The 70,939-nt window shown below is 41.0% G+C and overlaps 7 protein-coding genes and 1 pseudogene across 7 annotated transcripts; 7 read left to right on the forward strand and 1 right to left on the reverse strand.

The window, feature by feature from the left end:
* The first annotated feature begins 7,768 nt into the window (after nucleotides 1–7,768).
* On the forward strand, nucleotides 7,769–8,173 carry LOC138885542 (uncharacterized). The gene has a single exon (XM_070166502.1). The coding sequence runs from the start codon at nucleotides 7,769–7,771 to the stop codon at nucleotides 8,171–8,173; it is 405 nt and encodes a 134-aa protein (XP_070022603.1).
* A 132-nt stretch (nucleotides 8,174–8,305) lies between these two features.
* LOC138885543 (uncharacterized) lies at nucleotides 8,306–10,731 on the forward strand. The gene is made up of 2 exons (XM_070166503.1): nucleotides 8,306–8,963; nucleotides 10,670–10,731. The coding sequence occupies exons 1-2, from the start codon at nucleotides 8,306–8,308 to the stop codon at nucleotides 10,729–10,731; spliced, it is 720 nt and encodes a 239-aa protein (XP_070022604.1).
* On the forward strand, nucleotides 10,669–20,800 carry LOC104247079 (DNA repair protein UVH3). The gene is made up of 15 exons (XM_009803024.2): nucleotides 10,669–10,832; nucleotides 10,930–11,180; nucleotides 11,675–11,844; nucleotides 11,977–12,094; nucleotides 12,616–12,693; nucleotides 12,813–12,866; nucleotides 13,328–13,512; nucleotides 13,611–15,300; nucleotides 16,930–17,124; nucleotides 17,477–17,562; nucleotides 17,764–18,040; nucleotides 18,135–18,271; nucleotides 18,359–18,443; nucleotides 18,706–19,233; nucleotides 19,934–20,800. The coding sequence occupies exons 1-15, from the start codon at nucleotides 10,745–10,747 to the stop codon at nucleotides 20,621–20,623; spliced, it is 4,632 nt and encodes a 1,543-aa protein (XP_009801326.1). The 5' UTR covers nucleotides 10,669–10,744; the 3' UTR covers nucleotides 20,624–20,800.
* Nucleotides 20,801–23,703: 2,903 nt separating this feature from the next.
* Nucleotides 23,704–24,441, forward strand: LOC138885545 (uncharacterized). The gene is made up of 2 exons (XM_070166504.1): nucleotides 23,704–23,836; nucleotides 24,137–24,441. The coding sequence occupies exons 1-2, from the start codon at nucleotides 23,704–23,706 to the stop codon at nucleotides 24,439–24,441; spliced, it is 438 nt and encodes a 145-aa protein (XP_070022605.1).
* A 1,538-nt stretch (nucleotides 24,442–25,979) lies between these two features.
* On the forward strand, nucleotides 25,980–26,615 carry LOC104247082 (uncharacterized). Its single transcript, XM_009803029.1, has one exon. It carries the CDS (start codon nucleotides 25,980–25,982, stop codon nucleotides 26,613–26,615), a length of 636 nt encoding a protein of 211 aa, XP_009801331.1.
* Nucleotides 26,616–28,019: 1,404 nt separating this feature from the next.
* LOC138885546 (uncharacterized) lies at nucleotides 28,020–28,511 on the forward strand. Its single transcript, XM_070166505.1, has one exon. The coding sequence runs from the start codon at nucleotides 28,020–28,022 to the stop codon at nucleotides 28,509–28,511; it is 492 nt and encodes a 163-aa protein (XP_070022606.1).
* Nucleotides 28,512–39,029: 10,518 nt separating this feature from the next.
* Nucleotides 39,030–41,028, forward strand: LOC104247081 (RING-H2 finger protein ATL46-like). Its single transcript, XM_009803025.2, has 2 exons — nucleotides 39,030–39,420; nucleotides 39,514–41,028. Exon 2 carries the CDS (start codon nucleotides 39,646–39,648, stop codon nucleotides 40,798–40,800), a length of 1,155 nt encoding a protein of 384 aa, XP_009801327.1. The 5' UTR covers nucleotides 39,030–39,420; nucleotides 39,514–39,645; the 3' UTR covers nucleotides 40,801–41,028.
* Nucleotides 41,029–42,209: 1,181 nt separating this feature from the next.
* LOC104247080 (UDP-glycosyltransferase 90A1-like) lies at nucleotides 42,210–43,778 on the reverse strand (annotated as a pseudogene).
* Nucleotides 43,779–70,939: the final 27,161 nt, after the last annotated feature.

A 70,939-nucleotide genomic window follows, 5' to 3' on the forward strand; every position in this document is an offset into this window, starting at 1 on the left:
AAAAGATAAAACTTGCACATAAGTTCATATTTGTATAAAAATCAGATAATCAAGCCGAATATAACAGTTGAGCGACCGTGCTAGAACCACGGAACTCGGGAATGCCTAACACCTTCTCCCGGGTTAACAGAATTCCTTATCCGGATTTCTGGTGCGCAGACTGTTAAATAGAGTCATTCTTTTCCTCGATTCGGGATTAAAATTGGTGACTTGGGACACCCTAAATCTCCCAAATGGCGACTCTAAAATAAATAAACAAATCCCGTTTCGATTGTCTTTTAATTGGAAAAACTCCCTACGTACCCCCGCGGGGGCGGAAAAAGGAGGTGTGACAGCTCTGGCGACTCTGCTGGGGAATTCTTATTGGACCCAGAACCACTGGTTCAGGGTTAGAATTCGAGCTTAGATAAATTGTTATATTTGGTTTTATCTGATTTTTACATGTTTGAGCCTAATGTGCTAAATGCTGCTTTTACCGCTTTGATATTATTTGAACTGTACATATGAACTGTGCCGAAACCTTTCTCTTCTTACCTCCGGGGAGAAACTCGCTGGACGAGACTCCCTATTCTGTTAGTGTCAATGCCTGAAATAAAAAAGAGGTCGGACAAGTTACAAAGCCGGACGATCTCGCGGGTCCCCGGTACGTAGCCCCCTCCTCGGCTCGAGTTGTCCGCTCGGGTACACAGTCTAGAACGTATACCTAGGTTATAAACCTAGTATAACAAAACCTCTGCTGGGAAATTAAACCCAGAACCACTGGTTCAGGGTTCAAGAATTCAAGCTTAGAATAATTGTTATATTTGGCTTTATTATCTGATATATATTGCATGTTCTGACATAACATACTAAATGTTGTCTTTTACCTCTTTGATATTATCTGAACTGTATATAAACTGTGCCGAAACCCTTCTCTTCTTACCTCCGGGGAGAAGCTCGCTGGTCGAGGCTCCCTATTCTGTTAGTGTCAATACCTGAAATAATAAAGAAGACGGATAAGTTACGAAGCCGGATGGCCTTTTGGTTCTCGGTAAGTTGCCCCTCCTCGACTCGAGTTGTCCGCTCGGGTACACAGTCTAGAACATATACCCAGGTTATAAACCTAGTATAACGAAACCTCATGCCGGATCCCTAGTAGGAACGCTTATTTGCATCACGTTGCATTTGACTTAGGGGACTCAACACAGAGGTTGGGTCCGTCTAGGACTAGCAACCTGAAATGAAAAGACCATTCTGATGCATCCTACTTGCTCTGTACATATATTTGTTTCGAACTTGCATGTTGACCGGTTTCTGAATCTCGGGAATGTTGGAAAATTGAAGGAAAAAAAAGAGGAAAAAGAATATATCAGTTAAGGAGTTAATTGATTATTTTAGAAAAAAATCAATGACCAATTACTGGCGAAACTCTGCCGAAATTTTGAAAAAAAAAGGAAAATATTTTATTTTGTTTTACTAAAAAATATAGAAAAAAAGAGTCTTTTATTTTTGGAAAAATAGATTGTTTTATTGTTTGTTGAAAATGGAAAACAATCGTTATTTTGTCTTTTTCAAAAAATAGAAAAGGAAAATAGATTGTCTTGCCAGGAAAAAATAAAAATGGAAAAGAGTCATGTTTTAAAATAGTTCGGTTAATTTGCCCGAACTACGCATGGTTTGATTCTCACCGGATGTGAGATACGTAGGCAACCCTCATCGGGTCCAACCCCCCTTTTTTGCTAAAATAGCCAAAAACCAATAAATAAATAAAAAATATGTCAAGATTTTTAATTTTGTCATAAATAAGTCGGGTGATGTCCAACTTCCCCTTTTACAAAAAAAAATAGCAAAAATATATATGTCAAATTTCTAAGAAGTCGGGTGACGTTGTTTTATCAAGACATAGCCGAATGTTCCCGAAGGGGACGCCGGAAGGCTGACTTTGCATAAACAGCCACTTTTGGGTCATATTTAAGATTTGGTCCAGTTGACCCACACAGCCTTAAAAATCTTCGTCCCCGAGACGTTGAAAGGCCGTGTTTGCAATATTGAGTTTTCCAATTTGAAAAACGATAAAAAGAGTCATAAATAAGTCAGGTGATGTTGTTATGTCATAAATAGCCGAATGTTCCCGAAAGGAACGCCGGAAGGCTGACTTTGCATAAACATCCACTTTTGGGTCATATTTAAGATTTGGTCCAGTTGACCCACACAGCCTTAAAAATCTTCGTCCCCGAGACGTTGAAAGGCCGTGTTTGCAATATTGAGTTTTCTAATTTGAAAAACGATAAAAAGAGTCATAAATAAGTCAGGTGATGTTGTTATGTCATAAATAGCCGAATGTTCCCGAAAGGAACGCCGGAAGGCTGACTTTGCATAAACAGCCACTTTTGGGTCATGTTTAGGATTTTTGGTCTAGTTGACCCACACAGCCCTATAAATCTTCGTCCCCGAGGCGCTGAAGGGCCGTGTTTGCAACACCAGGTTTTTATTATAATTTTAAAAGGAAAAAAAAACAAAGAGTCGGCGGTCAGGTGAATACCGTTTGAATTTTGTCATAATAAGCCGAGCCAGCTTCGGCCGCGTCTTAAACCGTTCTTGCCAAAATAGCCTTAGAGTATCTTTCAGTTGTCGAAAGGTTATTTTCGTAAAAGAATGGACAAGTTGGTAAAGTGTCATAAAATAATCCTCCCCGGCCTCAAAATTCATGTGAGAATTGGAAGGGGCCACATTTGCAAAAATAGCCGTTTGGTTGCATTTGACAAACGGGGAAAGGAAGCTGGCCGTTTGTTTTTGAGTTTGTAAATCTTTTGATTAGAATATGCGGGTTGTTTGATTTTCAAGTTTGTAGGTCATCTTTAAACCTTTGAAACCCAGTTTGTTTTAATATGAAAATTAAAAAAAATGTTGAGTATTGTTTATCTTTATTGGTCCGAACTACGTAAGGTCTGATTCATGCGGGGTCATGATACGTAGGCAATCTCCATAAGATTCGACCACAACAAAAAAAAAAGCAAAAAAAAAGAGAATGAAAAAAAAAAAAAAAGAATGATGAAAAAATCGAAAAAAAAGAAAAAAAAAGAAAAAAGATGTTGTTAATAATGAGGACCTTTAGAGTCCATTCTAACATGTTTACTGGCTTTTGTATTAGACTACCGGCGAAATGGTTTGAATAATAAAACAAACAAAACAACCATAATAAAATCCTAACACAGCCTTGACAAAACTTAAACAAACTGATATGACAAACTCGAAAGATAAGAAGGTTTGACACAAGACAATATTCGGATTACAACCCTAAGAATAATCCGGACAACAGAAATGACAACAAAATAAGTCACCAAAAACTTCTCTCCTGCTAACCAAGGAACGGAGCGTCCTCCCATTTTATCAAAACTGGCATCTCAGCCACTAAGCTTCGCATCAGTATTGCCCAGACCATTGCCCATTTCAATATCATCAACTTTAGTCAACAAGTCCCAATATGATTTGAGTGTTTCTGTTATCAGGCCTGATCCCCGCAAAGTATGCTTCTGGGCCTTGTATTTCCGGCTTACCACAAACCAACCACCTTCTTTCTTTGTGATTCAAAACAAAACAGGTTAGAATGGACTCTAAAGGTCCTCATTATTAACAACATCTTTTTTCTTTTTGTTTCGATTTTTTCATCATTTTTTTTCATTTTTTCTTTTTCTTTTTCATTCTTTTTTTTTTAATAATCAGCAGTAATAACAGTACAATACAACAGCAATAATCCAGCAACAGTAACAACCCAGGAACAAAGTTTGCAAACCAGTGGAGTATTAATCCCAAAACAAAGCTTCAAGCTTTGATGACACAACAACAATTAATGCTAATTTCAAACAATGAAAGAAAGCAGAAGATTTTTTTTTAGTTTTTTTATTTGAAAGTTTAAATATTTTTTCGGAATTTTCTCTCTCTTAAATGTTCAACCCTTTTTTTTCTCTCTCTTATTCTCTTTCTGTCAGATTTTTTTCCTCTCTATCTGTATTCTCTCGTATCTCTCTGTTTTTTTTTCTTATTCTTGTCCTGTCCGTGTGTTCTCTCGTATCTGTATTCAAGACTTCTATATATATCCCATCCCATAAATCTTTTAATCAATTAAAATTAACTCATTTTCTCCTACCAAACCCATTATCTTCACACTCATCCCCATTACATTAAATAAATATATCAACCCCACCCCATTATATTTTGTCCCCCATACTTTCACTAAACAAATACAAGATTCCTCCGCACTAAATTTTGTCTTGTCCCCCCTTTATATTAAACAACTATATCACAACCTAACCCAATACATTTTGCCCCCCATGCTTCACATAAAGAATTATAAAATATTCAATTACCAAACTACCCCTCCGACCTTACTGAAATTACTAAACTACCCCTGAACGTACTGCAAATTACCAAACTACTCTATCAGCTATAACAAATCAATTAATCACACTCAACCAAAATATAGCCAATGTGACCAATTTCTACACAAATTCAAACAACAAATCTCATGAACATGATTTCTTCAACATTTCAACAACAAATCACATGAACACAAATTGAACAACAAAGAACAACTAAAATTTGATTGAACAATATTTTAGCAACAAACAAACCTATTTTCAGATTCAACAACAACAACAACAAACAAGTATATTCAGATTTCTAAATTCAATAATATTGAACTTAAAATCAACTCTAACAACATTACAACAAACAATTCCTATATTAAACTTAAACAAGATTATGAAACAAATTCAAGAAATAATCATAAATGATAAACAAGAAATCAAACTATACAAATTTCGGATTCAAGATCAACCAAACATAATATGAACATGAATTAAATCTAAAAATAAAAACGACGGATTCAAATGATTAAAACCAACATACTTCCCTATTACAACTAAATTCTTTTAGGCAAATAACAAAACAAAACCTAAGAAGAAACAATTATGAATTTAAACTTGAACTTAACAATATTAACAATTTCTGGAAAATACATAAAATACATGAAACAAATTGAAGAAACAATTAATTAAACTTCAATTTGTATCTAACTAACATTAAACTAACAACATTTACCTAAACAATAAAACAAACATGAAATAAACATGAAAAAAACACTAATTAAATTTCCATTTAAAATCTGAAAATTAATTCAACAAAACACATGAACAAACTAAAAAATTATTTCAACGACGAACAAACAAAACAAGAATTGAATCATTTAACGATTTTGGATCCGGAAAATATCAAACAAAAATATGGACAAAAATAAAACTTAGAACAACTAACCGATTCAAAACAACGACGAAGAAACGAAGAAGACGAAGGAGCAACAACGTTGGTGAGGCAGTGGCTGGCCATTTTCTCGACGCAGAGGCAGTAGGAGGCAGAAGTGTGAAGCGTGAGCAGCAGCGACGACACAGCGACGACGAACACGAAGAAGAAGTAGCTGGACTGTTGTTCATTGGACGAAGAAGATGAAGTGACGACACAGGCACAGCTGCGTGAACAGTAGCAGCAGAAAATGCAGCATCAGCTGCATGAGCAGCAGCATCAGCGGCTGGACGCGAACGACGCAGAAACAGCTGCGACGATGGTCGTTTGGATGCGACGACGAAGAAGAAAGGCAGCTTGCTTGGCGTTTTGTTTGGAGAAGATGTTGTTCGTTGGAGCTGCTGGTTTTGTCGACGTCGGGCAGCCATGGTTGATCTTTGAGGGGGAAGCCATGGATGACCTTGGAGAAAAATGGAGAAGAAGAAGATAGGGAGGGGGGTGGCGGATAGCTTAGTCTTTTAGGGTTTTTTTTTTGTTTTTTGTTTTGTTTTGTTTTTATGAAAAATGAAAGACAAAGGGGGTTTGGGTCTTTTGGGTTATGGACTGGGTCGACCCAGTTCGAAATGGACTGGGTCGTTTGGGAAGATTGGGTATTTGTTGGGCTTGTAGCTTGAATTTTGAAGAAGAGACCCAATTCCGACTTTCTTTATTTTTTGCTCTCTTTTCTTCTTTTATTTTTCTAAAACTAAATTATAAAAATACTTAAACTATTATTAAGAACTAAATTAAGTTATAAAAGCGCAAATTAACTCCCAATAATAATTAACGCACAATTAAGTAATAATTAAGCATAAAATTGTATATTCGGACATTAAATGCTAAAAATGCAAACGATACCTATTTTTGTAATTTTTATTTTTTTGTAAAACAAACTTAATTACTAACAATTGTAGAATTAAATCCTACATGCAAAATGCGACATATTTTTTTATTTTTATTAATTTAACAAATAAACATGCACAGACAAACATACAAATAATTACACAAAAATACCACAAAATATCACAAAAATTGCACACCAAGAAAAATTATTTTATTTTTGAATTTTTTGGGAGTAATTCTCATATAGGGCAAAAATCACGTGCTTACAGCTGCCCCTCTTTGCCCGAAGACACGAAGGGTTTTCGTGCAAAGATAAAGCGAGCGATTTTTTGCCCATTCGAGTACTCCGTTGAAGCATTTTTTGAAAAAGATTTGACCGAACCTTTGCTTCAAAGGTTTCCTACATATCCTGGGCTAAATAGGAATCAGGTCAATGTAGTTCGGAAAACTTTGGTAGCTGGGACTACCGTTGGACTGCACTGTTACTACCGGATCGTCGTCGATGGATATCTGAGCGCCGAACACTGCTCTCCCCGTCTCTGCTCATCTCCCCTTCCTTTTCTTTTCTTTTTCTTTTTCTTTTTCTTTTTTTCTTCTTCTATCCCCCCCCCCTAAAAAAAACTGCAAAGATCCCGTATCGGAGCTCCGACGACCTTTCGAGTTTGATCCTTTTCGACAACGGGTTTCCTCTTAAAAAATTGTAAGATTTCTACCTTGCAATTGTTCAGTTTGTTGTACCACGGTAGAACTTAGTGAATTTTGTATAGTTCTCTGCTTTTTCCCTATAATTCCACTACTACTGTCAGGGCTACACCAGTGGTAGCAGTGACAACCCTCATGCTTTTTGGGTCGTGGTATATTTTGTGTTCAGGGAAGTTCGTGAACTTGTCGAAGACAAGTTGGGCGCACAAGTATTAGCAAAGAGGAGCAATCTGAGCGAGCGTCATCAAAGGGCGGTGGGAAGCGGTGCGTGAGCGTATAACTACACCAAGTAAAGCTAGTCAACACAGGTTTGGTTCTCGGGAGTTGGTACCTCCCGTTCTACGGTTTCCCTTTTGGTGTTTAGCTAAATTGTTGTCCCTTTAGTTCACATTAGTTTAATCATTCTACAAGTGTACTTGTAGTGACTTATTTCCTTCTAGTTTGATTCGTTGGCCGTTGGGCACTAGTGGGCCCTCTTTAGATTGGCAGTAGGGGTAAGTGGCTGTAGTCTGGGATGGTAGATTAAGGGCATGTCCTCGTGTGGGGAAGAGTGTGGGGCCAGGGTCAGGGTGTAGGACGGGAGGCAGGGGAGGTAGAAGGGGCAAGGGAGCCTATAGGTTGAGAACCGGGTCATGGAACATAGGTTCGCTGACGAGTAAGTCCATAGAGTTGGCAAAGATCCTCCAGAAGAGGAAGATTAATATAGCGTGTGTCTAGGAGACTAGGTGGGTTGGATCGAGGGCGAGAAACGCGGATTGGTATAAGTTGTGGTACTCTGTAGTCCACAGGGGTAAGAATGGAGTGGGTATCCTGGTTGATAGCCATCTTAGAGAGTCGGTGGTTGAGGTCAGGAGGGTGAATGATAGACTAATGACTATTAAAGTGGTGGCGGGTGAGTGTACTTTAAATGTCGTTAGCGCGTACGCGCCGCAAGTTGGCTTGGATGAGGAGATTAAAAGGCGCTTTTTGGGAGGGGTTGGATGACATCGTTCGTAGCATTCCACCTTCTGAGAGGTTATTCATAGGAGGAGATTTCGATGGTCATATTGGGTCGTCCGCAAGTGGTTATACTGAGGTGCATGGCGGCTTTGGTTTGGGGGAACGAAACGGAGGGGGCACTTCGCTGCTGGACTTTGCCAAGGCATTCGATCTAGTAATTGCAAACTCAAGTTTTCCGAACCGGGAGAAGCATTTGGTTACTTACCAAAGCTCGGCGGCGAAGACTCAGATTGACTATCTCCTCCTCCGGAGATGCGACAAAAGGTGGTGCGAGGATTGCAAAGTTATCCCCGGTGAAACCCTTGCAACGTAACATAGGCTTTTGGTGATGGACATTGGTATTATGATAAAGAGGAAGAAGAGGTCAGTACGAGGCCGCCCGAGGATTAGGTGAGGCACCTTGACTAAGGATAAATCTCAAGAGTTGGTAGGAAGGTTATCGACAATGGGAGCTTGGAGAAGTAGTGGGGACGCAAACACTATGTGGTCGACGACGGCAGACAACATAAGGAAGGCGACGACAGAGGTGTTAGGTATATCTTCTGGACGCACCGGTGGCTACAAAGGAGACTGGTGGTGGAATGCCGGTGTCCAAGGTAAAGTGGAAGCGAAGAAGGCGGCTTACCTGCGACTAGTAGGGAGCACTGGCGAGAAGGAGAAGACAACGAACAAAGAGAGATATATGGTTGCTAGGAAGGAGGCAAAGATGGCAGTAACGGAGGCTAAGGCAGTAGCTTTTGCTCATCTATATGAGGAACTAGGGAACAAAGGCGGGGAGAAGAAGTTATTCCGACTCGCTAAGGTGAGAGAGAGGGCGGCTCGGGATCTGGACCAAGTGAGGTGCATAAAAGATGATGACGACAAAGTTTTGACGGGGGAGGATCAGATTAAAAGGAGATGGCAGTCCTACTTTCATAGACTTCTAAATGAAGAAGGGGATCAGGATATTACACTAGGTGAATTGAGGAATGCAGACAACCCCCATGAATTAAGTTATTGTAGGGACATTGAGGTCGATGAGTTCATGGAGGCAATGCATAAGATGGGGAGGGGCAGAGCTACCGGGCCAGACGAAATTCCGGTTGAACTTTGGAGAAGTGTGGGTAGAGCAGGCTTGGAATATCTTACTGGGTTGTTTAATGATATATTCAAGACTAATAAGATGCCTGAAGAGTGGAGGTGGAGTACAATGGTTCCGTTGTATAAGAACAAAGGTGATATCCAGAGCTGTAACAACTATAGGGGTATCAAATTACTGAGTCATACCATGAAAGTCTGGGAGAGAGTGGTTGAAATGAGAGTGCGAAGGACGATGTCTATTTCAGACAACCAGTTCGGGTTCATGCCAAGGTCTTATGGAGCTGCTTAGAGGCTAAAGGGGTCCCGGTTGCATACATTAGGGTGATTAAAGACATGTATGATGGATCTAAGACTCGGGTTAGAATAGTAGGAGGCGACTCCGAGCATTTTCCGGTTGTTACAGGGTTGCACCAAGGGTCGGCGCTCAACCCTTTCCTATTTTCCCTGGTGATGGATGCCATAACGCACAATATTCAAGGGGAGGTGCCATGGTGCATGCTATTTGCTGATGACATAATCCTAATTGACGAGATCCGACGCGGCGTCAATGAGAGGCTAGAGGTTTGGAGACAGGCCCTTGAGTCTAAAGGGTTCAGATTGAGTAGGATGAAAACGGAATACCTCGAGTGCAAATTTGGGGACGAGGCGACGGACGAGGGAGTAGAAGTGAGGCTTGAATCTCAAGTCATACCTAAGAGGGGTAGTTTCAAGTACCTTGGGTCAGTTATTCAGGGGACCAGGGAGATCGACGAGGATGTCACACACCGTATATGGGTGGGGTGGATGAAGTGGAAGTTAGCGACGGGAGTCCTGTGTGACAAGAAAGTGCTACCGTTACTAAAAGGTAAGTTTTATAGAGCAGTAGTTAGACCTGCCATGTTGTATGGTACCGAGTGTTGGCCGGTTAAGAATCTACACATCCAGAAGATGCAAGTAGCAGAGATGAGGATGTTGAGGTGGATGTGCGGGCATACAAGGATGGATAAGATTAGGAATGAAGATATTCGAGAGAGGGTGGGCGTGACCCCAATAGAGGACAAGATGCGGGAAGCACGACTCAGATGGTTCAGACACATTCAGAGGAGGTGCACTGATGCACCTGTAAGGAGGTGTGAGCGATTGGCGGTGGTGGGTACGAGGAGAGGTAGAGGAAGACCTAAGAAGTATTGGGGAGAGGTGATCAAGCAGGACATGTCGCGACTTAGGATTACTGAGGACATGACCCTAGACAGGAAATTGTGGAGGTCGAACATTAAGGTTGAAGGTTAGGGGGAAGTTGTGAATATCTATACAGCGCACTAGAGTGAGACTAGCCCGTTAGGAGTTAGGCTTAGGATACTACTGGTTAGCTACTGATGCAGGGCTTTATACGCTGGATATTAGTTTACCTTCCATCTCTCTCGTATTTCCTATATTCTCTTATATGGCTGTTATTTTGCTATTTTAATTTCTTTTATGTATGTTATGTATTTTATGTTATTATATTATGAGTCTATCAATAGTACTAATATATCGTCACTTGGTGCTTTCTTGAGCCGAGGGTCTCCTGGAAATAACCTTTTTGCCTCTCGGGGTAGGGGTAAGGTCTGCGCACATACTACCCTCCCCAGACCTCACTTGTGGGATTATACTGGGATGTTGTTGTTGTTGTCTACTTTGTTAAGGAAAAAGACCAAGCTACCCAATTTGCCCCTGCAACGACCAACCGACTTCCCGTTCCATTTTACAGCCTATTTGTATCGACTTGGCGGCAATACTTCAAAATTCTACGCAAAATCTTTGACAGTTTAGTGGACAAACTGAAATGGGTGTTCAAGGTCTCTGGGAGCTCTTGGCCCCCGTCGGCCGCCGCGTGTCCGTTGAAACCCTCGCCGGAAAAAAACTAGCAATCGGTAACCTCAGTTCCTTTAACCCTAACCCTAATTATATCTAGAAAACTCACTGATCATACTTATACTGATTACTGCGTCAAAATTTGTTATTTATCAGATGCAAGCATATGGATTATACAATTTATGAAAGCAATGCGAGATGAAAAGGGGGAGATGGTGCGGAATGCTCATATTTTGGGATTTTTCCGTCGAATTTGCAAGTTACTCTACCTTCGGACCAAGCCAGTCTTTGTATTTGACGGTGGTACGCCTGCCCTCAAGCGTAGAACGGTGATCGCGCGTCGCCGCCAGCGGGAAAATGCTCAAGCCAAGATTAGAAAAACTGCTGAAAAATTGCTCCTTAATCATGTTAGTCCTTCAATTATTTAGAGTTATGTGTTGCGGAGCTAGAATATGTTATATATTACTGTAACATTCTTAAAATTGGTTAAGTTTTTAGATAAGAAATCACACAATTCTTTATGGTATAGGTGTTCTAGTTACTAACACAGTGTTTTCAACGGATTGGGAGCATGTTACAAACCTAACTAAATAAAGGATTCTTCTTTCTCATCTGTTTGATGAGATGGTTATTGAACAATACGTTTGTTGTCTATTCTTGGTGACGTTAGTGCTTTTCATCAATGCTGTCGCGGATAATCATGCAAGCAGATGAGAGAACATGTTTGGTTTACGTGCCAGGCTGTTGATAAAACCACTATTTCCTCGATTTACTGTTTTTCTTTAAATTGGACGTCTTTTGTCTAACTTAGAGTGCATTCAACTTATCAGCATTGTCATAGTGCGGTTAGAATTTGACAATACACATGATGCTGAATAGATTCATCCTTCTCTACTTGCAGCTTAAGGCTATGAGGCTGAAAGAGCTGGCTGTGGATCTGGAGAACCAGAGGAAGCAGAATGATGCAAAGGGTAAAAAGGTTAGCACAGAAGCAACTGGAACTGTGAAGAACGTGGACGAAGGAAATGGCTTGGCTGCAGAGAATTATGATAGGGAAGCACTGGATGAGATGTAAGTTGTAGTAGTCAGTTGTATGATCTTTTTTGTTTTTTTGGATATGTTATGCATTTGTATGATGTTTCCGCTTTCTACTTGAATGTGGACATAAAAGATTCTGACACTCAGTTTGACAAGTTAATTAAGGTTGGCAGCTTCTATTCAAGCAGAGGAAGACTGGAATTTTACTGGTAATGCATCAACATCTTGTGCTGGGGATCATGCTGAAAATGATAACACTGATGAAGACGAAGAGATGATACTGGTTAGCATCAACTGCTTGATGATTTTATTTTCATCTTCACATGTCAAATTCAGATTGTGCATGATGCTAGTGACCAATTCATTTGAGTAGTAAAATGATTGTGACGCTCTTGGTCCCGGTGCACCTTTTAGTTGTGTGCAATAATGGTAACATGTATCACATTTGTTGATGATTCTGCTGCTGGGAATCTGAATAATATTTGCATTAAGAGTCTGCTTTCCTTTATGGCTTAAGGAACGATTAAACTTCTTTTGTATGCACGTATCTGCTTTTATTCAAGTGCATTAATGAGTAAAGAAGTCTTTGTCTTGTTTGGTCCTTACATTGTTAGGAAGGAAATTCTAATTGTTATTTGCTGGTCTAGTAGATGCAAGTATGTGGACTTCATTTTCTATCACAATTTCAATCCGTGGACTTAATTACCTCCATCTAATTGTGATGCTTGTGGTATCTCTTGACGAGTATGAATAGATTTTTGTCTCTTACTAACCATGCCGCCAAACACTTTATGCAATGTGCAGCCATCAATGCAAGGAAAAGTTGATCCTTCTGTTTTAGCTGCTTTACCTCCATCGATGCAGCTTGATCTTCTTGGTCAGGTAAAGGTGTTTCTTTTACATATGGAAGCAGTATCCAGTTAATGGTCCCTCAAAAGGAGACAAAAAAACTCTGGATGCAGAATTTTCTCTCTTTGTTTGATCAATAACTTGTTTGCCAGATGAGGGAGAGATTGATGGCAGAGAACAGACAAAAGTATCAGAAGGTCAAGAAGGTACATCATTAAGCCTGTTTGCACATCAGAACACAATGATTTGTCTTTCTGCAATTGCTTTTTGGGTTTTCAGAGTTCTGTATCTTCTTAAATATGTATATCTCTTTTGTAGCTTAAAGTACATTATTTATAGTTTGTGCACTGGTTTCATGTTTGCAACACAATATCTTAATCTTCAATGCTGGTCCTTGTTTGTGAGTTAGATTAGGTGGATCTTCATGGTGATTTCTTTTAAATGATGTATCTATCATTAAAAAAGTGTTTTTGCCAGGTTGATGGTTTAGTTAGTACATCTTCAAACACTTTCTCGAGCCGTTTTTGGAACTGTGGAGCTTACAACTTTCCCTGTGTTATATTATTGAATTATGTTACTTGTGTTTGCAAGGTTAAGAACTGAATATGTGTTCCTGTGGGTACATTTTCTATTTTTTTCAGTCTAACTCTGTAGATGCATCTCTTAGGCTCCTGAAAAGTTCTCAGAACTGCAAATACAAGCTTATCTGAAAACTGTTGCTTTTCGACGCGAGATAGATGAAGTGCAGAAATCTGCTGCTGGAAAGGGAATAGGTGGTGTGCGGACTAAAAGGATTGCTTCTGAAGCAAATAGGGAATTTATTTTCTCCTCATCTTTTACTGGGGACAAAGAGTAAGTAACGGTCATTTGTTTTGTTCTCGTGATTCTTTTTCCTCTCTTGCTTAAATCATCATCTCCTACTAAAAAAATTACATGTTGGTATTTATTAGTGTCCTTGTGTCTGCTGGGAAAGATCAAACCAGAAAGAAGCCAAGTGAAGTACAAACAGAAAATAGTTTGCCAAATTCTGCGACTGCAAGTGATGCTGCAACAAGGAAATCTAGTGTGCTAGAATCAATCGTGACTGAACCTGGAAGTGCATTTAATGATGACGTGGAGACGTATCTGGATGAGAGGGGTCATCTTCGAGTCAGCAGACTGAGAGCCATGGGTGTTCGCATGACTCGAGATTTACAGAGAAATTTAGATATGATTAAAGAGATTGAGGAAGAGAGTCTATCCAGAAACAAAGATTTTAGTTATGTGCCTGCTATCAATGACACTGCTGTACATTCCCCTGGAAATGTCTCTGATACAATTCCGCAGCTGAACTCATCCAATCCAGATAATGATGGGAAGGCTTGTTCAAACAACAAAAGTGAAGAGTCTGAGTTGAAAAGCGGGACTTCAATTCAGATATCTTTTGAAGATAATTTTGCACATAATTGTGCCAATGATGATGATGATGATGATGATATATTTGCACATTTAGTGGCAGGTGATCCAGCTATGGAATTTTCTATTGATCATTCCCCCTCAAAAAAGCAGTCTCTGGATTCTGCCTCAGATGTTGAGTGGGAGGAAGGATTGATTGAAGAGAAACGTGACTTGCTAAGCAATAACTCTCAAGGGGAAAGCCAGGCTACACTGGAGAAAGATGGCATGGATGATGAGGTTGAAGTAGAATGGGAAGAAGAATGTGTAGATATTTGCAAGGAGCGTTCCTTATTTCCATTTGATTCAAGAAGTGCTTCTAAAGGTGCTTTGGAAGAAGAAGCGGATTATCAGGAAGCAGTAAGGAGGAGTCTTGAGGACTTGAGAGATCATAGATGCATAGATAAATCTCATGAGAATGATATGTCTGAAGAAGCTAGTCAAATGGTTACTCATGGTATAGTTATTGGATCTGATGGTCAAGATAACAATTGTCCAAAGACGCATGAAATTCTTCAACAGAAAGAATTACCATCCGAAATTCAGACTGCACACTTGCATGATACTGTACATGAGACGGATATTGCGGAGGGTAATAACTGTTTGGGAAACCAGTTAGGGGAACAATTTCAAGCTAATTCTGGTTATAGAAATATGCAGATTGAAGAAGTAACCAATCAAGCTGACAGAACTTTGCATTGTGATATACGTATGGGACCGACTGATCCTCTTGATGGGTCAGAGGTTAGAATGATTAGGAATAAGATAGCTGATACCACTGTTGAGGTTTCGAGCAACGGAAAAAGTGCGTCAGATGTTACTTCTATAGAACAAGCAAGATTTAACGAATTGCCGAATGCAAGAACCTCTGATGCTCAACAATATGAAGCTGGAGCTGCCTCACATCATTATACACACGAATCGACAGAACTCGCCAAAGCTTTCACGGAGGGTTTTATAAGTGATGCAAATAGTGCACAAAAACTAGATGAGGAAGGTACTTGTGATGACCCATTATTGGAAGGGAAGGATCTCTTTGGCAATTTGGATTCTGCAGGTAGCAAAGAAGATCAAAAGGTTATGATGGCTAGTTTGGAGGAGGAGATGGATGTGTTGGATAAAGAGCGTGAAAAACTTGGAGATGAGCAGAGAAAGCTTGAGCGTAATGCAGAATCTGTAAGCTCTGAAATGTTTGCAGAGTGCCAGGTAGGTTTTAGATGATATTTATTTTTTCTGATGCAACTTTAGACCTAATTTATTTCCAAATATCAAATTTTAGTAGTTGGAAGCTGTTTGTGCACTAGAGAGCAGGTGTTTCGTGGCGTTTTATCTGGTTTCCCACAATTTGCTGGTCTGCGTGTGATTACAAATTGATTCTCAGTGACCCCAGTTTAATTTTGTTATTGCCATGCCATACAGCATGTTCTGTCTCGAGTTACATTCACACTTTTTGGGTGTAAAGGTTCTAGGCTAAGATCATGCCTTTAGCCAGATGCAGACCCACGTTAGGCACAGGGGGGTCACCCACACCCCATAACTTTGGGAAAAATTCCATGTGATTCCTTAAAAACTCTTATAGTATAATTTACATGTACCCTCATCAACAAACGGTTGCTGGGGGACACTGGTTGAGTGGGTTGCCTAAAAATTCCATGTGTTCTTCGTGACCCAGGTTCTAATCTTTACTGCAGCAACTTTCTTATTTGACTTCTTACATTCATTTCCCATTTTTCCATGTGTAATAATAACTGTAGCGGTTTTTTTATTTTGTGAGTACTTCTTACATTCATTTCCCATTTTTAGCTTAAAGTCCATCCCTCAAAATCTCAAAACCCAATTCTCTTTCCACATTAAAAACATAAACCTTTGCCCAGTTACCCTAGCCCCTAAGATACTTTTGCTCCTGCTGCAAAACTCTCAAGAAATTGAAATGGCCAAAAAGTTCAATTTAAAGTTGGTTCCTTTGATTCCAATCACACTCCACTAATCTTTCGTTGCAAATGATTGACACAAACATGACCGTATCTAGCCCTTCGGCAATAACGAACCCATTACTTTTAGCATAGCAGTAATATATATTTCAAACTCACTAACATTTGAACAAATATTAAATTTGAAACCATAATTCTAAAAATACAATGAGTTCAATGCTAAAAACTCGGTAGCTAGTATTGGCATTAGTGGTGCCCCCGACGCCTTGAAATCTTGGGTCCGCCTATGCTTTTAGCTGTAATTTTTCTAGGCTAAGATCATTCTTTGTATTGGACTATCTCATCTTATTTAAATCACATAATCAATTGGTGTATGCTGGTTAGTTTATTAACTTGACATCCCATTACGTGTGATTGTTTTTTTCTTAGTGACCTTGTGAACGTTACAAAGTTAGAAACCTGCATGCTTAGGGGCTTAGGCTTATTATCTTTGTAAAAACTCTTTTAACCCTTTTCCCCTTCTATTTCCTATTCCACTTACTGATCCGAAGTCATCTTTGTTCTTTATGTCTTTATTCCTTTTTCTAAATAACCATGGTGTTCGAGTCAGCTTGCGCGCATCTCGACTAATTCCACGAGATACCTGTTACCTCCCACCAACAACAGGTACCAGGTACGGTAGGTAGCTTTATCCACCAAGGTGTGGACAGATAGGAAGAGTTCACTTAGTGTTTTTTGTCTCCATTGGGATTTGAACGTGAGACTTCATGGTTCTCAAACCACTTCATTAACCACTAGGTCACACCTTGGGTGCATGTACTTGATTCCTTTTCTCTGATGTTTCATGGTGATACAATATTACTGTTAGTTCAATTCATCTCATTTACATCTTTCTCTATGTCAGGAGTTGCTTCAAATGTTTGGCTTGCCATATATAATAGCTCCGATGGAAGCTGAAGCTCAGTGTGCTTACATGGAGCTTACAAATCTTGTTGATGGTGTGGTTACTGATGACTCTGATGCGTTCTTGTTTGGTGCTCGAAATGTATACAAGAACATATTTGATGATCGCAAATATGTGGAGACATACTTTATGAAGGTTCATCAATTCACCGTGTCCTGGATTCTCTTCTTTCCGTTAAGTTTGTCTTTCTGCAAGCTAGGTTTCTACAACTACACCTTTTTAGGGTTTTCAAAATAATAATCAAAAACTTTGTTTACCTCCACTGCAATGGTTAAATGATGCTTGTAGTAAGAGCTATTGTTTTTCTTTTTGTGATCACTATCACCCCCCCCCCCCCCCCAAAAAAAAAAAAAAAAAGAGAGAAAGGAAAGAAAAAGGTTTTGAGGTTGGTGGTACACTGCGGGGTCAATGTCTCATTTCTGAGAGAATATTGTAGTTTCCTTTCATTTATAGTGCCTGTGGTTGATGCCATATCTGCTGTTTATAGGATGTGGAGAACGAGCTTGGGTTGGATAGAGAAAAATTAATTCGTACGGCATTATTCCTTGGGAGCGATTATACTGAAGGAGTGAGGTAAGCCTGCTTTTGTGGCTCTTTTACAGAGTGCCATATCCTGCTAACAGATGTATCTGCCTCTCTTTTTTACTACATCAATTACTCTTGTTTGCACATTCTCATCAAGGAACTATAGATACTACAGTTCTTATATGTGGAGCAACTTTGCTTTGTGAGATATGCAGAAGTCCTGATCCATTTTTTTTTGCCATGGTGCAGTGGGATTGGTATTGTTAATGCCATTGAAGTTCTAAATGCATTTCCTGAGGAAGACGGTCTTCAGAAATTTCGGGAGTGGGTGGAATCGCCAGATCCATCCATTCTTGGGGGGCTTGATGCACAGGCAGGTTCCAGCACTAGGAAGAGAGGGAGTGAAGTTGGTGATCCAGATATGAGTTGCTCAAGAAGCAATGTGGAAGGCAATTCCGCATCTGATGAAAATGTCAAGTCTGAGGATAGAGTTCAAAAGTTGAAGCAGATTTTCATGAATAAACATGTAAAACATTGTGTCCTTTTGCTTCAAATCTATTGTCTATTTGATTGGAAAAGCATGATCTTACTCTTTCTTTATATTGGCACCATGTTCACAGAGAAATATTAGTAAAAACTGGCATATTCCTTCCTCGTTTCCGAGTGATGCTGTGATTTCAGCATATGCTTCTCCACGGGTTGACAAGTCAACAGAGCCTTTTGCATGGGGGAAGCCTGATGTTTCTGTGCTTCGCAAGTGAGTTGTATTTGATTTTTTCTTCTAATGGTCTAGTGAGGACTTGGGATTTATATATGACTCTGAATGAACATTTGTTTGTTGCAGAGTTTGTTGGGAGAAATTCGGTTGGAGCAGCCAGAAGGCAGATGAATTGCTAGTATCGGTTCTGAAAGAGTACAACAAACATGAGGTTGATCCTTTTTCATCTTCCCCTACCTGTCACCAAAATTTAAAAGAAAATGGATATACACACTAAGCACGTCAATTGGCATGTCTCTTTTGAAGTAAAGGAATGACTTCTATGATAATACAAACATGAATTGACCACTTCTATTGTTTCTTGTGTGCTCTGCTCTTATTGTTTTCTCATTTTGTGTTAATTTGTCTGATTGGAAAAAGAGGAAGCTGATGCAGAACTTTTCTCTCAATGTTCCTTTGTTTACTTGATGTAGACACAACTTCGACTGGAAGCCTTCTACACTTTCAATGAGAGATTTGCAAAAATTCGTAGCAAGAGGATAAAAAAGGCTGTTAAACTTATGACAGGAAACAAATCCATGAATTTAATGGATGCAAGTGTACAAGATGCTCCTGAAAACTTAAAAAAAAGAGAATTAAAATTTAATAATGTGGAGGAGGAAAAGATAGAGGATCCTTTGACGGGACTAGAGTCGGCTGGTGCTGATTATGAGGAGACAAAAACAAAAAGATCAGTTGGAAAGCAGTCAAGAAAAAGGAAAGGAGAGCATTTGCAGCCTGAACATTTGGAACCACCAGAGGGATCAGGAAGCAAGCAAAACACCAATAAGAAATCAAGTGGTAGTATAAGAGGAGGAAGGAAAACAGCTCGATCTGTGGGGAAGGCAAGTAAGAAATCCTGTTCCAGATCCTTCAAAACAAGCTCCGAGGGGGAAAAAGATAGTGATATAGAGCAACAATCACAAATTGAGAAGCTTGAAAAGCCAAAGCAAGCAAGAAGAGTAAGTCCTTTTTCCTTGCAACACTAATTGTATTTTAAACTCTTCATGACTGCACCTTTTTAGTGAAATTGAAAAACATTAATACTATCTGTCCAGATCTCATTGAGATGCTATATATTGAGATAGTATAGGGCAGATACTCATTGCACTGGTGCTAATGTCAAGTCACCTTTGCCTTGTTTAGTGTTTCCCTAACCTCTACTTAATTCCTATGTTTCTGAGAATTCTAGAAAGAATTAGAGCTGAATTATTCCATTCTCACAGGTCTCAAGAGTTTCCAAGCTGCTTCTGCAAGTCCTAGCTTTATGTTTATGATATTTTGCTTCTGCGAATCCTATATTTATGGTGTTTATAAATTATAATGTTTTTTTACATGTGATGTATGAAAAATTACTCATGGTTCATATTGCATGTGAAAACTGTTGATGATAGTGGTTTGATTGCATGTCGTCTTAAATTCTTGCTTCATTTTGCTATCTCGAGAATTTGCAATTTCAAAATTCTCTTCAGGTGTCATTGCTAGTATATGCACGTATTTTGAAACAATATCCACATACTTTTAAACTAAATGACCGAGTACTTGTCACTTTGTACATATTCATGGTTCAAGGGAAAATGTCAGTTTCTTTTGTGTTTTACTTGAGACCTCCAGTTCATGACTTTTAATATTCTTTCCGTTTCGTTCTAATTGAAATTTCAGTCAGAGCGTCATCGGAAAATAGTAAATTACAGTGAGGGAAGAGATGATGAGTCTGATAAAGTTGACAAAGATGATGGAGATTCTACTACTGACAAGTTGGAAAGGAGAGAATCCGGAGCAGATGTGGGCATAGTTGAGCGTTGTCCTGATGATTCTAGCAACATGACCGAGAATGATGTAAGTAATGATTACTGTCCACAAGGACTGTCAAACCCTGAAACAAGTGCTGATGTCAACACGGGTGGGGCAGAAATGGAATCCGCTGTTCAGCCAAGTTTTGGTGAAATGGACGATCCTGTTCCTGGGGATCTTTTGTCTAAGGAGTACCTTAAAATGGGGGGTGGGTTTTGCTTAGAGGAAGATGATGGAGATATGGAGCATGAGATAAATGCGTCTAGTCCTATCCTATCAGTTGGTTGTTCTGATATTAATAATTCCTCTCAGCTTTTGGGAAATGAGATTTGTGGTAATGCTTCAAATCAGTTTGTTTCTAGCCCCTCGACGAATAAAAAGCAATGTGATGCAAGGATAGGTGCATCTGAAAACGAGCAAGATTTAGACAACACGACTAATAGTACTTGTCAAAAGGTATCAGCGCACCAAGAAAATATGGAGGACAATGATTATGTTTCCGGTTCGGTGTTTCTTCGTGCAATGCCAAATTTGAGGAAGCGGAAGAAGAATAGCTGACGGTGTCCGTGCTGCTGTAGGGTAATCCTTGTATATGAAGTAGCTTAGCATGTTCCTGTTCACGTTTCGCATTAGATGCCTGCGACTCGTGGGACTTCACACCTTGTATAATTTTTGTATAAGCAAATTAATTATTAACTCCATCCTTCTTGCAACAGTTAAGTTTGCGAGCTTGCATACCCTGTGCTTACTGCTTAGTGATGAGCTAACATGGATTCATGAGCAAAAAACAAAGTGTCCATATGCATGAGTTGTGGTTTGCAGCTGAATAACTTGGGTTGTTATGACATATGGCCGATTTTTTCTTATGAATTGCTAGAACATGAATAACTTCTTCAGCTAACCCTAGGAGTAAGAAGAACTAAAGAATTGAGGGGGGTAGTTTTTCTCATAGTGTAACATATTAGTCAAATGCGTTGGTTATAGCTGACAGAACCGTGATGAGGACCTCTTCCAAGTGGTCACCCTACATGAAAAGCTATAAAAAAACGAAGGCTTATGTTGGGACATGCGTCGATCTACCAAAATCTACTTGGAACAAAAAGATTGAAGAAGTTTATAGTTCGTTTTCTTTTGCATTCTGAGATTTATTTGATGAAAGGTAGTTTCCTGTTGTATAATGATAGTGATAATTCATATACTTGGTTGATACGAACTAGATGTAATTAAGGCAGGACAGTAGTTACTTCTTGGTGTAAGGTTTTCTGTTGTATGTTAAGGAGGTTTGGGGGTGTTGGTGGGACGAATGCTCCACTCCACCACTGGTCTGCCGAAAAATCAACGTAACCAATCCTAGTGTTTTATATTAAACGAATGAATGCAAAATGTATTTTTTTGTACAGAAAGCTATCACTTACTTATTATTAAGTGATTTGTATTTTCACTTTAATTTATATTTTTTACAGTTAAAACTTTTAGTCTGGTGCAAAATACTTGGTGCGCACAAGTAATTTTACTCTGCTCGTGTGGTAATGTGGTGGGTACAGTATTGAGGATAAATCTTACAAGGGACAAAGTTGTGCAGAATTATAATAATATTCATCGCACTTTGGATGGTGCAAAAACTCCTCAAGCATGAAGATTACATAGTCGCTAACAGAATTATGAAAGCCAATATTGGACAATGTTTTGGATGCAGACAAAAGATTTACTTGTGAAATACAACTTAATCTCATATATATAGTGGCAAAGCAAGAGCAACGGAGGACTGAGGTCAAAAGGGCTTGGTGATAAACTAATCAGCACCAGGTTGGTGGGTGTAGTAATTAATTAAACCTATATATATTAAACATATTCGATTTTAAATAATGCAGCGTAAAAGATTCTAGCGTTCTTCCAATATACATGCAAGGTGTAAGTTACATAAATGCAATTTTTCTTAATAAATTTTATGCTGATCGTGTAACACTGATTTTATTTTATTTTAGATATCGAGTGCATATAAAATTCTATTGTAAGCTTAGACTGAGTGTTCAGTAAGTAATTTGCTTACTATTAGTCGATAAGAAATTGTAAATGGAAGAGTTTATAATTAAGAGCAACTCAATATTAATTTTCCTTGTTAATACGCTTAGACTACTGTTATTATTGCTACGTGAAGAAGCTTGAACTCATACCCTTCCTCGTAAGGTGGGGAGTCTATAGCTACCGATAGCTTAGCAATCTCAGCCTTAGAGTTAGTGTTCCTTGGTTTTGGTTATTTTTGTTGTTGTGTGACAATATTTTAAAGACTTTGTTGACAATTGTCATAATCAAAGTCAAGTGATATCCCTTCTAGAAGTCATTAGAAAGGTGACAAAATGTCTTGATAAAGTGGCAAATTTCATCGGCCACTTTCTTGTCATGCACAACAAGTCTTCATGCAAATGAAGCTATAAATAATCATTACCAATCACTCCTTTCTAATCAATTATCATCAGCAAGACAAAAAGAAATCCTTCTTATCTTTCCTTCTAATTTCATTATTCACCAATTTCCCTTTGTTGTCTTTCTTTTTGGTAGTTTAACTTCTCTTGTTCCCCTCTTTTAAATAGTTGGGTTTGTAATATTTAATTTTGCTGATTCCTGTATCCTCTAAACAAATAGAGATGTGCTTGTTTAGTCCTGGGGAGACATTTCACATTGCTGAAATAATTTCTTAGGACAGTACCAAACACGACTCAAACAATTTGTGTATCTGCTTACAAATAATATTGAAGCAGTGTTATTATTGAAATTCTTGCTCTCAATCACTAAAGGTCGATCTAGCTCTAGAGTCAAATTAAGCTTATTGTATATAACGCTTATTTGGTTGAAGAAATTTTTTCAGTTTGACCCAATAATAGTAATTGACTTGTAATCACAGTTAACAATCTTTGATAGTGTACAATATCTTTACATTGTCGGTATAACTTAAATCCTATATTTTTAGTAAAAGAGAAACTCTAGAAGAATCGTTCGATCAAAAATTTCACCCGAGCAAAGGCCTAAAAAGCGAGCTTAGGGGGAAACGGAAAATTTGCACAAATAGGACTATTTGAGGCTGCTTTTTAAATTTTCTTTATCGTTTAAAAAATTTGTGAAAAAATAGCTTTGCCACTATATATCTAGAAGAATAAAATATCACGCTTTCACAAATTATGGGAAGCAGGACATAATTTTGATACAAATTGATCACATTTTGCTTATCGTCTTGTTCACAAGTTATGCAAGGTGGGATTTATTAGATGAGCAAAACTGTAAAGGACGTAGGTTAATCATAGTTGCTTAATTATAATTAGCTAAGTTAACTATAGTTGACGTATTAGTTAATGTGTTAGTTAGTGGATTACAACTGTCATTTAGGTGGTTAGTGAGTTAGTTAAAACATTGTAAATGCTTCTTCTTATTCACGCTGTATAGCAATAAACAGAGCCTTGTTCTTCTCCAAACTCTCTCGATTCTTCATCTTTAATTTCTTCTTCTTAGCTTTGAATGATTGATAAATTCTTCATGGTATTAGAGCCACACTAATCAAGTGATTCTAGGGAATTTCTTCGCGGAATTGAAGATAGTTCGAGAGAATCTACTCAAGTTTCGAACCCTAATGCTACAATTTTTCAATGACAATTTCTGAGAATCTGGCTGAAAACGAGAATAATGGAGATAATACGAGCATGGAGCAGTACCAAGCTCAATTGCTTTGGATCACAGTCATCATCTTTACTTGCATGCGTCTGATGGTCCAGGATCCATGTCGGTGGGACTCATTTTGACATGTACGAAAAATTACTCTCTTTTGAGTCGTGCGATGAAAGTAGCACTATTAGGTAAGAATAAATTGTGTTTAGTTGATGGATCGACATCGAAGGATGCAATCGTGACCTCATGGCTTATGAGCAATGTGAGCAGGGATTTGGTAACATGAGTATTATTTTCTTCGAATGCACAAAAAGGTATGAGCTGCTTTCAAGGAGAGATTTGACAAAGTAAACGTATCGAGGCTGTATTACTTGCACAAGGAAATATTTACCTTAACACTGGGGATTTCATTAGTATCGACCTATTTTACCAAGCTAAAAGATCTCTGGGCAGAATATGATTCGATACTGCCACCGCCTCCATCAGCTACTGAGTATATTAAGCAACTGGAGTATCAACTATTGCTGCAATTTTTGATGGGATTGAATGATAGTTTTGAGCAAGCAAGGAGCCAAATTCTGTTGATGCCAACTTTGCCATCCATAGACAAGGCTTATGCTATGGTGGTTCAGGAAGAAAGCAAGAAATCGATTACTGGTGGTAGTTATGGACATAATGATCCTACTGCCATGTTTATTGCTCATTCTACAACTAGATAAAAAAGGAACTATAGTTTAGAATGTGATTTCTGTCATTTGAAAGGCCACACTAGAAATAAATGTTATAAATTGATGAAATGTACCAGCCTTTAAGTTCGATCTTATGTCAGTTTCTAAGGTGACTGAGCATCTCAAATGCAGTGTTACTTTCTTTCCTAAATGTTGTGTGTTTCAGGATCTCTTGTCTGGGAGGGTGAAGGAGATGGGTAGAAAGGAAGAAGGTCTGTGCATATTATCAACAACATTAGGAAAACAATAAATACAGCATTTGTAGCAACTAGTAGAGGAGGCATGAAGATATGGCATAAAAGAACAGGATATGTTCCAGTTCAAGTTCTCAGAAGGATTCCTAGTATACAACACTGTATACGGTAAAATCGGAGGGTCCAATTTTCTATTGTTGTGATGCCTCGCAAGCATATTTCACAGGTTCGAGACTATGGTCTAGGTTCACCCTCGAGGGTTATCGACGTTCGACCTCGGGGCAACACAGACCAATGGCTATGATGAAAAGTGGGGAGTTCCCAAGGCACATAACTGGAGCTGACAAAGTCTAGTGAGCTAAGTTCAGACTCGAATCATGACATCAACTAGCTGTCTCATCTCCATATCTTTGTAATAAACGAATTTGTACTATGTTGGGATTTCCCCTCATATATAAAAGAGATCCTTGTCATTTTGTAGTCACCTGTTGCTCAATACAAAACACTCAAGAACATTCTCTCTGCTCTCTAACACATTCTTCCGACCTCTTTACTTGCATTTATTGTTCATATTCATTGTGTGCTATTTATTGCTTATTATTAGCCATAAAGAGCTGTCATTGATTTATTTATAACTGTTAGGCTCCATCGACTACCCCTGGCGGGGCATTAGACTCGACCCAGAGGGCCCTCGAGGCCCTGATCGACCGCCATTTGGTTTGGTTAATGTCTTGTCTTAAGCTCATATCTTGACTCCAAGTACCTCACTTAGAATCTATTGCTCTAACAACTAGCATAAAAATAGATCACGTATTTTTAGAATCACATAATCAAATTTAATTGTTATTACCATTTTCACGGTAAATAGTTTGGCGCCCACCGTGGGGCTAAAAATAATAGTGATTATTTTCTTGTTGGCTTTACTATGTAACGCAAGTTATCTTTCACACTTTTTCTTGTCCAAGATCTTTGATTTCAGGTCAAAATGCCTAAACCAGTTGACGTACCTAAAAATAACAGCTTAAAAAACTATGGAAATGGCGGTATGATTATTTCAGGTATGGGTGTGCCACCGCAAAACCCTGGGAGCACGCCAGAGCCGATTCCTAAGGGTACGACCTTGTGCGACGCTCAATACATTAGCGCCAGTCCTCACATCAACAAAGGAGCACGTTGAGAGATTCAACGGGAAACTCGGAAAAATCTACCTAGGAAAAAAGAAATATTTCTCGGCATATCGTTCATATGATTATCGGGGGGACCGACATTCCCCAAGGACCCGTGATCAAAAGGATAAAAATATACACTGCAATAAAAAGGCCGATACGAGACCGCATGACCGAAGACACCATTGCATTTAGCGAGGAGGATCTCAAGACCTTGACAGAACCACACAATGACGCACTGGTAATTTCATTTCTTTTAAGTAACATTCGAATTAAACGTGTGCTCGTGGATCCAGGCAGCTCGGCCAACGTAATCAGGTCAAAGGTGGTAGAACAGCTTGGGTTGCTCGATCAGATCGTACTCGCATCCCGGATCCTCCACGGCTTCAACATGGCCGGTGAAGTAACGAAAGGGGAGATCGCCCTCCCAGTTGACATGTCCGGTACAGCTCAGAACACCAAGTTCCACGTCATCAGCGATGACATGATGTACAATGCATTGCTTGGCAGGCTATGGATACACAACATGAGGGAAGTGCCATCAACTCTGCACCAGATGATGAAGTTTCCAACAAAGGATGGCATAACGACCATATATGGAGAACAACATGCGGTAAAAGAAATGTTCGCGGTTTACCAGGAAGCGCCTAATCCTATACACTCTACCTCGGATGAGTCTGGGAGTGTACAGAACCCCGAGGATGATGAAGAAGATTTCCTCGCTCCTCGAACTTTTGTTGCCCCCGAAGAATCAGATGCAACGAAATCGACAATTGAAGAACTGGAGCAAGCTGTTTTGATCTAGCATCTCCCAGATTGAAAGGTATACCTGGGAACAGGATTAACCCCTGAACTCAGGAAAAAACTCATTCAATTCCTTATTAATAACATTGACTATTTCGCTTGGTCCAACTTAGATATGACAGGAATCCTGTCGGAAATAACCACCCACCGATTAAGTGTCGACCCCATGTTCAAACCGGTGAAGCAAAAATGAAGACCCCAGTTTGAAGTAAAACACGTGTTCATCAAGGATGAGGTAACGAAACTCCTTAAAATAAGGTCTATTAGAGAGGTAAAGTACCCCGAATGGCAGGCCAACATAGTAGTAGTGCCCAAAAAGGGAAATAAGTTAAAAATGTTCGTAGATATAAAGACTTAAATAAGGCGTGCCCCAAGGATTCGTTCCCATTTCCTAACATTGATCGTCTGCTCGATGCAACGGATGGCCACGAGACCCTCACCTTTCTCGACTCCTACTCAGGGTATAATCAAATTCAGATGAACCCCGAGGATAGGGAAAAGACTTCGTTCATCACGAAGTATGGTACCTACTAATGGAATGCCCGTTGGGCTGAAAACCGCAGGGGCTACATACCAACACCTAGTTAATAAAATGTTCAAGCATTAAATAGGCAAATCCATGGAAGTTTATACTGATGACATGCTAGTTAAGTCCCTGCTCGTAGAGGATCATTTGACTCATTTGCAGGAAACATTCGACATCCTCAGAAGTTACAACATGAAGCTTAACCCCAAGAAATGTGCCTTCAGAGTGGGTTAAGGCAAATTCTTAGGCTTCATGGTATCGAACAGGGGATCAAGATCAACCCCAACAAAATTAAGGTCATCGAAGAAATCACGGTGATAAATAATGTAAAGGCCGTGCAACGACTGACAGGGCGGATAACGCCTCTAGGCAGATTCATATCAAGGTCGTCAGACATGAGTCATCATTTCTTCTCTTTACTCAAAAAGAAAAACAACTTCGAGTGGACTCCAGAATTCCAACACGCTTTGGAGGAATTGAAACGATATCTAACTAGCCCGCCTTTGCTCCACACGCCAAAAGAGGATGAGATGTTGTATCTATACCTGACTGTATTCGATATAGCGGTAAGCGGTGTGCTGGTTTGAGAGGAGAAAGATACGCAATTCCCTGTCTATTATGTAAGTCGGACCCTAGGGGATGCCGAAACCAGGTATCCGCACCTAGAAAAATTAGCTCATGCGTAATAAGCGCATCACAAAAATTGAAACCTTATTTTCAATGACACCGTATTTGTGTTTTAACATTTACCCTCTCCGAAGCGTATTGCATAAGCCCGAATTATCGGGCCGATTGGCCAAATGGGCCATTGAACTCGGGGGGTATGATATCGAGTATCAACCCCGAACGACCATCAAGTCCCAGATTCTAGCAGACTTCATGGCCGACTTCTCACCCTCCCTCGTGCCCGAGGTAGAAAAGGAACTTTTACTAAAATCAGGCACATCTTCCGGGGTATGGACCTTGTTAACTGATAGCGCCACAAACGTGAGAGGATCCGAACTCAGTATAGTCCTGAAGCCGCCTACGGGTGGCATAATCAGGCAATCTATAAAAACCGCAAGATTGACTAACAACAAAGCCGAGTATGAGGCTATGATTGCAGGTCTGGAATTGGCCAAAAGCCTGGGAGCTGATATCGTCGAAGCAAAATGCGATTCACTCTTGGTAGTAAACCAGATAAATGGGAGCTACAAGGTCCGAGAAGACAGGATGCAAAGGTATTTGGACAAAATCCAAGTCACATTACGCCGTTTCAAAGAATGGACCTTGGTCCACGTACCTCGGGAGCAGAACAGCGAGGCCGATGCCCTCGCAAACCTGGGATCATCTATTGAAGAAGATGACCTGCTCCCTAGGGCTGTTATTTAGCTGTCCAAATTAGTGATCGAGGAAGGTCATGCCGAGATTAATTTTACTTGCCTAATACGGTACTGGAGAAATAAATATATTGACTATCTGAAAGATGGAAAATTACCGACAGATCCAAAGGAATTAAGGGACCTGCGAACCAAAGTAGCCCGGTTCTCGCTCGACGAAAACGGGACTCTGTACAAAAGAACTTTTGATGGCCCACTAGCAGTATGCCTGGGGCCAGGAGAAACAGATTATGTACTCCAAGAGATTCACAAGGGTACTTGCGAAAATCACTCCGGCGCCGATTCCTTAGTCCGAAAGGTGATCAGGGCAGGCTACTACTGGGACAACATGGAAAAAGACACTAAGGAATTCATCCGAAAGTGCGACAAATGCCAGAGATTTGCCCCTATGATTCACCAACCTGGAGAACAACTACATTCGGTCTTATCGCCATGACCATTCATGAAATGGGGAATGGACATCGTCGGACCTCTACTAACGGCACCAGGTAAAGTTAAATTCATTTTATTTATGACTGACTATTTCTCAAAATGGGTGGAAGTGCAGGCCTTCGAAAAGATTAGATAAAAAGAAGTCATTGACTTCATCTGGGATCACATTATATGCCGATTTGGGATTCCTTCCGAGATAACATGCGACAATGGGAGGCAGTTCATCAGAAGTAAAGTAACACAGTTCCTCGAGGATCACAAAATCAAGAGAATCTTGTCGACGCCATACCATCCATGTGCAAATGGCCAGGCTGAATCCACAAACAAAACCATCATCCAAAACATAAAAAAGAAGTTAGAAAGCTCTAAGGGGAGAGAAATATTTCCCGAAGTGCTATGGGCATACCGAACAACTTCAAATTCGAGCATAGGGGAAACACCTTTCTCTCTAGTGTATGGCACTGATGCTCTAATACCAGTGGAGGTCGGGGAGCCAAGCGCCAGATTCTGACACACCACTAAGATCTCGAACAACGAAGCCATGACTACAACCCTCAAACTATTGGATGAAAAGCGAAAAGCCTCGCTCGTCCGAATGGCCGCCCAAAATCAAATGATCGAAAGGTATTATAACAGGAGAACAAACCTCCGACATCTCGGAGTCGGGGACTTGGTCCTAAGGAAAGTCACCCTCAACACCCGAAACCCTAATGAAGGAAAGCTAGGCAAAAATTGGGAAGAACCATACCGCATCTTCGGAGTAATCAACAAAGGGTCCTACAAGCTCGACACCATGGAAGGTGAGCAACTTCCAAGCAATTGGAACATATCAATGATGAAACGATACTACTGCTAAGGTGTCCGATGGAAGATTCTGAAGCACCCTCCAACTCGAAGGCCTTAGGTTTCAAAAGCATATGTTGCACTCTTTTCCTTCGATTGGGTTTTTATCCTAAAAAGGGTTTTACTGGCAAGGTTTTTAACGAGGAAACATCCATATGCTACCTAAGGAAGACTCAACAAGTACTCAAGGCTTCTTTTGAAATCAACCTCGAATACTGGGGGGAATCCCTCAGAAGGTCACCTACTCAAAGAAGCCAAAATACCCCAAATAGGGTCTCGATAGGAAAATAATGTACCGGGCCAAACGGTCGAGTGAACTATATCTGTATAGAACAACTGAGCCCTTAACAGCAAAGGCGTGTATACTTGTACTAAGTAATCAAATAATACTTCCCAAAAGCATTTTGCGTTTCAAGAAAGCTCGATATTTTTTGCAAAAAAACGGCCCCAAAGCCAAAAAACGTCCCGAATACTCGGGGACTGGCGTCGACAACTCGAAACAATGCGACCCCCGGGTCGGAGCTCCTAAATCGTAAGCCCTCAATAAGGCAACATCAAGATCACAAAACAGCTCCAGAGCCAAAAACGTCCCGAACACTCGGGGACTAACGTAAAAAACTCAAGGCCACATGACCTCCGAGTTGGGAACTCCGAAATCGTAAGCCCTCAATGAGGCAATACTAAGTTTACAAGTAATGGCTCCCGAGTCGAGAAATCCTCAATGACTCAGGGACTGCTGTCAATCACCATCTCCATCAATTTATCAAAACCCGAGGCCGTAAGACCACATATGGGCTGTCTCGATCTCGTAAGACCTATATAAGGCAATAACAATATCTGTAAGACCTCAAGCAAGGCATGAACCACACTTGTACCAAGTGACAATATCTGTAAGACCTCAATCAAGGCATGAACCATACTTGTACCAAGTATCCAAAACTGTAAGACATCAAAGGCATGTAAAACTTGTAAGAACTTACAAAAGGCATAAACCCGATCTCAAAGTTAAGGCTATATATCGAACTTGTAAGACCCCTAAAAAGGCATACCCTCGATATAGACGCCGAAACTACTTTACTCGGGACTGAAAGGCTCCGGTCAAACACAAATGACTACGGTCACAAGGTTGTACCAGCCAAACTAACACGATTCCTAGACGCCCGACCGTCGCTATAAAATCACAGGACTTCAATTACTTCGAATACACTTCGAAAAGAACCGGTTAAACAGGCTACCCTTAACATAGGCAAAAAAGTTTCGACCATGTCAGCTCCTAAATACAGGCTTCGAGATACTCAGCCACCGAGCCAAACCTCCCGAGGTGCTCAATCATCGCCATATAACGACTCACAATCGAGGTTTTATTTAAACCGTCGAAGAGTCAGGCAAACATTATTTCAAAAAATCCTTATCGAGGGACAAATAAAGCCTATATTAGAGTTCGCATCAACCCAAGGCGTAAGAGCCATTGTCGCCAACCCACATACAAAAGGTTGCATCAACCTAAAGCATAAGAGCCATTGTCTCCAGCACATACAAAAGGTCATACCGACCCAATGTGTAAGAGCCTAAGTGCCAACTTTAAATTCAAAAACTATAGGGTCGAATGAGCTCGAGTTGAAACCCGATTTGGAGATTGAACACAAAATAGTTAACTAAATATGCCTAAGAGCAAAAGCGTAAGAGCCACTGTCGCCAGCACTAAAATTGAAGGTCGTACCGACCAAACGTGTAAGAGTCACTGTCGCCAGTACTAAAATCGAAGGTCGTACTGACCAAATGTGTGAGATACACTATCGCCAGCACTAAAATCGAAGGTTGCAATGACCCAACGTATAAAAGCCAGGTCTAACCTGAGAACACTCAAGGACTAACTTTCCACCGTTACAAGTCGCTCAGCAATAGCAAAAACCCGAGGGTCTAACCCAAGGTCTAAGATCTCGGATTGATTATCAAAAATAGCACACATTATTCTCAAAAGGAAAAGGAGAAAAGAAGTGATAAAAAACAAAAGGCCATTTATACATATCGCCCGCAGAGTTAAGTTTACAAAGGCTTTTTGAAAACCCATTACAAGGAAGGATCCAAATAGAATCCTAATCTATCGTCGAGCCTACATCTTTGACGGATCCGCCAGAGGTTGTGCCCCAATGGTTCCGGCTACAGTCCTGGGACCTTTAACGACCACTTCCCCTCGAGGGATACCGCCTCCATTCTCATCATCTTCTAAACCACTACCTGGCACATCTTCAAAAGCAAACATGGCAACAACTTTCTCCTCTAGGGTCTTCACCCTCTCACGCTCGGCAGACAAATTGATACCCCCACATGTATATCCTCGAGAGTCTGCCTCCGAGATTCTAACCGAGCATGCTCCACGACTCGAGTCAATTTTAGTTCGGCCTCCTCATGCTCTATCCCATTATGAGCGTTTATTACAACTTCATCCTCTTTGTGCAAAGATATAAGTGCCTCAGCTTTGGTTTTGATCCCGGATAGTGCAATAACTAACTCAGAATAGAGACCTCTATATTCATCACTATCCGTCTCGCATCATAGAGCTGGTGCTCGACTAGAGCTATCTTTTCCTGGAGGTTATCCCTCTCAAAGGTTATTTCTTTCAGGTGCCGTTTGAGTTCGAGGACTTCGAAGTCTCTGGCTCAGAGCTCCTCCCTCAACAAGACACCTTCCTTCTCAAACTGCACAAATCAGATCAAAGATGCCAAAACGCTAGGATCTGTCAAACATTTAGACAATAGCAAATGGAAACTAGGTAACCTGTTCACCAAGATGAGCCTTCTCACGCTCGTGACGGGTCACCTCAACCTGAAACTGGGCGAAAGTTTGATTATAAAGCGCCCTGGCATGAAGCCATGAAAAAGACAAGTTAGAAAGACAAAGATCAGGACAACATGAAGGATTTGCAAAAACTACCTGCTCACAAATCATGTTCATCTTGCTGAAGATGAGTGAAGCATCGAGCTCAGGAATTCCCTCGGGAGTGGCTAAAGGCCTTTCAAACGCATTTTCATCTTCGATAGGCACCCCCACATCAGAAGTTTCTTCATTCGGGGCATCTTGTGTTCCCTTATGAGGTAAGGTCATTCCTTGAGGAGAATCACTCACGATAATAACACCAGCAGGGTCAATCAGGGCTACAAAACCGGGTTCCTCAGAACCACCTACCGAATGCGTCCCAGCTCGAGGGATATTTTGGCCATTGGACGGTTCGGGGACGTCACCCGAAACTCCCTCAGTGGCCTCTCTAGCTCGAAGTTGGACCTCGACGACATCAAGCTCTGGCTCGGGAGCCACTATCTCCACGGCATAAGGGCCGAGCAGGTTTTCCTCTCCCTCGGATGCTATCAAGAAATCATTTTCCCCCTCACCTTCAACTCAGGGACTTCCCGCTACTTCTGGAGTTAGAGCTGCCGGGTCGACCTTAGCTTTTTCCGCCTTGATCTTCTTGGATTCCGAAGGTTCATTCAACGGTTCCCTTTGTCTCTTCTTCCCTTCATCGGGTCCCGAGGTACCCTCTTCACCTAGCAATGTTCCCTTCATCAAGGGGACCTCCCCCAAACCTACATGAATGCAAGAGGTAAGCATATGGAGTAATGACGCTATCAGTAGCAATCTGATTGAAAGGAATGATTGCAGCAGGAGTAAAGGCTCACCGTGGTCCTTGGATTCCCATCGAGCTTGGGACAGATCACGCCACACTCGCTTGGCATATGGGCAAATCGAGTCCAGCCGGCTGACCCAGCCAGAGAGGTCCGTGACCGCGCACGGGGTAAAATGCTACGGCTTCATCAGCAGAGAAAATTAAGCGCATGGAAAGATGTACCTAAAAAGAAGCAAGGAAATGCTAGATAACGTATCTACTTACGTTCCATGTTTCATTTTTAGGGGAACAACATCCTTTCCACCGGGATCAGGTCCGAAGTCTTTACTCGGACAAAGTGGCTCATCCACCCTCCGTTCCTAACTTCTTCAATGCAAGTAAAGAGGACCCTCAGAACTTGGCAGTGGAGCTTAATCAGACCCCCATGGAAGAGACAAGGGCTTTACATCTTGATCAGGTGATCGAGGGTGAAGGGCATCTCCTCATCATGTTCACATAGTACCTGATCATGTCGAAAATGCGCCAGAATGAAGGGTGAATTTGGATGAGGGTCACTTGATATCGTTGGCAGAAGTCGAGAATCACGGGGTCTATCGGAGGCAAGGATGGCCCCACCGGCCCAAGGGTAAATAGGTAAGTATACACACTGAGAAAATCGGCTTTGTATGTTGTTATATCCTCCTCCCAAGAAGGGATCTCCACAAGCACCGCATCCCCCTTACGGTAATCATTCCTCACCCTTTCGACATATGTTATTAAGCTAATATACTGAGACACAGGCTCACGACGCCCCGGCTTCGAATAAGGTCTCTCGACCTTGAAATCGGTTCAGCACGAGGAGGCACTACCGCTTTTCCTTTAGATGGAAGTGAAGAAGAGGGGGTCACGTTCTCCTAAGAAGTAGAGGCGGAAGTTTCGCCATTCCTAAAAGATTTCAGAGGAGAAAGGGAAGTTGCGTTTCGAAGAAAGAACAAAAGTAAAGGTAGAAGGAACCTTTTTGGGGGCTTGGCGGTGCAGTAAGTTATAAAGAACGAGAGGGGAAGTATTTATAGAGGCCCCACACGCGAGTTGAAGAAGGCCAAGAGACAGCCAACTGCTGTAATAAATGCGAAGGCTTTCAAAAGCTGTGTGTACGCCATCTTTTGTCACCTTCTGACTGTCGTCGCTACGAAAGTACCGGAGAGGTAGATATTCAAGATCGTTTCTTATCACTTTCACTCTAAGAAACGCGTGGACTATCTATATATGGTAAAATTGGAGGGTCCAATTTTCCATCATTATGATGCCTCGCAAGCATATTTCACAGGTTCGAGACTATGGTCGAGGTTCACCCTCGAGGGTTATCGACGCTCGACCTCGAGGCAGCGCAAACCAACAACTATGATGAAAAGTGAGGAGTTCCCAAGGCGCATAACTGGAGCTGACAAAGTCTAGTAAGCTAAGTTCAGACCCGAAACATGACATCAACTAGCTGTCCCATCTCCATATCTTTGTAATAAACGTATTTTGTACTATGTTGATATTCCCCCCCATATATAAAGGGGATCTTTGTCATTTTGTAGTCACCCGTTTCTCAATATGAAACACTCAAGAACATTCTCTCTGCTCTCTAACACATTCTTCCGACCTCTTTACTTGCATTTATTGTTCATATTTATTGTTCTTCATTTATTACTTATTATTAGCCATAAAGAGCCATCATTGATTTATTTATAACCATTATGCTCCATCGACTACCCCTGGAGGGATATTAGACTCGACCCCGAGGCCCCGAATAAGCAAGCTTGAGGCTCCGATCGACCTCCATTCGGTTCGGTTAATGTCTTGTCTTAAGCTCATATTTTGACTCCAAGTACCTCACTTAGCATCTATTGCCCTAACAACTAGCATAAAAATAGATCACGTATTTTTAAAACCACAAAATCAAATTTAATTATTATTACCATTTTTGCGGTAAACAAATACTATAGTGGTAGACTTGATAATGATTCTCTGTCTAAGTGTGAAATTTGTCCATTAGCACGACAAACTAGAGTTCTTTTTCCAACTAGCACTAGCAGAAGTTTACATAGTTTTGATTTGATCCATATGGATGTGTGGGGACCTTATAAGATTGCTACTTACGATGGTATGAAATATTTTCTTACATTAGTTGATGACTTTACCAGATGGACTTGGGTGTTTCTTATGAGACTAAAACTTTGATGTTACTTTCTTGCTCAAAAACTTTATTGCTATGATTAAAACATAGTTTGGGAAGCAAATTAAAGTTTTTAGATCAGACATTGTGAGTGAGTTTTTTAACAATGCATGTAGTGATTTATTTCAAATGCATGTGATTGTCCATCAAAGCTCCTGTCCATGTACTCCCAACAGAATGGAGTTGTGGAAAAGAGACACAGACATATACTTGAAACTGCACGAACAATCAGATTTCAAGGGCACTTACCTATCAGATACCGGGGACATTGCATTGATGCTGCTGTATATATTATCAACAGAATTCCTTCTTCTGTTTTAGCAAACAAGTCACCATATGAATTGCTTCTGAGTAAGACACCTTCTTTAACATATTTGAAGGTTATTGGATGTCTATGTTTTGCTACTAATCTGACAGGCCATGATAAATTTGCACCTAGAGCTGTGAGGTTAGTCTTCCTAGGATATGCTGCACATCAGAAAGGTTATAGACTTTTGGATCTGGAGAATAAAGTGTTTTTTATAAGTAGAGATGTAGTGTTCTATGGGGATATATTTCCTTTTCATATAGCAGAAGACTCATCAGAGTCATTATTCTTGGACATAACTCCAGTGCCAAGGCAAGATTTGGATGAAGAAGAAAATACGGTAGTTAGTTCTGTTGATGTAACCAATGTGCCATGCTCATCTAATATAACTCCTAATGCAAACAATGTGCCATGCTCATCTAATATAACTCTTGCTGCAACCAATGTGCCATGCTCACCTACTGTGGCTCCTGCTCTTTTAGATGAACAAAACATTTCATATCCTGTTGAGCATAACAATGTGGAGAGTCTTGGAGATTCTTCTGCTTTGCTTAATGCTGAGGGAATAAGGAAGCCAGCTAGAGTATCTAAGACCCCCATATGGCTTAAGGATTATGTCAGAAATGACAAGAGAAGTACTGCAAGCTGCTGCAGATACCCTATCTCAGAAGTAATTAGATATGAAGCGATTTACTTAAAATACCAAAGCTATTTGGCTAATTTTTTATCTGAGGTAGAACCTACATCATATTTAGAAGCAGTAAAAGGCAAACGATAGATAGAGGCAATGCATGCAGAAATCAAGGCACTAGAGGATAACAAGACTTGGGAATTAGTATATTTGCCACAAGAACAGAAGGAAATAGGATGCAAATGGGTATACAAGATCAAATATAAAGCATCAAGAGAAATTGAAAGATTCAAAGCTCGTTTGGTAGCTAAAGGGTATAATCAGAGAGAAGGTTTGGGCTATCAAAAAACATTTTCACCTGTGGTGAAAATGGTTACTGTTAGAAGTGTGATATCTATTGCAACATCGAGGCAATGGTCTATTCATCAAAGGGATGTATACAATGCTTTTTTGCAAGGGGATCTATCTGTGGAGGTGTATATGAAAATACCTCAAGGCTTAAATGGATCAAAAGACAAATTCAAAGTTTGCAAACTGCTTAAGTCTCTCTATGGACTTAAGCAGGCATCCAGACAATGGAACCTCAAGCTAACATCAGCCTTATTGGATGCTGGTTTTCAGCAGAGTCACTTGGATTATTCCCTATTCATTAAAAGAGCAGCAGATCACATAGTGGTTGTTCTAGTCTCTTATCACTGGTGATAGTCCTGTTATGATCAAACAAACAAAGGATGATTTGCAAGCCTCATTTAAGATCAAGGACCTAGGAAAACTCAAATACTTCCTAGGCATAGAGTTTGCAAGAAACAATGATGGTATACTGATGCACCAACGCAAATATGCCTTAGAACTCATAGCTGAGTTGGGGTTCTCAGGTTCCAAGCCTGTATCCTGTCCTATAGATACCAATGTGAAGCTTATAACTAATGAATTTGACACTCATACAGGTTCATCTGATGACACATTACTGAGTCATCCAGGACCATATAAGAGACTCTTAGGAAAGCTTCTTTACTTAACTGTCACAAGGCCAGTTATTTCTTTTGCTGTTCAGAGTTTAAGCCAATTCATGCATAGTCCTAAAGTCTCTCGTATGGAAGCTGCACTCAAGGTGGTCAGGTATATCAAAAACAATCTTGGATTGGGAGTTCTCTTGTCTGCTTATTGTTTTGAATCATTATCAGCATTTTGTGATGCAGACCGGGTTGCATGTCCTAACACACGCAAGTTAGTTATAAGTTACTTTGTTAATTTTGGTTCTTCCTTGATATCTTAGAAGTCTAAGAAACAATCCACTATTTCTAGAAGTTCAGCTGAAGCTGAATATTGCAGCCTAGCATCCATTGTTGCGGAGATTGTCTGGATTCTTGGTTTACTCAAGGAGCTGGGAGTGCAACATGATTCTTCTGTGCCTATCTACAGTGATAGTAAATCAACTCTTGCTATTGCTGCCAATCCTGTCTTTCGCGAACGAACAAAGCATATTGATATTGATTGCCATTTCATCCGTGAAAAGATTCAACAAGGCTTGGTTTCAACTCTCTATTGTCCTACGGCAGAGCAAGAAGCTGATATACTTACAAAAGGACTTGGTCGACTTCAACACTCATATTTGATGTCCAAGCTAGGACTTCTCAACATTTTTCCCAGTCCTAGCTTGGGGGGGAGGGGGAGGTGTAAAGGATGTAGGTTAACCATAGTTGCTTAATTATAGTTAGCTAAGTTAACTATACTTAGCGTATTAGTTAGTGTGTTAGTTAGTGGATTACAACTGTCATTAGGTGGTTAGTGAGTTAGTTAAAACACTGTAGATGCTTCTTCTTATTTACGCTGTATAGCAATAAACAAAGCTTTGTTCCGATTCTTCATCTTTAATTTCTTCTTCTTAGCTTTGAATGATTGATAAATTCTTCAAAAACTAACTTGACTGTATTGTTCAATTGATCACAAGTTTAGTCGGATTAGCAATACTTGGTAGTGCAAAACTTGTGAACAATTGATTAACCAAAAAACAATTTCTATCCGGTTGAACTTGAGAACACTTTTTGCAAAAATTATGTCTAGTGATTAAGGGAAGTGAAATTTTGTTTGTCCTACAATAATTGCGAACAATTTATATAAAGTAATGACTCATATGATATAATTTGTGAACAAGACAAATTTTACAAATCTAGTTAGACTTGTGTATTAAAATTAAGATCCAAGACTATTTCTTTAAAAATTTCTTAACCAGGTGCAAGAATTGAACTCCAACGTAGAAGTAATCAATTTCTGCAAATCTCCCTGCAAATAAATGGCGGGAAACGTAAAGAAAGCCCATTATTGCCAAAACTAACGCGCGTTATTCTTGGAGCGAGCAAGGATTTGAAACTTATCTTTTTTCCTATTGCTTTCCCTTTTTCTTTTCCACTTTTCCCTTTTAATTTTATCGAGAAATAAAAGGGCAATCAGCCCCATTTCTTTTTGTCATTCTTTACTCTTTTTAAGTCTTTATTTTTGGAGACTAGTTACGACTGTCCCTGCCACCCTTTGGTTCTTCCAAATCTGTCTCTTTCTTTTTCCAGTTCAGAACACCCCCCCCCCCAAATATCTCACCCCCTTGTTCAGAGCACCCACTTTGTCAGTGTATATATATTTATGTATACTTTGCTTAGCCAAGAGCTGTGTTTCAGACACAGAGAGTTAGAGGTGTACATGCTCAAAGATTCAAACTTTCCTTTTGTTTCTTCTGCATAAGAGCTTCTAAGATCTACCTTAGTCTTGAACCCCTCAGGGGTTTTCTGGGGCAAGAAAAGATTCCATTTTCTTTAAAGGGTCTTTGAGTATTCAGTCTTTACTAATGGTAGATATGTGGGAATCCAGTCAGGTAAAAAAATGGCCTTTAACTTTTTCTGTCTGAGTAATTTGTCACCATATTATGTCTGCACAATTCTTGAACTGTGCTTTCATCTGAAAACAGTGGAAAAGTTGCTGCTTTAAGCATCACTAGAACTCGCTGCAGTCTAATGCAACAGCAGTTATTGGTAATGAGATAGTGGAAATAATTAACAAGTTCCAATTTTGGTTTCTTGGAGTGTGCTAAGAATCTAAGATGATCTGTTTATTTACAGAAGTTAGAGCACAAAGATTGGATTTTGGGCATACCCATCTGAAAATGTCTTGGATTCAACATAGAAAAGGTGGTGCCTTTGCATATTCCCCTCATCTATCTCCCCCATCTCATTCTTCATTTGGTCCAACTTCTAATCTTCACAAAGAACCAGGCCATTCATCCTCTTCTGGTAACAAAATTAGTCCAGCTGTTCTTATCATTATAGTCATATTAGCTGTTATCTTTTTCATATCAGGTTTTCTCCACTTGCTTGTTAGATTTCTTATCAAGAAACCTTCTTCAGCTTCACCACAAACTAATGGTAACCTTGAAATTTCTACCTCCGAGGCTCTGCAAAGACAGTTGCAGCAGCTTTTCCATCAACATGACTCTGGTTTGGATCAAGCATTTATTGATGCATTACCTGTCTTTGTTTACAAAGAGGTTATGGGTCCTAAAGAACCCTTTGATTGTGCTGTTTGTTTGTGTGAATTCTCTGACAAGGACAAGTTGAGGTTACTGCCAACTTGCAGCCATGCTTTCCACATCAATTGTATAGATACTTGGCTCCTAACAAACTCAACGTGCCCGCTATGTCGAGGAACCCTTTTCGACCCCAGATTCTTATCTGAGAGTCCAATTTCTGATCTTGATGACCCTAAAGAAGATGACAGATGTCGTGTCAATAGAGATCATGGGTTATCTGCTGCTCAGAAAACAATTGATATAGAGGAAAGTGCAGTTGATATAGCAACCTTTCCTGTGAGACTTGGTAAGTTTAGAAAATTGAATGTTGGGGCAGAGGAGGGAGAAGGAGAGACTAGTAGTAGTAATTTGGATGCAAGGAGATGCTATTCATTGGGCTCGTATCAGTATGTGGTTGGTGATTTTAATCTTAAGGTAGACTTGAGCAATGAGCAAAATGCGTGCAATGTGAAGCTTGCCAAGTTGCGCGAACGGTGTGCCAATTTATCAGCCGAAGGGGATGGTGAGGGGAAAAGGATAAGTATTGGAACGAAGACTGATAGTTACTCTTTTTCCAAGATTTGGCTTTGGCCGAAGAAGGGAAAATTTGCAATTTCTTCAGAATGCCAAATGGAGAATCTACCTCCTAATATGGATTTACCATGTGTTGCAAAAACAGAAGGCAATTAACGGATATTCTGATTTGCTTCTCTTTGTTGATCTTTCTGTTATCTGATGGCATAGAGGTTAGTCCCTTAGTTTGGAATTCTCTGAGATGCTGTATGAACAAAGTGCTAACAAGCTCGACAGTACAGTTGATGGCTTTTGTTTTATTTTTTGTCTCTTGAAGTCCTACAAAATATAGTTCATGTTTTATCTATTGATTCTTGAAATGCTATTACTCTATTTTACGACTCACATGACATTGGTTTGTTTGCTGCATCCTGATAATTTCAGCTGTCAAATTTACTTCATAACAATGTAGTTGAGAAGCATTCATATAGTAATAAGTTTGAGGTGCTATCTAACCCATGAGAGCTAGGATCAGAGTTGATGTACAATATCATTGTCGGTGTTATGAACAACCTTTAAAAATGACCAGAATTGGAATATAGCCCATTTAGAAGTGTCTTGTGCTCGACCACAAAAAGGTCATATTCCCAAAACTATGAAGAAAATACAACGGTCAGAAACAGACGCTTGGGCTGTTGTTCTCCAATCAATATTCTGTAATCTACTATTTCATATTACCTTTCTTTTCTGAACACAGTGAGTGTCAGAGAAGTGAAACTCCACTAGGTTATCTTGATTCCTAGAAAATAAAAGATTCTCTTCTTTTTCCTGAAGCATCTTGATAGTGTTGCTTCGATGGCCTTTATCTGTGGTCTTCAGTTTCTTTTTCTTGTTTTTCATTGGATGAAAGGGGCATGGGGTAGGGGTGTTTGACCACAACCTTTTGTGTTGAGACAGTGGTGGGATCCAAAGCAGTGTGATTACCTTTGCTGAAAATCAGTGGCATCACTTATGGGTAATTTCACTTTATTGAAATATGACCTAGTTAGAAACCATCTCTATTTTTCTTAAAAAATTCCAGAAGTTGTGCTGGTAAGTAACATTAATCACTGTTCCCTTTCCATATGTAGTTGAAGCAAATGGATTCTTGTCTCCTTATGTGGTCTTGGGCAATTTTCACTTCATAAGTTAACTTTTGCGATGAAAGTATTCATGATCAATGCAGTTAGTAACATGAAAAATAGGGCAGTAGCTGTGTACATCAGGTTAATTTGCACTAACTGTGTAAAAATGCATTCAAAATTTCAAGTGGATAGAAGATAAATTCTCTAAATTTTAAATAATCTTCCACCCTGCCTGCCAACTATCCCTACTGAGTGGTTTTTGAAGAAATATACTTGCGCTATTGAGCTTAAATTCTTTAATGATAAGCCTATCAAAAGAAAAAGAAAGTTGTTATCAGATGACACCTAAAAGTGCCTGCAAGAATTGCTACATTATTTTCCAGTGTAGTTCAATTAATATCTTTAGGTGATACTTTATATAAACCAACTAGAAGCCTAGAGTCCTGCACAGCACTACGCATATGATCAGATATCTGATTGAAGACACAAATTTATTTCTTTACAAAGGTAGCATACTCCCACAAGAAAAGCACAAATCAAACCTGTCTTGTTGCAGTTAGTTCAAGAATCAGCTCGTTCAATGCTTGCCAGGATGATCCCCCTTCTTTGACTGCATTAATGGCTGCTTCCCCGATTTCCTTCACTTTCTTCCTTGCCTCTTTACCTTTCTCTCCTTCCATTAATTCCCTTATCGGCTTTTCCAAACCTTCCCACTTCACGAACCCTCTCACTGAACCATCGCATGTCTCGACCCTTAGTGCAATCTTGATTTCCTCCACAACCATCCTTGCATTTAAATGTTTCTCCGCCATCATTGGCCATGCTAGTATTGGCACCTTTGCACATATGCTCTCTACCACCGAGTTCCAGCCGCAGTGGCTTAGAAAACCTCGAACACTCCTGTGGCTCAGGATTTCTCTCTAATCAACCCACTCTGTAACCACCAGTCCCCTGTTTTTCACTCTGTTTTCAAATCCATCATTGACTTCTGCTAGATTTCTCCTGACTACCCACAAAAAGCTCACTTCCGATTTCTCCAAACCAATTGTAATTTCCTTGTATTGTTCAAAAGATACTTGCGCTTGGGTGCCGAATGCCACGTACAAAACTGATTTTCCCTGTTCTAGCATTCCGTCAAGCCATTTGATGTACGAAGGTTTCTCTAAGCTTTCCGATTGTGCTTTTTGTGGCTCGATCGCTGCACAAAATGGTCCAACGCACACTGCTCTTGGACTATATTTACTATTAAAATGGTCCACATAAATAGACTCAAGCTCGTAGAAATTGTTAATAAGTAGAGCATAGCTTTTAGAGTTGGCAATGCTTTGCTCAACAGCAAACTCAAAAAAGAGACCCTTGGGTTCACGCTCTCTGAAGGGTGAATCAAAGTCATTTCTCGTGAGCTTAATCCAGGGGAAATCAGGGACTGGAAAAGGCTCATCATCGGACAATTCTGTCCGAAGAAGTCCACTGGAGGAACGAGACACTGCCATGGAAAAAGTGCTAATTCCATAATAAGAGTCTTGGTATACCAAATTTGTTTGCAGAGTCTAAAGTTCATCCGAGGAATCCATCAGTGATCATGAAAGTAACTGACGGAAGAGATTCTAAGGCCTTTTCGAAATTGGGTTTCATGAATTTGGTGGCGCTAGCAAAGGTAGCAAAAAGAGAAATGGAGGGAAGTTTATCAGTACTCTCCACACCTGCGGGAATTCCTTGTATGTTTTCAGGAAAAGGGATGTCGGAGATATTTATGTTTGTGTCGGAAAGGGAATTGGCGAAGAAAGGGCGATTTGCAGGAGTAGTGAAGATGGTGATTGAAATTTTGCGAATGAGTAGAAGGCGAGCAAGATCCAAGATCGGAATAATATGGCCTTTGGACATGAAAGGGAATAGAACAACGTGAATAGAAGAAGCCATTTCTCTACACTCTTCTTGTCTGCCCTTGAGCTTCTTCATGTTTGATGGCTAAAGCCATTTCTCTGCGCACTTTCTGCCACTTCGATTTAAATATTGGGCACAGCCCCTACCTTCCCATCAGCTTAGTATTAAAATAACTTATCTACAGTTTTTATATATATATATATATATATATATATATATATATATATATGTATGTATATATATGTATATATATTGTTTTGAAGGGTGCATTACCCTTGAATCCGATACCAACGGGTATAACCCCCAAAACAACGTTCTCTTTCAGGTCTTTCAACCAATCGATACTACCCGAAGAGTTGCTTTTGCTAAAACTCGAGCAGTTTCTTGAAAACTTGCTTCAGATATGAAACTGTGTATTGAGAGCAGGGGCAAATCCAGTGCATTAGGTACGGATTCCCGTAAGCCCAATAACTTTTGTCTAGCTCCTGTATTCTTATTAAAAAATTAATTAAATGTATAAGACTATTTAGCTTGGAACTCAGTCCGTTAATCTAGTTATTATTGTATATTAACTTGAGATTGCTGCGGGAACCCACAATCTTAAAATACTGGATCCGCGAGAGATGCTCTTGTTATTTCCAATAAGATAATTCGATAACATATCGCTTCTTCCAAAGCTTGCCCCATCCATATATATATATATATACATTTTTTGCTGAAATGCAATTATTTATTACTACATGATCAGATCGCTAGCATTCTTTTGGGAACGGTTTGTAGCTTTGCAACTGGTTTTTTCGCTTGTCTAAACCCAGAAAGAAAAAAAAAGGAAAAAAAGAAGCATGGGCTTGATCAACAAGGCTCTATTATATTGATAAGACATGCAGTTATTAAAATTAAAATATACTTATTCTCTGCCTAAAATATTATCAACTAAATGCTCAAACTATAACCAAGCAACAGAAATTCATGCAATATTTACTATTATAAAGTTATTTAGAAAAAGTAAATCTAAGACTTTAAAGTTTTTTTTTTTTTTTTGGTAAACTGGATATATTAATATATTAAAGACGTTCCTCACAAAATGACATCATTAGTAAGGGAATGTGAGTTCCCTTGAGTAGTAGCATTAACAAAAATGGATCAATATTACAAACCTTGATTTTCTTTTTAAAAAACAGTTCCTAAGATGTCTGCCCACACTGTTTTGTTAGCAAACACAGGAGGAACTGTCAAAAACTGTGTTCTTTCAAAGCTTCCCTTCTTAGCTCCTTCCTTCGCGAGGAGATCCCCCACTTGATTCTGTTCCATGTATCTATGCCCTATGCCAATTGCTCCATCATTGACCTGCAATCATAGATTATGGGATTGTGAGTCAAGTTACCATTTCTTATGTTACGCAACGCATTCCTGATGATCTTTGGAAGGGCAACGTAAGGCTAAGCAACCGATGTCAGTGCGGTTGCTGTCCGCCAATGAGGTTCTCGCCGCACGCTAGACTAGATTGTCAGTGCCGTGCGGGAAAACCAATGTCGTGAGCAATTGAGGAAGCTGAGAGAGAATTGAGTTTTGAATGCTGATGATGATTTTATTGATGACTGAAAATGATGATTACAATGATGTGGTGTCGAGGGGGAGAGACACCAGAAAATGCTGATTGAAATGTTTGATTGTTTGGTCCCCCTTAATAATGCTTAAAAAAAATAAACCAACATTACAAGACTAGTCCTAATAAAGCTGTAGAAGCACACTGAAATGAAAATGATGAAAACTAGTCTATGATTACAATGAAAAGGACTTAGATTATTACAAGGAAAAACTAAGTCCGATGGCAGCATCTTTGTCTTGCGGGTCTGCGCGCGCGTTGCTGTGGGCGCGCGCGACACTTGATGTGCTGGCCTGAGGCTGGGCACTGGTGCTTGGCATCAGGGTCTGTGCGCGAGGCGCTGCTGGAATGGGCCTGCAGCTGGGCGCTGGCGAGGCATCAGGATCTGCGCGCGCGGCATTGTCAGGGCGCGCGGCGCTGTTGTCATTGGCCAGCCCTTGGGCGCTGGCGAGAGGCATCGGTGGGGCGACAGAGGCACATGCGCGCTTGTCACTTGGCGCAGCCAAGACCACGGGGCCGACCATGGCGCTAGGCATTGTGAGGCTTGCTAGGCCGCCATGGGGCGCGACCAAGGGGTCATGGGGCATGTCTGGAAAGCAGCCCATGACATTCTCCCCCACCTGAGTTGGCGCCGTCCTCGGAGCCTTATGATGATGATGATGATGATGATGATGATGATGATGATGTTTCTGATGGTTGTTGGATGGGAGGTCTGCGCCCCTCTATTCTTTGAGCTTGCTGTTGTAGCGAAGCAATGATTTCATGCGGCTGACATGGAAGACTGGATGGATCTTCCACCCAGGATGGAGTTTTTACCTGGTATGTGGACTTCCCAATGCGTTTTTCAATGGGCAGGGGCCCGATGTATTTTTGTTGCAGGCGAGGGTCATGGGTCCTTTCTGCAAACAAGTACCGCTTTGGGATGCATAGCATTACTTTGTCCCCTGGTTGATGTTGGGCAAAGCAAAGCTTTTGTTCGGTGAACCTTTTTGCCCGCTCTTGGGCCCTGGTGAGATAGCTCCGCACTATCTCCATGTTGCGCTCCCATTCGCTCGAGAAGTTGGCAGCTCGAGGAGATTTCGGCATGGTTGATGCATTCACCGTTTGCGGGAGAAGCGGTTGCTGTCCGGTAACAATTTCAAAAGGGCTCTTGTTTGTATGATGGCTCTTTTGAGAATTGAAACACAGTTGAGCAGCATCCAGGAGCTTCACCCAATGCTTCTGTGATCCGGTTGCGAAGTTGCGGAGATATTCCTCCAGCATGTCATCGAACCGGTCTGTCTGGCCATCCGATGGTGGATGGATGTCTGTGTTGTGACTCAATGTTGACCCAAAGCACCTGAAGAGATGGGTCCAAAAGTTGCTAGTGAAGCGTGAGTCGCGCCTACTAACAATGTTTTTGGGCAGGCCCCAATGTTTGACAATGTGCGAGAAGAAGAGTCGAGCTGTATCTTCTGCTGAGATGTTTTGCGGGGCTGCTATGAAAGTTGCATAGTCTGAGAACTGATCTATGACAACCATGATGGATGCAAGATTGCCGACTTGGGGCAATCCCGTGATGAATCTGAGGGAAACACTTTCCCATGGTCTCTGAGGGACATGTAATGGCTGCGAGGGTCCCGGCTGTGATGAGTGATCCGACTTGTCCTTGTGGCATGGCTGACAAGTCTTCACACGATGATGAGCGTCACCAGTCTTTTGAGGCCGATGACATGATGACTGATTGTTGCTGCGAAGGGTAGCCTGAACCTGAGGTTCATGTCTGTTGACTACCTTCTCCAACTGCATGGCCGAGATGTTTTCAGCGGCCATCTTTATGGGAAAGCATGGTATGGTGCAGGGCTTGGCCCCTTTTTCTCCCATCATCAGGAGCATGTTGGCATATGGTACCGGAATGGTGTTGGTTTGCCTCATGAAATCCAAACCCACTATGATGTCGAAGTCATCTATGATTGCGATGCGCAGGTCGATGCTTCCTTTGTATGGGCCAAGTTTCACTGGGACATTTGTAGCTGCTCCACCCAATGTCTGAGGTGGTGAGTTGATAGCCTTGACGCGGCCTTTGCTCTTTTGTACAACAAGACCTAGGCGCTCTACTTGCGTTGATGACAAGTAGTTGTGGGTGGCACCCGTGTCTATCAAGGCGTGAAGGGGCTTGCCGTTCACTTTCAATTCGACGAACATGAGGGTCCTCGCTTGTTTAGGAGGTCCTTCGTCCATCTTTTCTTTCCCTTTCCTGGTGATCGGGACTGATGTTTTCTTAGGAGGACATGCACTGGTCCCCGCTAAGGCATGAGGGATAGAGCCAACAATTGCATTGAAGGCGCCTACCTGGTTGTCTTCAGATGTGTCTGATGCATCTGTCTCATCCTCGACAGTCTGATGAGCATTGACCTTGATGTTTGGGCATTCATTGTTCCAATGTGCCCCGCCGCAATGACGGCATTCTGAGGGAGGCTTTCTCCCCTGATTGTTGTTGATGGATGCAGCACTGTTGCTGTTGGAGGGAGGAGTCTTAGTTTTGGATGCACTCCGATCTCCCCCACTTTTGCTTGGGCCACCATTGCTGGGATGGTGCCCGTTGAATCCCCCTCGGACAGACGGCTGGGGCCTGTCGTTCTGAGTTCCCAAATGATAATCGCCAAGGCATTCTGCAGCTTGAATGGCCTTGGGCAGGGTGTCTACCCGTTGTCGCTGTAGTTCCATACGGGCATGAGGTTTCAAACCTTCTATGAATGCGAAGAGTTTGTCTTTGTCCCCCATGTCGCGTATGTTTAGCATGAGTGCGGAGAATTCGCGCACGTACTCCCTCACTGATCTGGTGTGGCGGAGGTCCCGTAGCTTTCTCCTTGCATTGTATTCCACATTTTCGGGAAAGAACTGCAGGCGTATGGCTACCTTCAATTCGTCCCATGTCTGAAGAGTATCTTCACCGGCCTTGATGGCTTCGTATTTGACCCGCCACCAAAGTTTGGCATCGCCCTGAAGATACATGGCAGCAGTCGCTACCTTTTTGGATTCCTCCAAATGGCCCACGGCATCGAAGTATTGTTCGATGTCGAAGATGAAGTTTTCCACTTCTTTAGCATCCCGGGATCCGTCGTATGGCTTTGGCTCCGGTATCTTAAGCTTTTGTGGAATGGGGGTGAGGTTTGCTGCACCCCTGATGTGATGGTCGCCTTCTCGAAGTAGGCTCTGTAAGGCAGCATTGACAACGTTGAGCTTGTCTGTCAAGTCGTTTATGGTTTGCTGCATGGCAGTTAGTCTGTCTGCCTCATGTTGCTGATGGGCTAAATCGTCGGCACGCTCCTGTTGGAGGTCCTCAAATTTGCCATGAATATTGGCAGTTTCAATGGCTGCCGTTTGTCGGTCCTCGTCGGAGTCACGACTGATGTTTGCAATGTCATTTTCGGCCTGCCGCATTCGGCGGTCCAGGTCGTCCAACCTTTGCACTAGGTTGTTGTTTTGATCAGGCACCGTATCCACGATGGGTCGTAATCGGTCAACCGTCTCTTCTAGGGATGCTAGACGCTCCCCATGATTCACCATGGTCAGAAATGGTGATGATGGCAAATGTGTTCCCTCGTCCGATGTCGAGCCTAGACTCTGATACCAATTGTTACGCAACGCCTTCCTGATGATCTTTGGAAGGGAAACGTAAGGCTAAGCAACCGATGTCAGTGCGGTTGCTGTCCGCCAATGAGGTCCTCGCCGCACGCTAGACTAGATTGTCAGTGCCGTGCGGGAAAACCAATGTCGTGAGCAATTGCGGAAGCTGAGAGAGAATTGGGTTTTGAATGCTGATGATGATTTTATTGATGACTGAAAATGATGATTACAATGATGTGGTGTCGAGGGGGAGAGACACCAGAAAATGCTGATTGAAATGTTTGATTGTTTGGTCCCCCTTAATAATGCTTAAAAAAAATAAACCAACATTACAAGACTAGTCCTAATAAAGCTGTAGAAGCACACTGAAATGAAAATGATGAAAACTAGTCTATGATTACAATGAAAAGGACTTAGATTATTACAAGGAAAAACTAAGTCCGATGGCAGCATCTTTGTCTTGCGGGTCTGCGCGCGCGTTGCTGTGGGCGCGCGCGACACTTGATGTGCTGGCCTGAGGCTGGGCACTGGTGCTTGGCATCAGGGTCTGTGCGCGAGGCGCTGCTGGAATGGGCCTGCAGCTGGGCGCTGGCGAGGCATCAGGATCTGCGCGCGCGGCATTGTCAGGGCGCGCGGCGCTGTTGTCATTGGCCAGCCCTTGGGCGCTGGCGAGAGGCATCGGTGGGGCGACAGAGGCACATGCGCGCTTGTCACTTGGCGCAGCCAAGACCACGGGGCCGACCATGGCGCTAGGCATTGTGAGGCTTGCTAGGCCGCCATGGGGCGCGGCCAAGAGGTCATGGGGCATGTCTGGAAAGCAGCCCATGACACTTATCATGTTTATTACCTCTGTGGAGTTTGTATCTATCACTAGGGGAGAAAGTATATGATAAATAGCAATTCTTAAGCCCTACCACAGAGTTTGAAGCTCAGCTCTAATGCTATTTGTGTGGGGTATCCCTTTCATTTTGTCTATAACCCACCTCTCTTTATTCCTAAAGACACCACCTATTCCCGTTGCCCAGTTGAAGCACAAGCAGCCCCATCAATGTTAAGTTTGAGAGTCCCAGCCTCTGGTGGTTGCCACTTGAGGTGGAGGGTAGCTTTTTCAGGAATTAATATAATGATCCGACCGGCCGTTTAGAGCATTTGCACTCCGCCCGGCAGTTTACGGGCATGAGTAGCTCCGTATGATGTATTTTGACTTATGTGAATCATCGATTTTGGTTTTCAAGTCATTTGGAACTTGATTTGGAAGAATGATTCTCAACTAGGAAGCTTAAAATTGAAAGAGTTGGCCAAGTTTGACTTTTTAGTATCTGACCTTGGATTGGAGTTTTGAGGGTTCCGGTAGGTATGGATGGTTATTTTGGACTCGGACGTATGTCCGGATTTGCATTTGGATATATCTAGAAGGTTTCATTGAGGATATCAGATTCGGATTGTGGTTCTGGGAATTGGAATAGCTTCGTTATATTCTTTGGGATTTATGTGCAAAATTTGGGTCCATTTTAGGTTGAATTATTATGTTTCGGCACGAGTTTTGAAAGTTAAAAAGTTCAAAGTTCAAAGTTCAAAGGTCATTAAGTTTGATTTAAGGTGCGATTCGTTGTTTCAATGTTGTTATGCGTGATTGAGGCCTCGATTAGGTCCGTGTCATGTTATTGGGCTTGTTGGTATATTCAGACGGAGTCCCGAGGGGCTTGGGTGAGTTTCGGATAAGGTTCAGATCATTTGTTGCATGTTGCATTGCTGAAGGAGCTGCTGGCTCTGGTGTGATCGTACCTACGGCTGATTTTGCGCAGGTGTGATAGTCGCAGAAGCGACAAGGCAGTCGCAGAAGCATGAAGAAGGAGCTGGGCGTGAGGATCGCATGTGCGGGTGCTAGAGCACACTTGCGCGACGCAGATGCAGTTCATTGTGCGCACAGGCGGGTAGGAGATCGCAGAAGCAATGACTGCTGGTCAAGGGATTCTTCGCAAAAGCGAAATGTTTACCATAGAAGTGGGGTTCGCAGGTGCGGCGATTTGATCGCACATGCAGAATTCGCTGTGCAGATTCTTTATATTTTGAGGGTTTGGTTCTTTTATCATATTTTGAGATTGGGGGCTCGGATTGAGATGATTTTTGGAGCGATTTTCGTCACAAGGATTGAGATAAGTGTTCTACTCTTGGTTTTGATTATATTTTATGAATTTATCTTCGTTTTTGGTAATTGGATTGTAAATTTAAAAGAGAAATTAGGGATTTTAGCCTAATATTTCATAGAGTGAATTTTTGAATTTTGAATATCGATTCGGAGACAGATTTAGGTGAAAATAGTATGGTTGGACTCGTAATTGAATGGGTTATCAGATTTTGTGAGTTTTGTCAAGCTCCGAGGTACGGGCTCGAGTTAGACTTTTGGGATGATTTTGGGCTTTTGATTAAAGATTTGACCTTTATCGATTTGGATTGGTTCCTTTGGCATTGTTTGATGTATTTGAGTTACTTTTGGCTAGTTTCGAGCCGTTCGGAGGTTAGTACGCGCGGAACGACATTTTTGAAGCATCGCTTGGCTTTCTCAGTATTGAAATTGGCTTTTTCGAGGTAAGTAACACTTTTAAACTTGATGCTGAGGGTATAAGCCCTGAACATACGTGTTATGTGTTTGGTGTTGAGGTGACACACATGCTAGGTGACGGGCGTGTGGGAGTGCACAATGTGCATTTCCAATCCGTTATTTCAGTAGTACTGTATAGTTACCTGATCTTATTTGTAACCATGAAATCTCTACGTGCTAGAGCCATTGAGTCGTGATCCATGTTAGAAACCATATTTAGGCTACATGGTCATTCTATTGGGACCCACCGAGGTCATTTCTGCTGTTGAGTTATTTGCTTACATTGCAATTTCATACTCAATCATATTCATTCATTTCATATCATATCTCAGTCTTTGTTGGTATACATTGACACATCATATCATCATTTTTGGGCTAGTTTAATGATATTGTGAGCCCGAGAGACTGGAGAGATTGATGACCGAGTGAGGCCGAGGGCTTGATTGTGAGTGATATTATGGGATCGGGCTGCATGCCGCAACATGTGATATTGATTTATGCCTGGATCTGGCTTATTATGGTTCTTGGGCTGAAGGAGCCCCTACGGAGTCCGTACACACCCCTAGTGAGCGCGATTGATTTATATTTTAGGGATGGATCTTCCCTAGACATGGATCTTGTCGAAACATTTATATTTGGGGATAGATCTTCCCCGACTGCATTGGCCTTATACAATACTAAGTGACTGACTGTCAGTTGCTACGTATATATTCGAGATGGATCTGCCCTGGGCTGGATTGACCATATATAGTACTGAGTGACTGAGCATGTCGAGTGGTTGAGCATGATAAATGGAAAGTGTGAGATAGTGAGATTGAGTACTCTGAGAGTATGAATACATGAGTTCATCTATGAGATACATTGCATTTGACATGCACACTTGGCATACAAGCATAGAGATGCATTTTCCTCATGCTGTACAATATCACGACATTCATGACTTCTCACACATATTGACATATAGGCATAGAGATGTATTTTCCTCATGTCCTTTAGAAAATGAAATATTTACCCATTGAAAGCGTTTTGAAAAAAATTATAGTTTTCAAACTTACTCATATTTTTGGCGATTTCGGTAAAAGATTTGGGTTTTCACTAATAAAGTTAAAAAACAAGCTTATTTTTCCGGAATTGTGAAAGAGTTGAGCATTTTATTTCTGATTACTTCTTTTAGCACTATTATTATGTTATGAATGGTTCTTTGGGTACTTATGATGTGGTGAGTCTCTAAAGATGTTTCGTGGTAATGCTCTTGGGTTTTGGTGACCTGCGTGGCTTGGCTGAGTTAGATAGATTTTGTTCTGATGGTTTGGTTATGTGCAAATGTGCATAGAGATGTATTTTCCTCATGTCCTTTTGAAAATGAAATATTTACCCGTTGAAATCTTTTTGGAAAAAATTACAGTTTTCAAACTTACTCATATTTTTAGCGATTTCGGTAAAAGATTTGGGTTTTCACTAATAAAGTTAAAAAATAGGCCTATTTTTTCGGAACTATGAAAGAGTTGAGCATTTTATTTCTGATTACTTCTTTTAGCACTATTATTATGTTATGAACTGTTGTTGGTTATTGGTGTTGGACTCTGACCTCTGTTCCAGCTTATCACTACTTTCAACCTAAGGTTAGGTTTGTTACTTATTGAGTACATGAGTTCGGTTGTACTCATACTACACTTCTGCACCTTGCGTGTAGATGTTGTATGCTGATGTTGCTGTGATCGACGAGAGCTGGAAATTGAAGACGTACCTGCGCTCCGGATGTAGCTACCTCTTGTTCATGGTAGCCTTAGATGTATAAAAATCTGTTTATTTATATTTCAAACAGATGATGTATTTATTTTGCACCAGCTTTGTAAATTCTAATCTTGCTCATGATTTATACTACCAGTCCTTAGGGAATGTATAAGATTCAGATTTTTTTCTTTTTACTTAATTGTCTTATTAAATTTCATCGGAATTGGATAGTGTTAATTGGCTTACCTAGTGGATTGGTTTAGGTGCCATCACGACCAGTTGGATTTTGGGTCGTAACAAGTTGGTATCAAAGCTCTAGGTTCATAGGTTTTACAAGTCATGAACAAGTGTCTAGTAGAGTCTTGCGGATCGATATGATGACTTCCGTACCTATCTTCGAGAGGCTATAAGACATTTAGGATATACTTCCCATATTTCTTTCCTTATCGTACGACATTGATTCAGCTTGAAGTGTAACTCCTTGAATTCCTTCCACACATTTGTATGCGCATGTGAGCACTCGGTATCAGTCGTGCATTGACAACTTGTGATTCCATGGATGAGGTGCGTAATGTGATTTCGGTGTTCTGATAATGGGCCGGTTTGGAGGACTTGAGGACGGGTTTTGACTGTAGCTTAAGCACATGATTTCGATTGTGTGAGCACGTGCTTTTGGACTTATAAGTCCGGTAGTGTCCCTATTAGTGGAATTCACAGATCGATGAGTGGTTGGCCTATATGATGAGTATGATGTGACTGCGGGATGTGTTTGGATGGTTGGAAGATGTTGAGAAGAGTTTGCTTGAGATGTAAAAGGACCATTGGGTGTTTGATTTTTGTCTTGATGTGACGAATAGTCTTGAGTCATGAGTGTATTGAAGGATCTTTCATGTTGCTTAATTGTGGGATGAATTAGATTCTCATGGGGTTGCTGATGGGTTCGTACTCAGAAAGATTAAGTGATTGCGTAGTAGTTGTGGTTGTGAAAGGGTATAAAGAGATGTCAATTTGAGGCAAAACAGGTGGATTATAACTTATAACTTGCAAGGTACTCTACGGATGTATGATTTTTATGATATTGTATGGAGGTTTTCTTATCTACTTGTGGGCTATATGTGTTGCAATTTGAGTCTGGACCGCTTGTGGAAGTTAGCTTGACCGTTACAAGGGTGAATGTGAGATTTGTAGATAATTTGAAGTATTAGAGGGTTTGCGTTACAGGAGCTCATGAAGGATTTAGTTGAATCTCACTGCGGTATTATGGCAGTAATAGAGTATGGGCATTGTGAGTTATTGTGTGTTTTGATCTATGGCTTTGGGCCAAGTGGGGGAGTCTGCTATCGATGATCTGATTGCATGGTTATGTATTGTATCAGTCTCAGTCTGAGACATACTTGTGGATCGGTTATGACTTGTAGAGTCTGGTTTTGAGGATGACTTAAGCAAGGAACTTCTGGGCGTATGATTTACTATGCTTTATGTGTTTATGGAGATCATGGAACGATTTAAGTTTGTAGGCGTAATGTGCATGGGGTAAAGGTTCACTCGGTCGTTCAGAGGTGTGGGTTACTTTTAGGGTATTTTTTGCTAATGTGGCACAAGTCGTTCGACCCGTTTGGTCGGTGTAATTGAGATTGGAGTAGAGTGGACGACTCTCGAGAGGGTTCTAATGGGTTCAAGATTTATATGTAGCAATTGAGAATTTTACGGATTTGTATATGGCTAGAATCTGAGATTTAAGTTGGATGGTGTCGAGACTTGTGGCATTTCTATATCATTATGGATTCTACATTTCAGCATCAGGCGGGTGAGTGAAATGATTTTTTATTCACAGAAGGTCTCTTTAGAGTGAGAGTCTCGGTTGTGGCACTTTTGGGGTGCTTAAGAAGGGATACAGTTTATGGGCCTTAGGGCTGTGTGATTTAAGGGTCTCGTGTGGTGAGTTTTGGTTGAGGATTGTGGTATTACGAGCGAGGAGAGGTATCAATTTGAAAGCGATTCAGAAGAAACTCGAAGGAAACAAGACAACTTAGCAGTAGGTTCGATCAGTATGGTAATGGATATGATCGGTTCTTTGGGTATTTATGATATGGTGAGTCTCTAAAGGTGTTTCGTGGTAATGCTCTTGGGTTTTGGTGACCTGTATGGCTTGGTTGAGTTAGATAGATTTTGTTCTGATGGTTTGGTTATGCGCAAATGGGTTTCGAAGAGTTCTCAATGGTTACTGCAACAGTTCGAGGTGTATATTTCCTACTGGCATGAGGAACATATTGCATATTGGAATTTTCTCCTGGATGAGATCAAATGGAAGGTTTCTGACTAATCGAGTATGTATTCTGCTTGGGACTCAGAGTTGATTATGAGATTCTTATACTCTTTTTATATGATGGCATGATTGATGCGGTGTGTTAAGTGGGATTAAGACTTGCGTGTGCAAGGTCACGAGTCAAATTTGAAGGGAATGCCATGAATTCTTAGGCAACATAGACATGATATTACTATTTCGTATTGCTTGAGAAGAATGTACATTTTAGAAGAGGCATTGTGTTTTAACTTACAGATGCTTCATCGGTATTGCGGTGCTCGTCTAGTTGATTGATTGTTAATATTCAGATTTTGCTATATGGCACGAAAGAACTATAGATGTATTTCCTCATGGGATGATCGTGTGTGAGAGATGTGTTAGACATTCGGGCGGGGGAGCTGGGATTAGATATGGTGATTCGTGTGTTCTATGGATATGGAGAGTGAGAGTTCTCAGAAGCAGATTGTTTCGTGGTTGTGGACTGTGAAGTTATGGACAAAGCTAGCCATATGATAGTATGTGTTATGAATCAGTCATTGTGGACTTTCATAGGGTTATTATCCATTTATGGATGACCAAAGTTGATTCATGGCTCATTGGTAGGCCCAATAAAGAGGTGTATTCTACACCGGGTCCGATTGATTGACTCCCTACTACTGTTGTTGAGGGGTGTGCCATTCAGTTAGAATTGAGCTTATTTTTTTCTAATATGTTCTATGATTTACCCTTCTGTGCTACGAGAAGTTGTGATTTGTTGGTTATATGCACACATGGTGCGGTTCTATTGGGGCCTTATAGCAAAATTTGAGAGAGATATGTATTTGGGTGATGCATGATTGATTGCGCATTGGTTATGTTCTTTTGGGTTTGTGTGGCATTGTATCATTTGCTTCTCCGTGGCTATGGTCATGCACCTTGGGTACTTGATGTCGGGTTGCACGTGGTTATTGATTTTGAGCAGGGTGGCTGGAGGTATTTCATATGGACCAGTGTTTGGATGGAGTCGCACATTGCAGCTGGGTTATATAGAGATATGGTCCTTTGTGTTAGGTTCATGTGTTGTGGTTTTACTGTGTGTGATGGGTTTTTAGCATTTTGGTTGTGGTGGTACTTGTTAAGCTTGCGTGACAGTTCTCTCATTGGAGTCATTTTCTATGTTTGAGTAAGTTTGGATTGTTGCGTATGGGTGCACAAATTGCACGATTTGTGGCTCTAAGTAGTATTGTGGAGGCGAGTCAGTAGAGTAACTTGTATTTGATAAGATGAGGTCATCGGATCTAGAATTGGTGCTATCGGAATTTATTGCGGTATATTTGAAAGGATAATGTTGCGGATTGACTTGTTTTTTTGTTGAAGGAGAGAGAGCTCCATGACTTGTTGATTTGATAAGTGTTTACGAGTTTCTACATGTTTCTTTCATCATCGGCAGTGTATGAAGGTTTTAGGACGAGGTTTTGTTTGATATGAGGTTTATTACCAGTACCGGGTTTATTTCTAAATTGCTATGGCGATTAGAAATTATTGCTGTGAGTATTTGAGTTATGTGGTATAATGTGTGATTGTGTCTTCGTTTATGGTTATGGCTTGATGCAGCTTGTTCAGACTTATACAATGTGGGGATGTGAGATTCAGGTCTTATAAGAAATTCCGAATGTTGGAAATTAGATTCTGTGGTTTATGAACTAAGGTTGAAGTAATGATTTTCAGTTATGTTGTGTCGTTAGGCTTATATGGATTAGGGTGACATGGGATCACCCCCGGGTATGTGCATGGTAAGGTTACACGATGATCTGACGGCTCAGGAACAACTCCGGGCACGTTCGAGGATGAACTTATGTTTAAGTGGGGGAAGATGTAATGATCCAACCGGTCGTTTAGAGCATTTGCACTTTGGTCGGTAGTTTACGGCATGATTAGTTCTGTATGATGTATTATGACTTATGTAAATCACCGGTTTTGGTTTCAAGTCATTCGTAGTTTGATTTGGAAGAATGATTCTCAACTAGGAAGCTTTAAATTGAAAGAGTTGGCCAAGTTTGAATTTTTAATATCTTACCTTGGATAGGAGTTTTGAGGGTTCTAGTAGGCCCGGATGGTGATTTTGTACTCGGTCGTATGCCCGGATTTGCATTTGGATGTTTCTAGAAGGTTTCGGCACAAATTGGCGAAAGTTGGAAATTTGAAGGTTTGAAAAGTTCATAAGTTTGACCGGAAATTGACTTTGAGGATATCGGATTCGGATTTTGGTTTTGATAATTAGAATAGATTCGTTATGTTATTTGGGACTTGTGTGCAAAATTTGGATCCATTCCGGGTTGAATTGTTATGTTTCGGCGCGAGTTTTGGAAGTTGAAAAGTTGAAAGTTTATTAAGTTCGATTTGAGATGCGATTCATCGTTTCGATGTTGTTATCCATGATTTGAGGCCTCAAGTAGGTCCATGTCATGTTATTGGACTTGTTGTCCCGAGGGGCTCGGATGAGTTTCGGACGAGGTTCAGATCATTTGTCGCATGTTGCATTGCTGAAGGAGCTGCTGGTTCTGGTGTGATCACACCTACGACTGGTTTTACCCAGGTGCGATGGTGGCAGAAGCGTGAAGAGGGATCTGGGCGTGAGGATCGCAGGTGCGGGTGCTGGAGTGCACCTGCGCGATCGCAGATGCGGTTCATTGTGCAGAAGCACGATTGTAACGACCCGAAATGTAACGACCCGACCGATCGTTTTGAATAAGTACAACCTTGTCTCCCCATATACTGCTAAATTCATGATTCATGGTTCTTATGTAACTTGTCGGGTCGGGTTCGGAAAGGTTTTTGAAAGGAATTGAGAACTTAGTCTCCAAGAAGAGAGGTTAAGTTGAATTAAATTGACCGGAAGGTGAAATATGAGTAAACAAATCCGGAATGGATTTTTGATGATTCTAATAGCTCTGTATGGTGATTTTGGATTTAGGAGCGTGCCTTGAAAATTATTTGGAAATTTGAAGTTTAATTAGGCTTGAAATGGCGAAAACGAGAAGTCGCGGTTTGGAAGTTTGATCGAGGGGTTGACTTTTTGAAATCGAGATCAAAATCCGACTCAAGAAGTTGGAATAGCTCCATTATGTCATTTATGACTTGCGTGCAAAATTTGGGGTCAATCGGATTTTATTTGATAGATTTCGGCTTTGTTTGTGGAATTTGAAAGTTTCTAAGTCCTTAGACTTGAACCCGAGGTGGATTTGGTGTTTTGGTATTATTTTGAGTAATTTGAAGGCTCGACTAAATTTTTGTGATGTTATGGGATGTGTTGGTACATTTGGTTGAGGTCTCGGGGTCCTCGGATGTGTTTCAGAGTGAATTTTGAGCGAGTTCGGACATTTCGGAACTCTAAGATGGTTCTGGCACTTTTGGGAGTGCATACTGCACAAAAATTTTGCATACCACAGAGGGGAGTGCGGACCGCACACCAAAAATAGTCCGCAGGATCACTGGTCTAACTTTAGAAGCTCATATATTTTGATCTACAAGGAATTTGGATGATTGAAAAACGAAAGTTGTAGATCTTTGAATCTAGTTTACAGAATGATATCATGATAGACATTTGGATATCTGTAGCGAAAGTTATGTCCAAAATACCAAAGACTGTCACTGCAGTCAAATCCACCGCGGACATCATTCGATTTTGTGCGGTCAGCGGTCAATTTTGTGCGGTCAGCATTGGTGGAATTCGGGAAGTGAACTATAAATACGAGGTTTAGAGTTTTATTTCATATTTTGACCTAGAGAGCTCGGATTTCGGCGATTTTTCGAAGTTTTTTCAAGAAATTCATCGGGGTAATTGATTTTAATTCGAATTTGGCTAGAATACATGAATCTATTATTGAATTCATCATTTGATTCGTGATTTGAGGTGAAAATTTGGAGAACAATTATAGAAACTTCTAAAATGAATTTTTGAAATCCGAAGAACAATCCGATGTCGGAATTTGATAAAATTGGTATGGTTGAACTCGTATTGGAATGACGTTCAGATTTCATGAAAATCAAGTCGGGTTTCAAGAGGCGGGTCCCGCGTTGACTTTTGGTTGACTTTTTAATGCGAATTTTTAAGTCGATATTTTATTATCCGGAATTATTTCCGATGTATTTTAATAAAGTTATACACTTAATTTGGATAGATTTGAGCCTCTCAGAGGTCAATTCAAGCAAAAAGGCTATTTTGGAATATCGGCCTAACTTCAAAAAGGTAAGTATCTTGCCTAACCTTGTGTGGGGGACTTTCCCTTAGAATTTGAGTCTTCTATGCTAATTGTAGTCCATGCATGCGAGGTGACGAGTGTGTGCTCGGACTTATTTGTGGGAATTTGGCTTTAGGTTTCTTAGGCCCTTATGTTCATTATGTGGGAAGTATTCCGTTATGATTAAGTTTTCCTAATTGCTTAATTTACCTCTATATGCTCCATACGATGTTGTTAGCTTCCCCCTAACTCTTACTTGTTACTTGGCTTTATTTGCTTAATTGAAGCGATTGTTCTTCTTATCGTTTTGTTATCTCTAAATTGTAAATTCCTCCATGACCCCGTGTATATTTGCTAGGTGTCCAAATTGTTATGGTTGTCGGTGTAGTTATCACGTGCCTGTTATGTCTTATTGTTTTGTTAAGGTTATTGCGCTTCTTGGTTTTCCAGTGATTCTCTTGTTGCCGTGCATTCATACTCTTGGTGGTGGAATTCCTTGTGATTGGGTTGTTGGATTATTTTTGAGTATTCTTCGTGTTGCTGCTGTGTGTTTACTTTGGGACTGCGGGTTAGATTCCCGATAGATCCCCCTGCACATTTACTTTGGGACTGCGATTTAGATTCCCGATAGATCCCCTTGCACATTTACTTTGGGACTGCGGGTTAGATTCCCGATAGATCCCCCTGCATATTTACTTTGGGACTGCGGATTAGATTTCCGATAGATCCCCCTGCACATTTACTTTGGGACTACGGGTTAGATTCCTGATAGATCCCCCTGCACATTTACTTTGGGACTGCGGGTTAGGTTCCCGATAGATCCCCCTGCATATTTACATTTGGTACGTGCGGAATGGAATTTTTAGAGCATCGTTTGACTTGTTTGATACTAAAATTGGCTTCTTCGAGGTAAACAACACTTCTAAACTTGGTACTGAGGGTATGAACCCTGAACATACGTGTTATGTGTTTGGGGTTGAGGTGACACACATGCTAGGTGACGGGAATGTGAGCGTGTACCGTGTGAATTTTGACTCCGTTATTTCTGTAGTACTGTGTAGTTACCTGATCTTATCTGTAACCATGAAATCTCTACGTGCTAGAGCCATTGAGCTATGATCCATGTTAGAAGCCATGTCTAGGATACATGCTCATCCTATTGGAACCCACCGAGGTCATTTTTGTTGTTGAATTATTTGCTTATATTGCAATTTCGTACTCAATCATGTTCATTCATTTCATATCATATCTTAATCTTTGTTGCTATTCATTGTCACATCATATCATCATTTTTGGGTTAGTTTTATAATATTGTGAGCCCGAGACACTGGAGAGATTGATGACTGAGTGAGGCCGAGGGCCTGATTGTGAGTGATATCGGGCTGCACGCTGCAACATGTTATATTGATTTATGCCTGGATCTGGCTTATTATGGCACTTAGGCTGAAGGAGCCCTTACGGAGTCCGTACACGCCCCTAGTGAGCACGATTGATTTATATTTGAGGGATGAATCTTCCCTGGACATGGATCTTGTCGAAGCATTTATATTTGGGGATAGATATTCACCGGCTGCATTGGCCTTATACAATACTGAGTGACTGACTGTCAGTTGCTACGTATATATTCGAGATGGATCTTCCCTGGGCTGGATTGGCCATATATAGTACTGAGTGACTGAGCATGTCGAGTGGTTGAGCATGATAAATGGAAAGTGTGAGATAGTGAGATTGAGTACTTTGAGAGTGTGAGTACATGAGTTCATCTCTGAGATACATTGCATTTGACATGCACACTTGGCATACAAGCATAAAGATGTATTTTTCTCATGCTGTGCAGTATCACGACATTCATGACTTCTCACACATATTGACATATAGGCATAGAGATACATTTTCCTCATATCCTTTTGAAAATGAAACATTTACCCGTTGAAAGCTTTTTGGGAAAAATTACAGTTTTCAAACTTACTCATATTTTTGGCGATTTCAGTAAAAGATTTGGGTTTTCACTGATATACTTGAAAATAGGCTTATTTTTCTGGAACTGTGAAAGTGTCGAGCATTGTATCTCTGATTACTTCTTTTAGCACTATTATTATGTGATGAACAATTGTTCGCTATTGGTGTTGGACTCTGACCTCTATTCCAGCTCGTCACTACTTTCAGCCTAAGGTTAAGTTTGTTACCTATTGATTACATGGGGTCGGTTGTACTCATACTACACTTCTGCACCTTGCGTGCAGATGTTGGATGCTGATGTTGCTGTGATCGACAGGAGCTAGAAATTGAAGACATACCTGCGTTTCAGATGTAGCTACCTCCTGTTCATGATAGCCTTAGATGTATAAAAATCTATTTATGTACATTTCGAACAAATTATGTTTTTATTTCGCACCAATTAACTTTGTATATTCTTATCTTAGATGCTCATGATTTGTACTACTAGTCTTTAGGGAATGTATAAGGTTCAAATATTTTCTTTTAATTAATTGTCTTATTAAATTTAATTGGAATTGGTTAATGTTAATTGGCTTACCTAACGAGTTGGCTTAGGTGCCATTACGACCAGTTGGATTTTGGGTCGTGACAATTAGTTTTTGACTAGCAGGTGCATTTTCTAGAAAAGGGATATCAGTGATATTTATGTTTGTGTCGGAAAGGGATTTGACTAAGAAAGGGCGATTTTCAAGAGTAGTGAAGATGGTGATTGAAATTTTGCAAATGAGTAGAAGGCGAGCAAGATCGAACATAGGAATAGTATGGCCTTTGGACATGAAAGGGAATAGAACAACATGAACAGAAGAAGCCATTTCTCTACACTCGTCTTGCCTGCTCTTGGGCTTCTTGATGTTTGATTGCTAAAGCCATTTCTCTACGCACTTTCTGCCACTTGGATCTTTCATTCAATTAAATATTGGGCACAATCCCTACTTTCCCATCAGCTTAGAATTAAAATAAGTTTACAATTATCCATATATACATTTTTGCTTAAATGTAATTATCTTAATACATGATGAGATTGTTAGCATTCTTTTGGGAGAGAAAGCAAAGGAAAAGAAAAAAAGAAACACGAGGTTGATCAACAAAGATCTATTATACTGATAAGACATGCAGTTATTAGAATTTAATTATACTTATTTCTCTGCCTTGATCAAAGTATTGTCAACATACTACGTAGTTTCTGGCCTTTATTTAAAGAGATAAGTGGTCTGCAAGGGTGTGATGACCTGATAGGTCATTTATAGTTTAACCCTCAATTATGTGTTTCTAAATCTCGATTGGCTCCATTTAGCTTTCTTCGATTTGCGCGCACAGTCTGTTGTCCTTTTTCGGAATATTTTTATCTGAAAATTGAAGAAAAAGTGAAATCGTACTTTAAAACTCATTTGAGTAGACTTCGGTCAATGTTTTGAGTAAACAGACGTGAATTATTATTTTGACGGCCCTGGTGGGTCCGTATCGTAATTTAAGACTTGGGTGTATGCCTAGAGCCAAATTTGGAAGTCCCTAACTTAAATTATCACCATTTGTTGAAAACTAGAAGTTTAAAGGTTTAATGAAATCCCAAGTTTGATCGTAGTTTGACTTTGTTTCTACCGGGTTCAGATCTTGGTTCCGGAATTTGGTATACGTTCATTACAGCATTTATGACTTGTCTGCAAAATTTGGTGCAAAACATAGTTGCTTTGATGTGATCCGGGCGTCCGGTTGTAAAATTGAAAGTTCTTAAGCTTCTTTGAAAATATCATTCGTTTTGGTATCTGGTTCGTAGTTTTTAGGTGTTATTTTGGTGTTTTGATCACGCGAGCGAGTTCGTATAATATTTTTACCCTTGTGTGCATATTTGGTTTGGATCTCCAAGGGTTCGGGTGAGTTTCGGACGCGTTTTGGAAAGTTTAGGAGAGATCAGATTTTTGCTGGTGCTCAGGTCTCGCATTTGCAAGACATTGGTCGCATTTGCGACGGTCACATTTGCGAGCTTCATGCTCACATTTGCGAAGAGCACAGTGCCCTAAAGAGTTCACATTTGCGAATTCCCCATTCATTTGCGATGATGGCCTGGCCTGAGAGTTGGTTGCAATTGGGATCACTGGGTCGCTTTTGTGACATGTCCAAGTTTGTATTTGCGAATAATTCATCACAAATGCGATGAAAGTAGAGATGAGAGTCCTTCGCAATTGCGATTGTTTTCTCGCATTTTTGGGGTTTCAATTGCAAAACCCAGGTCGCAATTACGACATCTTCGCCTGGACAAAACAGGGGAAAAACGGGAATTAGCTCATTTCTTTCAAACTTTCAATCCTAAACACCCTAAAGACAATTTTTCCAAGAGATTTTCTTCCTAAATTCTTTGGTAAGTAACTCTAATCTATTTCTTTTCAATTACCTATTACATTTCATAAGTGTTTAACATCAAATTTAGGATTTTCATGGTAGAAATTAGGGATTTAGGTAGAATTAGGAATTTTTATAAATTTGGAATTTAGACCTCAAATTGAGGTTGGATTTCGAAATAAATTACATAACCGGGCTCAGGGATAAATGGGTATTGGGGTTTTGGTCCGAATTTCGATTTTGACCAAGCGGGCACGACGATTGACTTTTCTTAATTTTTTCAATAATGATCTAAATTGAACCTCTTTCACTCATGTGTAGTTTCTAAAGCTTATGTTGGATTGTTTGAATGATATTTGGTTAGATTCGATTGGTTTGGAGGGGAATTTAGAGGAAAGGCCCCGATTGAGCTTTGATTTGATTGTGGAGCAAGGTAAGTATTGTGGCTAACCTTGACTTGAGGGATTGGGACGTGTTTGCCTATTTGCTACGTGATTGACATGTGGGTACAATGTATATGTGAGGTGACGAGTATTTATGCATTGTTGTGGGATAAAGCATGCGGGTGGAACTTGTTTCCTTGTGATTTGTTGCCTCTTTATTTATGATATCCATGCTTAGATTATATTATTACTTATTTGATCGTTCCTTCCATAATTGTTGCTTTGTTGGTAATGGTTGAGTATTTTTGAAAGTTGAGATTTGGTTTCTTGGAATCATATTGGAAGAAAATAATATTCTCCGCAGTATTTATCTCCCGAATTTATATTGTCGTTACTCATGGTAAGGGAGAGTGTTAAAGCGCGAAAGGTGATGCCGTGCCATTTCATTATCTCATTATTGATTAATACATAATAAGGAAGAGAATTAAAGAACGAAGGGTGATGTCGTGCCATCTACATCATTTATTCATTGTTACATGATGAGATTGAGATTAAAAGCATGAAGGGTGATGCCGTATCATCTATATCAATTATTCATTGTTACATGGGCAAGTCGAGAGTAAATAATGAAGGGTAATGCCGTGCCATTTTATTTTTACATATGTCATCATTTCATGGTGTATACGGTGAAATCGGGGAGTCCAATTCCCCCGTCACTAAGACGTTTCGAGAAGCCATCTCGGGATCTCGAGGCGGCAGGGTCGTGGTTGAGTTCTCTCCCTCGACGCCCATTTACGCCCAACCCAACAACGATGCCGGGGATGAGGAGTTCTCAAGGCGAGCAGATAGCATTGACAGAGCCTGGTGTCACGTCTAACCGTCCTATCTCCATACCTTTCAATTAAGGCATTTTGTACTATGCTGGGATTCCCCTCCTATATAAAGGGGATCCTTGCCATTTTGTAAAGCCCCCAACTATTGCTCCAACTATTCTATACAAGATAAATAACAATTCTCCCTCTCTCTGTTTTCTCTCCAACTTACTCTCTCGATATTATTGCTCATATTTATTGCCTTCATACTTGTTCTTCACTTGTTACTCGTCATTGGCCATAAAGAGCCTCCTTTAATTATATCCTAACTATCAGCCCTTTCCCGATTATCCCCGATATCTCAAGCCCGAGCCCAGGCATCGACCTTGAGGCCCCTCATCAGTCAGTCCGAGGCCAGAATAGCTAACCTCTTGGTTCAATTATAATTCCATTTTAGATCGTATTTCATATTTTATCTTCACATATATAGCATCAACTGCTTAACAACTAGCATTAAAATAGATCACGTATTTTTAGAGTCCCATCAATAAATTTAATTATTATTACCATTTTCACGGTAAATAGTTTGGCGCCCACCGTGGGGCATAATAGTGATTATTTTCTTGCTGGTTTCATTACACAACACATGTTATCTTTCACACTTTTTCTTGTCCAAGATCTTCGATTTCAGGTCAAAATGTCTGGCTTAGTGAACAGAGTTGAGAACGACAACCTTGAAAACCACGGAGAAAATAGTGTGGCTGTTCCAATTATTGGCGCGCCACCACAGAACCCCGATAACGTACCTAAGCCGATTCCAGCGGATGCGGGTTCGCAAGATGCACAGCATGTCGACGAAACCACACACACCGACTGAAGCATACAACATGGCGACCAACAGGAAGCCCAAAAAACCCTAGTTCGGGAAGAACGGGAAGGTAGTCTTCATGTTAATTTTTGAAATGTTGCAGGCACAACAGCTGGCTATCGCTCAGTTGCAAAGCCACCCAAAGACTCCCAACATAGTAGAACTGGAAGCTACTCCCCCGCTGAACAAGTACCAGAGATATCGAGCAAAAATGGATCGATAGCCGACCCTGCCATCGTAAAATTGCTCAAACACCTCCCCAAAAGGATCGAATCGGGTGAGAAAATGATAGCAGCCAGCGATAAGAAGGTCGAGACCTACAACTCCATGGTCGAGCAGATCCCGGGCGCACCCCCGGTCCTAAAGGGTGTGGATTCGAAGAAGTTCATACAAAGTCCGTTCCCCGAAGAAACGGCCCTGAAACCCATTCCAAAGAAGTTCAGAATGTCGGAAATCCCAAAGTACAACGGGACCTCAGACCCCAATGAACACGTTATTGCCTATACGTGAGCAGTAAAGGGCAACAACATAAAGGACGATGAGATCGAGTCCGTCTTATTGAAGAAGTTTAGAGAAACGCTCTCGAAGGGGGCCATGATGTGTTATCATAACCTAAATCCCAACTCCATAGACTCATTTGCCATGCTGGCAGACTCCTTCATAAAGGCACATGCCAGTGCCATCAAAGTAGCAACAAGGAAGTCCGACGTATTCAAGATTAAGCAAAGGGAGAATGAAATGCTGCGAGAATTCGTATATCGCTTCCAAACAGAACGAATGGAACTACCCCCGGTCTCCGACAACTGGGCGATGGAGGCCTTCACTCAAGGCCTGAACGAACGAAGCTGAGTTGCTTCAAGGCAGCTGAAAGAGAATCTGATCGAGTATCCTGCCGTAACCTGGTCAGATGTCCACAACCAGTATCAGTCAAAGATCAGGGTCGAGGATGACCAGATGGGAGCCCCCTCGGGCTCACTATATCCGAGCAGACTCTTGGCAAAGGAGTCAAAACCGAACAAAGAGAGGTATCAGCCGTATCCCGAAGATAGTAGGAATGCCCCGAGATGCAATCCACCTCGCAACGATCGATTGGTGAACCGAGGACAGAACCCTCGGGGACTCTCAACAGAGGCGGATTCGACGGGGACATCGGGCCAATGGGGCACCCTACCTATCAGAATACAACTTCAATGTCGATGTATCAGACATCATGTTTGCCATCAACAAAATTAGGGACGCCAAATGGCCCAGGCCTATACAGTCAGATCCTTCACAAAGGAACTATAACTTGATATGCAAGTTTCATAACTCACACAAACACAGAACCGAGGATTGCTGGCAACTCCGGGAGGAAGTGGCCCGACTACTCGATAACGGACACCTTTGGGAATTCCTCTGCGACCGAGCTAAGAACTAGTCCCGAGAAAGAGAGACAACGACAAAGAACAAAGCAGATGAATCCCAACACGTCATCTACACGATCTTTTAAGACACGCCCTCGGCTATATTCAAATAAAGGACCACATCACGTCCGCCGAACAAACGCCGAAATCCAAGAGCACCATCACCACTAAGGTATAATCATCCCCCCTTTTTCTATTTTTTACTTTACGATAACCTTTGAATAGGCTATCGACCAAAGCAGTCGAGATGCCCATCCAGCTCGAAGACCTCGAGGTTTTGAAGAGTCCATTACACTCTTTTCCTTCGACTGAGTTTTTATCCCAAAATGGGATTTTACCAGCAAGGTTTTTAATGAGGCAACGTCCATGCACTACCTAAAGAGGATCCAACAAGCGTACAAGGCTTCTTTTGCAATCGAACCAGAACACTAGAGGGCATCCTCTCGAGAGGTCATCCACTCAGAAAAACCAAGGAACGATGAGCAAGGTTCCAATAGGAAATGATTTACCGGGCCAAATGGTCAAATGAACGTGTCCGCATAAGCCAGACTCACGGCAACAAAACGACATGTACTTATGCCAAGAAATCAAAGAATATCTTTCGCCAAAGCATCTCGTACTCCAAAGGAAACTCAGCATTTTCACAGCAAAGATCCCTCCACCGAGGACGTCCCAAAATACTCGGAGACTAGCGTCGATAACTTGACACCCGCATGGCCTCAGGGTCAGAACTCCAAACTCATAGGCCCTCAACAAGGCAGCGCGGAAATCACGAAACATCTCCAAAAAGGAAAAATGTCCCGAACGCTCGGAAACTAGCATCACAAACCCAGAAAGTGCATGACCCCAGGGTCGGAATCTCCAAAATCACAAGCCCTCAATGAGGCACTTCTGAGCTCACGAGTAATGGCTCCTAAGCCAAAGCAAACTCGATGACTCGGAGACTATCGCCAATCGCCATTCATTTAAAAACCCGAGGTCATAAGACCCCGAGCGGGCAGACTCGGCCTAGTAAGGCCTATTTAAGGCAACAAAACAAACTGTAAGACCTCAAGCAAGGAATGAATCATACTTGTACCAATTATCAACAAAACTATAAGACCTCAAGCAAGGATGAATTATACTTATACCAAGTATCAACAAAACTGTAAGACCTCAAAAGGCATGAAAATTTTGTAAGACCTTACTACAGGCATAAACTCAATCCTAAAGTTTAGGCTATATATCGCATATGGAAGACTCCCGAAAGGGCATACCCTTGATATAGACGCCTAAACTACTACACTCGGGACCAAAAATAGCTCCGTCCAAACATAAATAACTACGGCATGTGGTTGTACCAGCCAAATTAATGCGACTCGGGGATGCCGGACCGTCGTTACAAAATCATAGGCCATTACTTCGAATCTACTTCAAAAAGAACCGGTTAAATAGGCTGCCCTCAACAGGCAAAATAGCTTCGACCATGTCAGCTCCAAATCACAAGGCTTCGAGCTACTCAGCCTACGAGCCAAACCTTCCGAGGTGCTCGAACATCACCACAAATGACTTTAAATTGAGGTTGTTCCCGAACCAACGACGGGTTAGGCAAAATCATTCCAAAAAAGTCCTTAACGAGAGGAAAACAAAGCCTACATATGCCTAAGGGCAAAGCGTAAGAACCATTGTCGCTAACCTAATGAGCCTCAGGGCCACACACAGTAAATGTCGCATCGACCAAAAGCATAAGAGCTATTGTCATCAGCTTAAAATTTGAAAGCTTGAGGGTCAAAATGAGCTCGAATCGTAACCCGATTCGGAGACTGGATCCAAAATAGTTAACTATACATGCCCAAGGGTAAAACGTAAGATATATTGTCGCCAGCTTAACGAGCCTCAGGACCACACACATAAAAGGTCACTTTGACCCAAGGCGTAAGAGACATTGTTGCTAGCCCACACAAATACAAAACTTGAGGGTCGATTAAGCTCGAGTAAAAACCCGACTTGGAGACTGAACCCAAAATAGTTAAAATACATATACCCAAGGGCAAATCATAAGAGCCGATGTCGCCAGCCTAACGACCCTCAGGGCCGTATCATGAATCTAAAGATTTCTACTAGCTCAAAAGTCGAATCGACCTGGTTAAAATCTTGAAAAACAGAAGACACAAATTGCGGGGTTGCCCCCTTATACATACAGGTGATAAAATACAAGCTCCGTTTACAATATACTATGAAATCTATACACACAAGAACAAGTTAGGAAATAAATGTCCCCCTCGGTGACTATGGTCTGGCGGCCCATTCCTCTCCATCTTCTGCAACGGACAGAAGAAACTTGGCATCGTACTCCTCCCCCTTGGCTTGCTCGATCTCTTCCAAGAGATCAAAGTCCTTGGCATGAATCTCCTCGAGAATTTCCCTCCAAGATTTGCATTTTGCATACTCCTTGCTACTGCTTGTATAATCGAGGGCTCTCTTCAGTTCAGCTTTAGCAACGACAACACTCTTCAAATAGGTTGCCGCTTTCTGTCCCGCCCTGATGCTGCTCATCACGACCTCAACTTGGACATTTATCACTTCGGCCTTCGCCTTCGAAAGCTCGGATGATAGCCTGTCGATCATGTTCGCCCATGCAGAATCATTTGCATGAACGGTTCAGATTTGCACCTCAAGAGCAGAAACCATGGCTAAAACATTCTCTTTGGCCGCAAAATGGGTACTTACATGCGCCTACAGCTGATTGAATTCGCGTTTGGCTCGACCAATCTCACCCTAGAGCTATCCTAGCTCCTCTGCCTTGTTCTCCAACTGAAATATCAAAATATTAATCCGCCGAGATGAAAAGGGGAGTGCAAGCCAGCATGGAATGCAGGGTACCTATTTTTCTAGGCAGCTCTCACGACTCCGGTTCTGATCCACCTCGCTCCGGAGGGAAACCAGATCGCTTTCCTTTGCTGCACAAAGAAGCTTAAGGGATTATTCCCTATCCAAAACCTCCCACAACAGGGCCTCACAGCGAAGCAACTCGGATTTGAGCCTGTCGAAGGCCTGTGAAAGAAAACTAAAATGAAAAAAGAAAAACACAAGACCGGAACAATCTTACAGTAATCAAAAACTCACCATGAGGCGGAGCCGCTGAGCCTCGCCAAAGGTTGAGCCAACATTCGATGGCTTACTACATTCAGAAGATAGTTGACCAATCAAATCGCTTCTTCTTAACCGCTGAGAAGGAGTCGCCCAATACAAGCCCCTTCAAAACCCGAGGCTCCTTTTCGTTTATCATCAAACCTCGATCCCATGTCCGGCAGTCTCTCCTCATCTCCCAGAGGACACGACCTCATTTTGGAAAAATCTCTGATACCTGCGGTAGTTGAGTTAATAAGACGATAAGAAAAGTGCCATTTTCAGGAAACGAAACACCGGGCGCCTACCATGATGCTTCGCCT

Source organism: Nicotiana sylvestris, chromosome 2, assembly GCF_000393655.2.
Source record: "Nicotiana sylvestris chromosome 2, ASM39365v2, whole genome shotgun sequence".
NCBI lineage: Eukaryota > Viridiplantae > Streptophyta > Magnoliopsida > Solanales > Solanaceae > Nicotiana > Nicotiana sylvestris.

What these genes read in the sequence shown, in the direction of transcription:
- LOC138885545 (XM_070166504.1), top strand. Translation starts at nt 23,704, where the DNA reads ATGACAATTTCTGAGAATCTGGCTGAAAACGAGAATAATGGAGATAAT. An exon ending in TCTGATGGTCCAGGATCCAT is followed by an intron (nt 23,837 to 24,136) that starts GTCGGTGGGACT and finishes GGATTTCATTAG; the next exon opens with TATCGACCTATTTTACCAAG.
- LOC104247081 (XM_009803025.2), top strand. Translation starts at nt 39,646, where the DNA reads ATGATCTGTTTATTTACAGAAGTTAGAGCACAAAGATTGGATTTTGGG.
- LOC138885546 (XM_070166505.1), top strand. Translation starts at nt 28,020, where the DNA reads ATGGCCGACTTCTCACCCTCCCTCGTGCCCGAGGTAGAAAAGGAACTT.
- LOC138885543 (XM_070166503.1), top strand. Translation starts at nt 8,306, where the DNA reads ATGGGAGCTTGGAGAAGTAGTGGGGACGCAAACACTATGTGGTCGACG. An exon ending in TGAACTTTGGAGAAGTGTGG is followed by an intron (nt 8,964 to 10,669) that starts GTAGAGCAGGCT and finishes TCCATTTTACAG; the next exon opens with CCTATTTGTATCGACTTGGC.
- LOC104247082 (XM_009803029.1), top strand. Translation starts at nt 25,980, where the DNA reads ATGACCGAAGACACCATTGCATTTAGCGAGGAGGATCTCAAGACCTTG.
- LOC104247079 (XM_009803024.2), top strand. Translation starts at nt 10,745, where the DNA reads ATGGGTGTTCAAGGTCTCTGGGAGCTCTTGGCCCCCGTCGGCCGCCGC. An exon ending in AGTATCAGAAGGTCAAGAAG is followed by an intron (nt 12,867 to 13,327) that starts GTACATCATTAA and finishes TGCATCTCTTAG; the next exon opens with GCTCCTGAAAAGTTCTCAGA. An exon ending in AGATTTTCATGAATAAACAT is followed by an intron (nt 18,041 to 18,134) that starts GTAAAACATTGT and finishes CCATGTTCACAG; the next exon opens with AGAAATATTAGTAAAAACTG.
- LOC138885542 (XM_070166502.1), top strand. Translation starts at nt 7,769, where the DNA reads ATGTCGTTAGCGCGTACGCGCCGCAAGTTGGCTTGGATGAGGAGATTA.